Below are 72089 nucleotides of genomic sequence, written 5' to 3' on the forward strand. Positions count from 1 at the left end.
CAACTGGATAACAAGTGGAGAACAAACAGAAGGGCTGATTAAAGGGGAATGGTTAGAGCGTAGATGGACACTGGATAACACATTGGCCAGGAGCTGCTATCTGTTTAGGTGTGTGATAAAGGGCTCTCTTAGTGAGCAAGCTGCTTCTGTGATACTGCAGCAGTAGCATGCACATTGGGTTGTCCCAGTGAATTATGGAGCAGTCCAGCTGAAATGTCAGACTGTGAGAGTTTTTCCATCAGCAGTTCTGCTGTTAACCAAACCCGCCTTGGTTTGATGCAGAAGCCAGTTTCAGAAGCTTTTAACTCTTTCCTCTACTGCTGTTGCATTACCCACACATCCAAGATAAAATCTAGCTTATAATGATATCTGTTCATATGTACAAACCCCAGTAAAAAAAGTTGAACACAATATACACACTGGGAAATATAATCCTGGAATACGTGTCAATGACATGGTTGTTCTGTAGAATAATCCTGCCCACGTTTCCCTTAAAAGATCTCTTCCTCTTGATGCGAGCTGTGCCCACGTTGGAGACACTGCTTGCTCGTGCTCGAGTTTCATTCTCTTCACAGCGGTCAGTGAAAGCAGGCAGGTCCATCTCAACATCAGGATCATGGTAGCAGCCGTCAAAAGCCATTGCTTGCACTGTATCAATATTATACATTCCTGAGGCCTGGCGACAAAAAATAGTTATTGTGAATCTAGCAGGAGCCATTTTAGTAAATGATAATTAAATAAAACAGAAAATAAACAAAGCTTTCTCTCCAGTGCTGTTCTTCACACTGCAATGGCTACCTCACAGAGTGCACTTACCTCAGATACTACCTGTGTATCCTGTGTGGCCCGGCCCTTTGTGCAGCACATGTGCAAATAAAGACATATATGTGACATAACACGCTTGTCTCAGGGACTGTTGCCAGCTGACTTGCATGTGCCCTTGCTTGTGAAATAGAAAAATCAAACTGACTCATCTGTAGGTCTGTGGGAAATTACTTCAAACATTTCTGTGTTTTTTGATAGCAGTATGAAATCGTGTGGGCAACATATGCATCCTTTGTGTGTTCTTCTACTTGTGATATTCCAATGAATGGTTTCACATGCGGGGATATTCATGAAGGGTTTTTTTTTTAAAATGAGTGCTTCATAGAAAGCAAATGTTTGACTTGTAAACATTTCTACTTCAAGCACGCTTTTCTAAAAAGGACCTAATCATTCATCTGGTCTCAGGACAAAAAAAAGTCATTAAACCCATCTGCCTAACTGAAAATGAGGAAGCAGAAGAAGGATAAGTAAACTCTGCTTTACAGGAAACAGGAGGAAACACTGCATGAGTATAGTCTGGGATATATTTCAGGGGCAGGATAAAGATGAAAACATTGTCTTCGTCAATAGGAAAAAACTGGGAAACAAAATGAGAGGTACTTTCCTCTGAGTGAAGAAAAATAATAATAATCAGGAGTTGTGCTCCCTAATCTCTGTTAAAAGGAAGGGAGAGTAACTTCGGACCTTCTCAAAATCTGAGAGGATGATACATCCCTTGCCTTCAGCCACAAAAAAAGTGTGAAACAGAGTAGAGTCAGAGATTATCACATTTTTGTGTCAGGATTATTCTGTGACTTCTGTGATGCTTTTAAAGGCAACAAAATGCAGATGATTGTACCTTGCCCCTTTTCTTGAGTTGCTTTCTCTCTTCAATTGTGGTGAGATAGTTCACTGCTGCATATTCAATGACAGACAGGAAGACAAAAAGGAAGCTGATCCATAAATACACATCCACAGCCTTTATGTAAGACACTTGAGGCATTGAGGCACTTACTCCTGTGATGATGGTTGACATTGTCAGCACCGTAGTTATGCCTGCCAAAGAAGAAGGGAAGGTTATCACAATACAGGCCAGGTTCTGTTTATCTCATCACCAATTGCTCAGACAGCACAGCTCTGTGAAGGCAGGTGATTGAGACTGCCTTTAGCTTCACAGCACAGGGTCGGAGAAATAGAGTAAGCTATGCAAGCCACCCATGGAAAAGAACATTGAAACAGTCATATCTGCCTCCACTCAGTATGTGCAGTCAGAGCTTCAGCCCACCATGAGTGAGCAGTGGGGACAATGCTGGTGATTCAGCAGTGTAAGGAACACTTTCTATGACAGCTTTTCTATGAATCCTATAGAGCAGTGAAGGCAGGCTCGTGGTCTTGTTTCCCAGAGCCAGTGTCTCTGCTATGCACTTTCTTGTCCTCAAACTTTACTAATGAGACATCAGTTTCCCTCCCAAGCCCTTCTAAAATTGTACTTCTTGGCTACATGTCAATTCGTATGTCTCAGCAAAATTTCTTGATCCTAAAAACATTGTAGAGTAAAAATGCTATATCCATTGACACTACAGAATGTCTGTTGACTTCAGTTTGTCTAGGATTTCAACCTCATCCTTTCAACGTCTGTTCTGATGTGACCCTATTCATCTAGCTTTGCTGTGTTCTGTCTCAGAGAAAATTATAATTATAATTAAAAGAAAAATAAAATCCTACCCAGGCTCTACTTTTAATGCACTAAAAGTGACAACATCTCAGTATCCTCTGGGAGATTGCAGTGGCAAATAGCACGGTCTTTCACTTTTGGGTGTCAGTACAGCCTCTCTCCAATTTTATGCTAGTTCAAGCCCACCAGAATATGCAAGAGTCTTCCCTTTTGCTCTGCAAGTTCTTTATGTTGAAGGTTGGAGTTTAGGATATACTTTACAGGAGGAAATCTGTTTATTAAAAATGTGTGTACTTTAGGCTAGAGAGCTAAGCTTTATAAACTTTGTTGATAACACTGCCTATGAATTATGTATGCTTATGCTAATTGAATGTGTGTTATTCATTAAACTCCTGATGCATAACCTGTTGAATAAACCTATATATAAATTAATGAACATGATCAGCAAAAACATTTTGACAACATTACAAATGACTTCCTGAGAATTTAAACTTTCTTTTTAAACACAAAGTTAAACTTCTTACAAATAAATTGGCAAATACATTAATAAAACCAGGTATCATAATTTGGTTTTAGATTAATATATTTATACATCTTATATTAAAAGTTTTAGACTCTGCTAATAGAAAGCCTGATTAATATACCTAAAGATAAACATTAAGGGCTGCCTGAGTACATGATACTTTGTTTCTTAAACAAAGATTCTCAAGGTTTTCACTTGTCCAGGAAATAAAACAACAATCAGCTTTTGGAACCAGTCTTGAAGTGATGTCAACTGTCATCACTGAGAAAACAACAACGTTATTAAAAAAAACCCTACAGTAATCAATCTTTTTATTCCAAGCTGTAGTGTTCTGAATTTAAAGAAACAAGAGCAGAAAGGTGCCCAACTTATTCTGCTTTCCACAGCAGCCTGCATGCCTTGCAGAGTTAAGGCACCAAAGGAAACATATTCAAAGTGCCTGAGAAATAAAGGCTTTGCTAACCAGGACAAGTCAGGAAAATGATTCCAGGTTGGTAGGAAGATATCAACTGCTTCTAGAAAGAAAGCGGAGCTACAAAGCTTATAGATAGATATTGCACTGCCTGTGAAGTGTCTCTCATGAGCCACGAATTTAGGGACAGATCTGAGTACCTGGGAGTAGCGGAAAAAATGTCTTTGAAAAACAAAAAAATAATGAAGGAAAACTCTACTGGAGAAATCTGCAGAATCATCATTTGTTCCTTCTGTGGTGTGTTAGCTGCTAGTACATCAAAGCCAGTCTGAAGAAACATCCGATTTCCAAACATAGAGGTTGACTAAAGGAGTTTGTATGAAATTATTCAGGCAATTATCTGATATATTTGTCTTGTGTAAATAAGAAGCTAAGGTAACTTCAGAATCTCTCCCCTGTCCATCCTATACTTCCCAAAAGAATATATGGTAAAGGTTTACCTAGTGATACCCTGGCAGGGACGGCTCTTCTGTCAATCCAAAAAGAAACCCAAGACAGCATCACCATCAGCATGGCTGGGAAATACGATTGTAGCACAAAAAAGAAAATATGTCTCCGGAGTGCAAAGTTTATGAAGAGTCGATTGTACCAGCCTGTTGTTAAAAAGGAGAGGAAAAGGTTGGGGGAGAAAACAAGAACTGTGTTATTTGTGATCTCTCTTTACCAGCCTTGCCTGGGCATCCTCATCACTAATAGTAAATACCTATGAAATATCGTTGTCACTCTGCTTTCATATAGTGCTTTTCAAACTGTCCATCCATACCTCATTAAAATACAGATACTTTGGCATAGAAACACTGCTTCTTCACTGTAAATATGTGCCACACGTTTGCCTTGCTCAGATCCGTTTGCCTGCCCAGTGCTGACTTTAAAGGAAAGGGTGCCATCTAGTGACTTTTGGGGCATGTTTTGTGCAGCAAAACGTGTGCTGCTCAGTCTGCAGGGCAAAACTGTACACAGTGAGGTGAAAAGAAGGTAACATGGCTGGCTGTGCAGCATCTGCCTTTCCTATACAACTGCAGACAGAAATGAGCCTGTATGGGAACTGTCATGCCATCACAAAGAGTCACTTTATAAGGAACATCTTAGCAATTACTCAATATTAAACACGCCCTATGTTCTTTCAGGGTTTCGGTTTTAAAAACAATTGTGTTATAAATGGTTTCACATTGTTGCTCCCTTGGAGGCCAGGGAGCTCCAGGAGGCTAAATGCTACACATGTGTGGTTCACTGAGGTTCACAGGAAAGATGACACACAACCTGAAGGGCAGAAAAGATGTGAGCAGCGTTTTTGTCCAGTTTTTTGTCCAAGAATCTTCAGGAGATGGCCGCCATTAGAGTTATGCTGATAGTCCTCTGCTATTCCTCACTTCTGCTGGGGAGGAGGTTTTGTATGTAAACACTTTCTTTCAATAAGAAGCAAAAGAAAAGAAGAAAGTGGAAGCTCCCGACTGACCACCAGAACTCAAAGCCAAAGAAAAGCATTTGCCTACAAATGTTAGTGTTCTAGCTAATAGATATTGTATGTGCATTTATCCCCTGGTTCCTCCCAGTGGTCATCTGTGACTTAAAGTCTTTTCTTCTGTCTTTACCCTGGTGAGTTAGCTCATCTTCAAAACATCTGCATTGAAGTGTTACTTTTTACAAAGTCAGAGGTGCTGTAAAGGTCCTAAAAAGTACAGGGGTGGTACGAGGTTGCACTGCTGTGCCATCTGTGCTTGCATGAGTGCTTTTTGATGAGAATAGCTGAGTTCCCAGAATGCAGTTTGGACACAGTGACAGCAGTTTGGTAGAAACCATTCCCATCTCCATCTTGCAACAAGGACAAATTTGACATGGCTCTCAGCAAGGTACAAATGCAATAGCTAGGTATCACCAATTCTCACATGACAGTGGCTCTTGAAAGCTGGAGCTCTTCTTAGCTCATGTACAAGCAAGACATAAGGATGAAGAAGCTGATCAAGCTCTGAATTTCTCATTGCTTAGGCTGCAGAGTAAATTAAATTGGAGTTTCTGCATTAAATGCCAGCCATTGAATCCTCATTGCAAACTTGAATCCTTAATCTTTCTAAAAGGCAAAAAGAAGCTATCCTGTAGTTAAGATATACTAGGTAAGTCTATTTGCAGCCTTCTTGCATGCCTTAAAGGGTTTTTTTCCAATGAGTTGTGCATTTAACATACTATATGGAATCATTTCCATTTCATTAATCTGCCTGTATACAAAGTGCAATAACCCCTCTGAAATGAATAATCTCAGACTAGGAAGTACAGTAGCAAGCATGACATTTTATCTGGTTAAGGAAAGTATGTTTAGACTACTTACATAGAGAAATATTTTAAAGTTTATAATTGCATGTACAAATATGTACAACTGCAAAGAAAATAAAAAACACTTTGCATGAAATTGAAATCATAACAAACTGCAGTCTTGTGCAGTTTGCTAGAAAATGTAGTTCAAGATCTGTAATGAGGAATGAAATACTGTTTGGGGCAGACCCCTGTGTGTAAACAATGTAGCCATGACATAAAAGCCATGACATTTTTTTTCTGCAACTTTATGTATAAAAATGGAACATTAAGCAAGCTGTGAATTTGACCTCAGTAGGTTATAAATGCTCTCATTTAGAATTTTTAAAGTCAGTAGATTTTTAATGACCATTTACAGATCAAGAAAATGAGAAGATTTTAGACAATAAAACACGTTGGAGTTCCCTTTTTGAGCAAGGGTTACGCAGGTAATGTGAGGAGAATCTAGGGCTGAGGCTAACAGAGCAATGTGATTGACAGCTCTCATTTTAACAGATCTCTCAGCAATAAGAAACATTTACTAGTGAATTTGAAGGAGAAAGACAGTCAGTATGGCTGTGTGCCCTTCTTCTTTTCTAATGACAAAGTCTTACTGTACCAGTACTGCTGTAAAATGCAAGTCCGCTGGAAGCACTGAATTCTTCAATGAAAAACTGGGAGAGGGAGATGTGCTCATCTGTGCTCAAGGACTCATTTCCATGTTTCCAGTATAACATCAGATCATCTTCATTGTATGCATCTGTGAGAAGGTAAAAACTAAATCACCTCTGCTGGAATAACACTCTGCTTGCTTTTCTTAGCAATGGGAGACCACTCAAAACAATTTTAGAAAACCAAATATCCATTATTGCACCTTGTTGCAGGTCGAGTCCTGTGCCATGCCAGCAGCTCACATGACAGAGGGGGAACGTGTATTAGTGACCAGGGTCCCAGGGCACAGGGATGCAGCTTGGGAGCTGCCATACAGCCTGAGCAGACTGCCCAAGCACAGCCAATTTGTTTCCAACTCAATGAGAATAAATCTTGAGATATCAAAATGCTCTGCAGGACGCAATTACCTTTCTTTGTCCAGTCCTACAGCTTACTACAAACCACTGAGTCAGGGGTGAGAAAGCAGACATATCACAGTAATACAGGTAATCAATTTCATTTTTCCATGAGGTCAAATACTGACATCCTATTTTACTATTTACTCGCATTTTTTTCCCTCAAATAAAGCATGATTGTTGATAAAGAAAATATTTTGGATTGCAGTTTTGGAACATCAACTCAGTCAAAACAAAGCAGAGTGTATGACAGTTTTTCTGTCTTCCCATGGTTGAGTTATGGAGATATCCAAAACTGGATCCAAAGCTGTTTGATACAGATGAAGGATTCCAGTCACACACAGGTGATAAAGGTATTACCAACAAGATGGAGTGCTGCTAAGAATGCACATACGAGGAGCAGGCATAAATTATACTTACAGCTTTCCAGTTCTAAAGAACAGTTCTGGGTATCCAGAGGAAACCTACTGAAGTCCATGAAACACATAGCAGAAACTGTTATTCTGCAGAAAGGAAAAGAAAAACAAGCAGTAAATGAAAAATTTCACGCTTTCTCTGGACTGTGCAGGCATCTGATTGAGATCCCCAAGCAACCTGCTGGTTAGAATCCTAATGATTGACTTTTCTGCTCCTATTAGACGTTCTAAAATTTCTTTTAGATAGTGATATAAAACTGAGACAGTGAGAACATACATTTTTAAAGACAAATACTTTTTCTTATCAAGCACGTTACCCTCAATTTATAAACTCTTCTTTGGTCTGATCTTTCATTAACCTTTCATACATTTTGCTTCAAAGGGTTACACTTACCAAGATTTGCAAAGGGAGCTCACATTTTTTAACTAATTTTCTCATAGACTGAAGTAGATAATTTTATAGATCTGAGCAAATATTATTCCAGTTGCTATTTTTCCATATTACAATTTCTATTATATGGTTATAATATCTAATTATATCTAATTGCACAAAAGATAAGCTGTGGTTTCTGGAAGAATATTCTCTTCTTCAATTCCACAAAAATGTTTTATGCTCTAAAAAGATCAGGTAAACATAGACAAAAACATTAATTTCTCATTCCACTTGCTTTTTCACAGATATTTAGAAGATAAATGTCCCCTAGCATATCAACAAAATAACCCAATAAACAAACAAATAAAAGGCTAGGAGCAGCAATTTAAATACAGCAAATATTGACAAATTTTCATTTCCTATCCCAGCTCGCACGATATTTTATTTTGATATTTCAGTTTTCCCCAGGTTGAATCAATTGAATTGACATAAGTGGTATCGGATGTGTTAGGTACACAAATGATCTCTGAATATTTGTGACCAATAATCACACTGTAGGTACATTTTTACAAATATCAGGTTTTACTGGGTTGAAATGAGATAGATCTTTAAAACAATGCATAAGATTTCCAGCTACGAATATTATTCCTGCCTTCTGGGTATTGACTACAGATTTATAGGGACAGCAATAAAATATGGATTATTAAAAAAAAAAAAGAGACTATTTTAGTACCAAATCTGGATTTTTGTTCAATTTTTCTTCAATAAAATCCTGTATGCCAGGCACTGAAGAAAAACTTTGAACTGCAAATATACTGAATGTAAGAATTTGGAATATAATCTACTCACTGCATGTAAATCTGTCAATACAAAAAGAGGGTTTAAATGAGCATCTGATTCTTTAGGAATGTATGCATTAACACCACTCAGACTACAAATACTCTATGTGACCTTAATCATTTCAAAACCAGCCTTATGTCACCCCTTCCTATAAGTTTGGTAAGAATTGGTAGAGAAAGGGAGAAAGAGGACAGGATCTGCCTTTGATACTGTCCAAGAAGAAATCTGCAGGCCTGTTAGGAACTCTGAGGATTTGCTCTTCACTGGAATAGGAGAAGTCACCCAGCACCCACCATCAGTTAATGCAGGGCTAAGGCAAGGTAAGGAAAGGAGCTGAGAGAGCAAGGGTAACTCGTAAAAGTAGGGCACCAGCTTGCAAATGGGATGTAGGATGCAGGGCAGGGGCTCCCATCACAGAGTCATATCCTCATACTGAGAGCCACTGCTGTAAGCTGAGGTCTGTTTCCTCTAATTCCTCTCTTTCATGAAGCACAGAAGTGATTGTAACAAGAAAGTTAATAGCTCACCTCATGGTTTCTTGCTGGCCAATATGATTCTCAAACATAAAAGCCTTACGCTGTTTTAAAGTGGTGTACAGCAGTTGTGAGGAGATTCTGTATGCTTTATGAGGGGGTAGATAAATTCATTTGGAACAACTATTACATAGCCAAAAAACTCAAATGCTTGCGTAACTCTTCCAGCTATCCAGATTAGATGAAATATCCCCTCTGAGCACAGGGCTAATTAGTAACAAACTGGAGAGTGGTGATTTCTGCAATGCACAGGCCCCAGAGATTCTACCTAGGGGAAAGTACTTTCATTAAAACTATTTCTGCCACATCATCCACATCTGCTTTTAATGTGTAGGTAGAAGGGAGGAACGTTTAATGGCCTTGCTGTTCCAGTTCTGGAACTGCTGTGATCTGCTCTCTGTGCCTGTCCACAGCCCTGATTTATATTAATGCTATGTTCACAGGTACCCCAGAGTGAAAATAGCAGAGATAGTTTTAAAAGACTCAGGAAAAAAAGTAATTGTTCCTTGCTAATAATTTGGGGCTTTACTGCACTCAGCAGTAGATTTACTGCAGTACAGCTAAAACCACAGGCAATGAATTATCATTTGACAAACTTCAGTGATATTTACAATAGATGAAAAAGTTGCCATCGTCCTCTGATGGGGAACAATATGTTAATAAGATGCTATCTTTAAATTATCAATCCTCAATTAATGTTCCCACTGGTACATTGAGAATTTTCAGTTGTCACCAGTACTCAGTATCTAACACCAATGGTTTAACACCAATCAGTATCCTAACTGCAAGGATTTCATGTTGTTTCTCAGGGCCCACAACTGTAGCTGTGTATTGTCTTATAAAAGAGGATTATTCTTACCGGAGACTGAAGAGTACGTTGCCATCGGGGTACACTCGGAGCATGACGTTTTCCACAGTTGTATCATGGATGAAAGATCTTTTGGAGTGTACAAAAAACACATCAGGTACCCAGATCTTTTTTATCAGTCTTCCATCAAAAGTCATACTTTTGTTTTTGGTACTACGAAATGAAAGTCTCTCATCCTTCCAGTAATGTCTGAGATATAAAGTCATCGTGAAGTCCTTTGTTTAATTAAAAATAAAAGAAGACAATGCATGTTTTATTTGCATACAGTAAAAAACAGAACAAAATAATCAACTCATGTAAAGGAACAGTTTCTGCTATGAACATCATGTGGAGGATCCTCAGTGAAAGAAATGAGATGCCACTCAGCAAGATTAAATACAGTTTGGAGCTATCTCTGAGATACCTGCTGTTTGCCTCATCACTGGCATCTGAGTCAGGGCTCATGCTTCATATATACTCAGATAGAACAGACTTCAGTGGTCTGCTGGATTGGTGAAGGGGAAAAAAAAGCTTTAAAATCAAACTAATGTGAACTGGGGGGCTTTCCTGTAGAAATTTTCACAAGATATTCTCAGAATGGACTACAGTTCCTTTACAATTCCTTTATAGATTCTCCAGGTCATCTTGTAAAATCCATTAATCTGTACATTTGGTACAAGGGTTAGATGGGTTTTCAGATTTGTATATTTTTTATGAATGAAATGAATCATGTAGAAACACCATGGTGAATTTCGTAAGGATAAACAAATTTCACAAGACTCACAATTTTTAAAAATATGAAATAATCTTACTTAGAGAAATAACATGGCTGCAAATATGCATGTGAAAAAAAAAATGGAGAGGCAGCTGGAAATTCAGTCTGAGCTTCTGTACAGCCTGACAGTTCTGTACTCGCCTATGTAGCTTTTCCAGTTTTAGGCAGGTATCACTCATCTTGATAGAACAATTACTTCTGAAAATAATACTGGAAAGATAATTAGGCCTCCTCCCGCAATATGATTTTATACCTGCTTGAAACCCACTGATTTGGGTAAGATTGTAGAGGAATCCAGGGGTTCATATAGACAGAACCCATAGCAATCTCAGCACTGATGATTAGATCTACTTTCGGCATGAGAAGATACTGTAAATGAGATCTCTTTGCCAAGTTAAGGTGCCCAGCTGTTCTAGATCTAAGCAAATTGGCACTAATGTTTGGGTGGCGCTATTAGTGATAATTTTGGAGGAGAAACAAATATCCTGCATTCCTCTGCTACAGGTCCTTAACTATAGTTGAAGGTGTTTCCTAGAGCTCATTGTTATATTCATATTTTTCTATTTCCATTTGTTGCATCCACTGCTCTACCATGACAGAAAAGATGAGGAATATTAAGATCTGCACAAGGAAAGAACACAAAATACATGAACCCTCATCTTCAATAGTGCAGAGCACTAAGAGTTTGTGTGGAAGCCCACAGGCCTTACTGAGTGGCTGGCATTTCCAATAAGAGCACTCTGTTCTGTTCCTCTGGGATAGTTAGGGAAATGTTCAACGTGTGCTTGCTTATACTTAACACTTACTAACATAAATGAAGATGACTTCCATTCTTCACAGCAAGGCTGTGCTCTTCTAAGAGTTCACTGTCTTTAAATGTATTGTCCGTATCATCCATCTGGATGCTTCTGGGACCCTGAGTTTTGGCTGAAATTCTTTATCTCACCAACTTACCATGTCAACTTCAGATATGCTGTCAATGCTTTCTACCTGCACATCAATGCCCACAGGTATTGGCGACCCTTCAATGCAACAGAATGAAAGAGTGATGAGGAACATATGTTCATATTTTTAAAGGGAAGACTGTGTATTAACAACATGCAGAGTACACCCCATACTGTCATTTCCTATGGTCTGTCCATCACAGTATGCTGAATGAGAAACTCCTTGGCAACACAGTAAAACCCAACATTAAATAGTTGCAGAAATAAGTGCATAAGAAATAAGTGATTTCTTTGCAGCTAGACTAGTTATTGACATTGCAGTTTAGACAGCAGTGAAAGTTTCCTTGCAGTGCCAAAGCTAATGAACTGCTTGGAGTGCCGTAAAGAAAAGCTGAGTAAATATACCACCTAAATCAAAGATCACAAAGCTTACTTGTCAGTCCCAACTCTTGTTCCCACACTTGTAAGCAAAATGCCTACTATGCTTCCTAATTACCTTTGGTAACTTAATTATTTAATGCTTAGCATAGGTATCTGTGAAAAGGGATTAGTACTTGCTCACTAACTCATAAGGGAAAAGCCATGCACGCACTAAGCATGTGACAAGATGGAGCATTGTGTCTACAATGCATTGCTGAGTATGTAACTTATTTTCAAGTACAATGAACTGCACTCAGGGACTTTTTTTTTAATAAACTACATCTGAAAAAGGCTGTGGATTTACAGCACGATGCAGACTGAATGAGTGTATTATAAAGCAGTATTTGCATTTTTGCAATAAAGGGATTAAAACCTATTAAAATTACAGCAAAATATATTTCTTCCAGTTTCTTCAGTACACCAAGTCTAGTATTAAAGGCCTAATTATGTACCTGCGTAATCTTCAGCAAGCAAGTCATTCCACTTAAGTAATTGACTAAGCACTTCCTTACAGAAGCGGGGGAGTATAGAGATTTGTGGACATATGTGTACACACACACAATGAAGAACAGTCTGCATTTGGAATGAATAATAAACCACCGTACTTGAAATTCCAATTACATTTGTAAAAAACAGTCCATATTTTTTAAGGGGAAGAAATATTTGCTTTTAAAATATTTTAAAAGCAAACATTTAAATACTGTAATACAAAGCATCAGTACAAAGAAGTCTGAACAAGCAGGAGATAGCAATAGCTCCTTTAATCTGTCTTTCTCTTTTTCTTGCGTTTTCTTTACAGTAAAGCCAAAGTAGTCCAGAAATATCATTCTCCTGATAACCAGCCACAACACTGTGTCTCTTTTTGGAATTATCCTTAAAATAGCAGCCCTCGAGGATTACGCAGCTGCCTCCAGTTCTTAACAGTGGAGATCTTGAACTATTTTTGAGGTATTTTAAAATCTGGCTCTATAATCTCTTGATTTGTCTTGTATATTTTAATGGAGGGTTTGACCCTGCATAGAACAGATGCAAATGTGTGTGGAAAAACAAGGTAAATCGTGACCAGAGTTAGCAGGGCACACAGGAGCATGTCTCTGCAATGACAAGAGCGGTGCTGCCTGGCTGAGAAATCATCTTTGCTTCTGAAACAAATCTGTGGCTCAGTCCATCTGCAGAGGCTCAAAGATCAAAACAGAATTCAGTTGACTGAAGTAAAACTCTAGATAGCACTTGGGGTAGACTGTTTCTTTTGGAGAGTAGAGAATGCAGGAGACATCTCCCTGAAAGGCTGATGTACAAGAGTATTGACATATATATCCAATCACTCTTCTTCATGCAAACTGATGCAATTGTTTGTGCCTCTCATAAACCAGGTTCGCCCACGTATCTTCTTTATTTTTCCCACACAGTCCCAACCAGACCACATAAATAGTTCACTTTCTGCTAAATACTGACTTGTACCAAGTATTGGTACAAAAATACTGGATTGTAGCCTGAGCTGTCATCCTCTCATCATTCCACTGAAATCTAAATTGTGAGCTGGAGACAAGTTTAGCCTAAGCGGGAGCTGTAGTGGGATTTATACATGATGTGAACATCATTCACAGGTGGCATCCACGCATCATTTAAATGCAAACATGGCAGAAAGATGAGGCAGTGTCTATCAAGCTCCTCATTTGCATGGTGCAGCAGGATCAGCCCACTTTGCAGAGCTGATACCTGAGCTAGCTGTAAGGCAGGGAGAGTCAGGGAGCAAGCTAGCTGTGGAAGCACAGTCCACGGTCATTACTAAGGCTGACAACAGTGATGAAATATGGCCTCATTGATATTTAGAATCCATGCAGTGTAACCTGTACTTTCTGGATTTCTAATTGGGATGAGACAACTTGGGCCTTAGAAATGTCTGTTGATTGCCAGAGGAGCTTCAAATAGGCAGGAGAACTGCATTTGATCTAAGCTTACTCACCAAGAAGTTTGAACTTTTTTATATTGTGTCTCCAACTTACCCTGGAACCATGGCAGAGACAAGTGGTAGGACATACTGGCAGTGTTCATATCTGACTTATATATCATAACTTGATCTTAACTGGTATTACTGAAACTTTGGGAGTGATCTGCATAACTAGAATGTTAAAACCTGTGGGTTAAGTCCCACTGATATGTGAGCGTAGTTATGTGGACAGAGGGATGAGAGAGAAACTACTCTCCACGTAAAATAAAGGCTTTTACCAGTTTTATGAGTCAAGAACAAGCAAACAGTTTTCCACCAACATCCCCCAAACATGCAGGGAACTACCCACAAATTATATCACAGAACAAGATAACTGGCTTTCTAAATAAGCATACACGACACATTGCAAGGAATGTTTTGTTTCTGAGTGACAGCTCTTCAAAGTGTAACAACGGCAGTACTAACAACTTCTTGGGCTGTGCAAAAAAACACAGACTATTTTCTACCCCCAACAAGCACCATTCAAATGTGGGCAGAATTTCAATTAATAATTCATGTCATCTGAGCAGATAAAAAGGAATTGGTCACAGAACTAGCAGCTTAAGTACAAGTGACTACTTTGATTACATGCACGCAAGCCGAAGTGCTAGTTATACATATATATGCATTCTGTATTTCATTCTTTGAATGAACAACTTGCACCCGGTTGGGAACTGTTATAAAAGCAAGTCAGTGTGAACAGTGAAGAGCGTAACAGAGATCAAAATCTGCAGCCAGAATTACAAAGGGTGTTTCCAAAATGAACTACAGAACTGAACTTTTGCAATAAAATCTGTTCCTTATGTGGTAGAACCGTGAAACATGCTCCTTAGAAACAGATTCCTGTTCTTTTCCTGTGCATTGGTCAAAGAGCATATTCATACTGCTTAAGGAGAAAACCCTGTTCAGTTTAGCATTTACCACAGACAGTTATAAAACCACACTGACAGATCATAGCAGCTGCAAATATTTTCATCCCATTCTGATTCTACTTTGGCAACAAATTTAAGTGGATAAACACACGAAGCATAGATATGCAGTCCTGGTCACTTCAGTGACCTGAAGCATTTTTGTATTTCTGCCACTAACACTACCACTCTAGTAAGAAATGTTTTGGCCCTATTCTTGTTCAGGCCTTCCGAACTTTGTAGTTTTCTTGGAACATTTATTTCTGTGATTAAAAGTCAACTATACCAGAAACATTAATAATGAGATGTTGGGAACAGGTTGCTGAGTAGTAGAAGTTTTTTGTCCTCTAGGCTTGTTCTATCAAGTTCTGATGTATTTAAGAAGAAAAGCATTTCAATAAACATTCCAAAACAGCCAGAAAGCACTTCTCTACTCCTATGTCAGCACTACAGCTTTCCCCTTAATATACTGAGAATTTCAATCTCTGGCTGACCATCAGGCAATGACATCAAATTCACTTTGAAAAAAACTAACCAGAGAAAAGCTGTGTTTTTTATTTCCCAGTCTGACAAGACTGGGGATGGCAGAGAGGATTTAGTTATTAAATTGAGCAGCTTCACTTGCTGCTGGAGCCTTGCTACAAATCATTATTTTAGAGGGATTAGTGATTTTCACAATGGAGGTTCCACAGATTTTCAAGATAATTACTCCCCAGCAGAAAAAATAGAATTGTTTTCAGATGGATTTATCCCAATACAAGCCATTTCTAGTCTATTTTAAAGGTTTAATATCGCAAGAAGAATTTTTAATAGATAGAAAGAACAGACGAATTCTATTATATTTTAAAAAGAGATATTATTTTAGCATTTTAGAATCAATTTCTGCAGCAATAACTTGCCTAATGAATTCTATGGCATTTTTGTACTAGTCAAACCTTTGTACACATAGTTCAAAAGACTGCACCTGCAATTCCCTAACATAAATGTTGAATTCAGAAAAATCAGTCACTGATTTTTCACAGTTGTCTTGGTAACAGTGCTGGAAAAAAGCTAAGTCTACAGAAACCTCCTGGTAAGAGAGAGAGAAACCGAGGAAGGACTGAGGTCTGTACAAAGGCTTTCTTCTAAAAATCGTTTGTGGGCACGTAGAGAAGGAAAACCAAAGACAGAAGTGAAACAAGCCACAGGCTTGTGTGGATGTGTCTTCTTTCCTCTGGCAATGAGTGAAACAGCAGCATTACTGGCAATAGTATTTTCTTCTTACTACTCTTTGATTTCTTTCTTATTTACATGGAAAATGAAGGGGGACTGGTATTAGCCATAGCTAACTCTAGGAACAAAAGAATTACCAGTGTCCAACAAAATATCTAGGAAAAGGTGCCTATCAGAGGTCTTGCAAATTTCCAAAGCATTTCCCTCCTGTTTTGGATCCAAGCTATTCTTTCCACATGGAAGAAAGACATTCCACTTTCACCAGAGTCACTCTCCTCCCACAGAGTGAGAAGTTTCTGACCTTTCTGGGAGCGATGAATTAATAGAACCTCTGTTCCTCTGAAAGCTTGGAAAAAAGACTGTGCCTAATTGCTGACTGAGATGCAATTTGTGGTAAGATGTGGGGAAATGGTTTCAAACTAAAAGAGGAGAGAATTTGATAGGATGTAAGAAAAAAAAAAAAAAAAGGAAAAAAAAGTTCTTTATGATAAGGGAAGAGAGGCACTGGAACGGGTTGCCCAGAGAGGTGGTGGGTGCCCCATCCAGGGAGACATTCAAGATCAGGCTGACAGGGCCCTAAGTAAGCAGACCTAGATATAGTTGTCCTTGTTCATTGCAGGGAAGTTTGACTAAATGGCCTTTAAAAATCCCTTCCAAGTCAGTTATATGATTCTATGCAAATTCTCTAGAAAGATTGTTACATCTTGACCAGATAATTTCTACTAAATTATTTTCCAGCATTTGTAATACATGCTAATTATTATTATTGTTTATATTATTATATTATATTATTGTATATAATTATTGTTATTATCCCCTTTGGTGGTTGATGCAGCAGAGATAACCAATTCTAAAACTTCTTCAACTTACCCATTAGTTAACTCTAACTAACTCTATTAGCATTGATCCTGACAGGTCATTAAGACAAAAGAAAACAAAAATAAAGTTGTTATACTTCAAACACACAGATAGAGAACTTACTTGTACATAATGACAATTAACATGTGGTTCTCCAATCACCACATTTCAAAACAGTTCAGAGACCATATGGAAAGACTTTATAGTTAGCAAAACAAAGGCACAGAGGAATAAAAGAGTGACAATTTCTTAAATGGCAATGTAAATTTTTAGCATGTGGGAAAAGAACTCAGGTAACCAAGAACTCAAATTCTGCCAGTACATTAAATTAAGAAAGTTTTTTAAAATGGTGTGATATGGAAAAATAGATGTGTAAATATAGAAAGGAACATCATTTTAAAAGGATTTCTAAGCGTGACTCACTAAAACAACATTGTCAATGTATATAGTTTTGGCTGTCAAGACAGCCTGCATGGTTGTCCTCATATCTGAGCTGCCAAAAGTCTCTGTTCAGCATCTCATACTGACATGTGCTCACCCTCATCTCCAAAGAGCAATAACATTTCTTTCTCTCAGGAGAAAGAAATCAGCCATGTGAGCAGGGTCATGATTATTTCCAGTAATGCTACAGCCAGTAGTATCAGTGTCCACAAGCTCTATATTCATTTGCCCCAACTCTTTTCAGTGCAGATGTTTGCTCAGTTTACAAATAAAATTTAGCATGAGCTCTGTTTTTCCATGATTAGAAACACTAAAAACTCTAGGTCCTGTTATCTGCTTCATTCACTTTACATATGTGGGGCTAAATGAAATTAAACAAGCCAGATTTAGATTTAAGAGTTTAGTGAACTGAGGAATCTCCAGAAGGTTAAAAACAGTGTAAATTTTCCAGCTGCTTCTTCCCCTAAGCTGGTACAAAGGATGATTTATCTTTTCGAGGGAAGGGGCACAGTAGAAATTAACAAAATTTATCATTCCAGCTCCATGACATACCCAGGAAATCTCAATGAGATACACAGAAGGGAAAAAAAATTGACTCTCTTTTAAATTTAAAGAATTATTTTTAAATACTTCTTTTTCATGCAGCTATTTTGACCTGTTTTGTTGTTGTTTTAATTTTTCACATCAGTAATGTGAATTCATGCATTGTGCTGAGCTGAATAAATCATGCACTGTGGCTCGTGACAGATCTAAGCCCTTGAGGAATCACAATATTGAGCTGCTTTATTACATTTGATAAAACAAACCCAAAATCTCGTCTGTTTTAAATACATAAAATCACAGGATTCTAAGTCTTCATACAGTTCAGAGCCATGTTGTGGCTGTGAGAGCAGTGTCAAGAAGAGAAAAATTAGCAAAGTCCTTGTCCCCTATCTGTGTCAGCCCCAGTGTGTTGCTATAATGAATGTACTGCAAGAGTTGATGGTGGCAGTGCCCACCTTGTGAGAAGGATATAGGTGATTTCTAGACAGTGTCTGTGAGGCAATGGCATCTCTAATTTCATCTTCTCTAGTTACGTTTCCTTCTACTGCACACTTATCCAACAATGTTTGTCAGAGAAACTCATACCCTGCCGTCAGACAGCAAGTCTAGCTATGTTATTCAGATTTATGTTTCAGCTTTCGTCCTATGATGAGGTCACAGTTGTGTGCTAATCGTTGTTCCTCATTAACCTGTCTCTTCCAGAAACCAAGCCATTCTTTAATCTTAATCAATCTTTAATCACTGAAATCTACAGTAAGACCGGAACAATGGAGTACAAATATATGATCAACATTCATTTCATTGAGACTTTTTACTGTATGCTGTAAAAAAAACATATCCATGTTTTATTCTTAAAGAGATCGAGTTGTAAGTATTCCATTTATTAAGAGAGTTCTGAAAACACAAAAGCGTGTGAACTCTTGGATATGAATTTACAAGTGTCACCTTTGCCACTACAGCATGTGAAGAGCAGAGTAAAGCGTAAAGCTGGAACACTGTTCTGCTGAAAGCTATTTCTGAAAGACAGGAGTGCAGCTGAAATTGTACCCATGGCAATGTGATTATTAGGAGGACTGTGCAATGAAGTCAGTGGAAAAAAACACAGCTGGCTTCAAAAGGAATTGAATGGGCTCTACGATTAGTCATCTGAAAATAAAAGGACAAGGGGAAAAAGCCTGGTACAGATTTGCTGGGTACAAAAATTTCACATGGACTGTGGAAAATTAGAATTGCCAGATAACAGGCTATATTCTGAAAGCTGCTTTTATGGACATCAGAAGTACTGCTTTCTGGGATGATCCAGTGATAAAGTACATCTTGAATTGTTGTTTCTTTCATGGAAATGCTACTTCTGAGATGTTGCTCTCAAAAATTCAAATGCCTTGTGTGACAAGGCAGGTAGTAAGAGGAAAATAACCAGAATGAAAGATACTAGGCTAGACAGGAATTAGGCAAGAGGTAATTCTAACTTTGGCAGCCAAGATATAGAAATTACTTGATTATTTGTTAGAAGACAGGGAAGATTTTAGTTCCTTGACAAGCCAAAATTCGTAGAATAATGACAAACCCTTTCACACTCAACCAATGCATCCAGAAAGGCTTTTCTTACTCCATGTTTCACTCTCCTGGCATGCTTGCCAGGCCCAATGTCCCCACAGCTGGTGTCAACAATAGCTCCACAGGCTTCAGCTAGCCTCCCAGATTTGTGCCTGTTTACACAGTTGATTATTGCTCTTCATGTATTTTATTTTGGCTTCATAAACCAGAGCTGTTCAGTTTGCTTCCATGAATCATGAATGCTGAGCTGATGACACAAAAGCTCAGGTAAAGCTTAATTACAGGGCAGCTTTCTCATTTTACCTCCCATGAAAGAGTCATGGAGGGAGTCAAGGAGAGTCAAAATCCAAATCCTATTCAATACTCACATTATCCACATGCAATTTAGTTAAATGAAGGAATAATCATCATAGAGCCCAAAAACACAGAAACTGCATGGTAATAAACTGAAGGCCTGCTATTAAATGTTATGCAGAGTAAAGATTTAGGAATTGATGTTACATTTAAATCTCTCAAAACAAATACAATGACTAATTTGCTAATTGCTACTGAACTACGCAGTTTCCAGGGAGACCTTAATCAATATGAAAGAGTAGTATTCTAACAATATTACCCGTTATTTAGTTTTGAGAAGAAGACAACTTGAATATTTTCTCCTACTGATATGCTAAACAAAATATAGGTGCTTTGTTTTCAAGTATTTTTTGGTTTCTTCTTTCTTTTCTGAAGCTCATCAAAACAAGTGAGCTGCAATTAAAGCTGTCATGTCATCCAATTTTAAGTGGCATTGCCTGTCAGCATTTAAGCAACTTACAGATCGAGAATGAACCATTAACAAGTGCAGCACTGGTACCTGCTACTTGCTTACCTCCAAATCCAGGTCTCAGTGCAAAGTCATGGTCCTCTATGCGAAGAAGCTGCTCAGATTTAAGTGGCCGGACTTTGGTGCTGTCAAGTTTCCTCATTTTAATATCTCGTTTGCTATGTTTAAAAAAAATAAAAAAGTAAGAAAACTTTTTTTTTTTTTTTTGGCTTCCCAACAGAAGGCTCATTTAATGAAGCAGAGATTCAAGAACACTGTACAGTTGACAGTTGAATCTGGAGTGATAAGGGAAATTACTGCATTACTAAAGTTGGAGAGATCCATATTGCGAAAGGTGGGGAAATCAGATATGAGGGCAGCCAGGTTCAGGAGGAACATCTATTACAACTCTTATTGCATACAAGAAATTCACTCAGAGACTGAACCTTTCACTATGCAAGAGATGATAGCCAACTGAAAAAAATGGCACTGTCCACATTACCACTTTCAACGACTTGGAAATAGCACTGTATATCCATGGTTTTAAAATACTTCATATTATCTATATTACAGAGACAACTATATTTTTATTAAAAATGGTTTTTTGATTTTTTTTTGTTGTTTGGTTTTTTTTTTTTTTTTTTTTTTTTTTTTTTTTTTTTTTTTCCCTTAAAAGTTCAAATGAATCAATAATTTCCCTGAAGAATTCTCAAAGTGACAGTCCTGGATCCAGGAAGTTGCTTTTTGACATCCTCTCAAACATCCATCTTTTGTGGCCATGTCACACACTAATATGTAATTTCTTGTTTGTTTTTTGCTCGTTATCTCATCCTCTGTTTGCTGGTCAGGTACACAGTATTCATTTGTATCATACAAGTACTGTCTTTGTTGTTTATATCATGTTGCACATAACTGAGCCTCTGGGAAGCACAGAGGCAACACAGCTGAACCTGTTCAGATGCTCTTAGCAGGCTGCCATGAATTCTGCAGTTCTTCCTAGGGACTGCTGCTAACTCTCTTCCCTTCATAGAATGTACTGCACCACATTGCAGATTCCACGCAGAAATTTACTACCTGAGAAAGGAACTGATGTGCTATGTATGCAATTTAAAATGACCAGTAGCTGCCCATCACAGTGCAGCCTTCCTGTCCATTTTTCTTGTACACAGAAAGTATGTCGCAAACAGCAGGGAGGTCCAATACGTACTCATATCCCAAAGTACTTCACAGAGAATGTCTGCAGCCAGTCTTGGCAGCTCAGGGAGGCAGCCTTTAGAAACAATTGGTTATATTATTTACTTTGGCTATAAGGAAAATGCTATGGTGCTTCCTTTATTTTCCACTCTTTCTTGCATGACCTGCTCTAAGTGGCTGGCTCCAAGTAGTAACAGAAGCAGCCAAACCTTAGCTGGAGCATTAAGCTTAGTTTGGGGCATTCCTTTCATGAAAGATGTGGGAAGTTCTCAAGGAACTGCTGCTGCTTAATTTGGAGGAAGAAGACTGAGGGAATGCACCACAACCTTCAGAACACATAACGAGATTTTACAGGGCCCTTTTTCCATGTCCTCTCACAGGTAGGATCAGCAGTGGCAACAAGGGAGATCTGTGTCATCCCCTGGTGAGAACAGATTGCTTGGGGAGGTTTTGGGCTATATATTAGACAGAAATCTGTAGGAATGAATTAAATACAGCTATGTTGCCACAGGCAAGGAAATCTCCCTAGAGATCATTTCGTTCACGCCTTTTGTGATTCACTGAGACTTTGCTGCCAGTGACTCTAATTGTTACTTCAGACTGAATGATTGAAATTTGTTCTATTTGCCCTGTAGTCAAAGACTGAATAGGATGAGGTACAGAATACTGTAAGACAAGGTGTATCTGCAGCTATTTTGGTTTTTTTCTCCTCCCTCCACTTCCTAGCCCCTATTTGAATAATGAAGGCCAAGAAATTACTTCTAAAAATGCTACGTTACAGGGATGCTATGATGTCACTGGCTGCTAGGACCACAACCACTGGGCTTGACCAAGTTTGTCTACCTATCTGTTCTTGAATTGTGGTAGTGCTGCATGAACCAAAATATCAGGGCAGTCATCCATCAGGTATATCAAAGAAAGACATTAGTTTTCTCATTATTAAAATTACACGGATGCTAAAATGAAACCTCATGCATCAGAGAATTAAAGCTGCCATAAGCAAGCCTGTCTGTGTCAGAGCAGAATGGGCAGTAGATACAAACACCTGAAGTGCTCTGTAATGGGTGTGCAGGAAAAATCTGCTGTTTGGGAATTGATTGTAAGAGGAAATGATGAATTGTGTTCAGAGTGCTTTGGCACAACTAATTCAGTTTGGAAGCACTACGTTATTTGTCACTAGATATGCTGAGGAAGATATTTGCTTGAGGCTCTCATGATTTCACAGGAAGAACAAGGCTAAAGCCTTGGTACAGCTATTACAACTTCTTACTGGAAACAAGTATGTGACTGAGGAGAAATTTCCTTAGTCATCTCAAAAGGGAAACATAAATCAGGAGATTTTTCTTAATAAGCCACTGAAAATAGTGCTATAGGATTTTGATGCTTCTCCCATTTTCTCACATGAGGAAAAACAACCAGAAATGCTGTGTAAATGAAAAGCACCTTTTATGTCCACTTACTTGAATAGCATCTTCAAGCTGATGCTCTATACACAAATGGTGGAGTAACTGTAAGTATTTCTAGCTGCTCTCAGAAGTGGTTATTCAAACTAGGGAAGATCCTGCAGGGGTCAGAATAGTACTTCCATTACAAATATGTAGCATCTTTTCTTCAGTACCTCGCTTTGGCAGAAAACAGTTTTTAATTGTAAAGGGGAAAAAACCCACTTACATGCAGTTGTACATATTCTTGACATTAATTTCCTGGATGCTGGTACCACTGCACATGTAAAGATATCAGCTTTCCTAAAAATCCCATTTTAAAAAATCTAAAATATATTTTTTAAAAAACACACTTATGCTTCACTTTTTTCTCCTGCTTGCCTACCTCTCCCACCCAAGGCTAAGAAGTGTTCTCCAGCAGATATTCCTTTAACATCAGCATCTGGACTCCAGATGTTGTTCCTTGGCTACGAGTTAGAGTATTACATTCTCCTCACTGCAGCTTTAAAGTTGTTTAACTGATGACTGGAAGGGAATTGCATGCATTTGTTTACTCCCAAGAAATCCTAGACCCGTATCTTGCTATTGATCAGTAACACAGCATTGTGAAATCACCAGCAGTTATTTTTATGAGTGCTCCATCCCATGGAGCCAATTCCATTAAGCAGCAGATTTAACTAGTGTAGGTCTCAGAAGAGATTCTCAAGGTCATTCAAGACCACAGTAGTGTGGCAGTTGCCAGTGGAACACTTTGTTCTCACAAAAGCACACCAAAGACATAGTTTATATTTCAGTGGCCTGTTTGTTACACAGCTTTGGCTAGAGCACAAGTCTAAATGTTGCAGTTGATTTTCTATCCTTGTTCTGTGGCAGACATCAGACTGCATTGTTTGAGAGGAAAAGCCCGCATGCACTTAAGGAAAGAACATCTCTCTTTACCTGCCTAGGGTAGTTGTAACAAATGGATATCTGATGGAGGGGTTGGTGTCGGCATAGGTCTGGGCAATGGAAAAAAATGGTCTTGTCAGACTCAGTGAAGCACGTGCTCAAGAAACAACTGCTTTCGGTTATAACAGCTCTACCTTTCACGGTTGCCTTTCAGACAACATTTACATTATGTAAATGAAATTGTAGCCTATAATTAAATTCCAGCTGAGGACATAAAAAGCATTCGAAGTGTTTCAGATCACATAGGGAAGACACCCTTACTGGCATTTACAGAAAACTATTGGAAGCATTAGCTCTTTGTATGAAAAACTAGTGTCATGGTGTTTGGATTCTTCACTACCCAGTTTTGTTTCATGATCCTGTGGCTCAACTCCTTGTTGCCTTACAGAGCTTTCAAAGAGCAGCTTGTCACTATCTAGAAAACCAGAGCAACTAATTCAGAATTCTTTAACAACAACTGAATATGTGGCAGGCTTCTAAGAACAAACTCATCTGCTCCATCCAACCTTGAGTAATTAATAGGAAGTAAAAGGTTCTGCTCAAGAAAATGAGATCATATCTGGCTGGAACATTTAACCACAGACTGCCAACAGTATAGTTCCATAACCAGTGGCTTCTGGGGAGTGATGTAGTTAGTAACCTAACTGGTTGCCTTTAAGTTACCAGGTTATTGAAACTTTTCTATGGTTCAAGGAGAAACCAGACAAGTTCATGGAAAAGAAACCCACAGAAGGTCACTAAGTCTGCAAAAACTACACCAAACATAGTAGGTTTCTGAGGGAAATACAGTGATTGGACGCCCAGGGGCTATAAGGAGAAAATATTTTCTGTGTTTGCTCTGTACTTAATCTGCCAAATTGCTGCTTAAAGCCACTATGAGAAACAGGTCACAATCATACATGGACATTAGGCCAAATGCTATGTGGCTCTTCTTCTGTTTTAATGCCCCATGCTACTTACAAGAAAGCAAAAGCTTTTGCAGGAAATTATAAACATCTTTCCAGCACCATTCTCATCTTGATAGACTTAGAAAAATGTGAAACTCACATCCCAGGAATAATAGCCAGGAGAAGTGTTGCTTTCTGTTACACTAATTTAGTACCCAAGAATACCATACTTCCTTAGCAGAGAAAAAGTTATCGCATTCAAAATGAAACTAGGTAAGTTTATAAAAAGAGTACTTGGAAGGACTCTCTTGTGAAAAGAATACCATGAAGAGCCCTAGATTTAATGGTCAGAAAGTTCTTCACAATGGTTTGTTCCTCAGGTACTCCAGCTACTACCAACTGAAAGGTAGAATTACAGAACTTATTCCCAGGAGAGTTAGTGGAATTACATAGCAATGTAACCTCAGAAACTTTTAACTCATTTGTCACATTTTGAAACTCAGATAAATGTAGGCATCAAAACTGCACAGTTTTCTCTCTCTCTCTCTCTCTCTCCTCTCTGCATTTCCAAGCGTTCAGTGACATCAGCAATACGTACGGTCGAAAAGCCTAATATTTGGACAGTCAAATGTTTTGTTCTTTGCTTTAGGAAATGGACCATGAAAATAATCTCTTTCTCGTGTACTTTTGGTTAATGCTTTAAAATCTTCTTTACAAGAGAATGCAGACAAATAGCTTTGGAGGGAGAATTGGGTTACTCTATTAAACCAGTGGAACTTGTAGGTTAAGTAACATTTTCACATGGGATTCTTTCTAAAAGGCCACCCATTTAACCAAGGCCATCTGTCAGCTGTGTCCCTAATAACTCTGGTGCTGGCTGAAAGGTTTTTCCCCAGAAAGAAAAAGAGGCCGGCAGAAAGTCAGACCGTGTTGCAACGCACTGGAAGATAATGCTGTCTTTAGAATCAGAATCAGAGAAAGAATCAAACAAAAAGAAATTAAATGTGTTTGGATCCATTCCACAGAAAACCTGATTTGCAGCTGTTAAGCTCTGGCATCTTCTATGGCTCATCTTCCCAATTCCAAATTTTAAATCTCAAGGGCCTAGCAAAAGGTACAGAAGGCCAAACCTTTGCCTCACACAAAGAAAACTGATACCCCACTCAGCATTATCTGAGGATGTAGTGCTGGCATTCCCCCTTGCTTCTATTCTGTTAACATCCTTCTTCTGCTTGTCTCACAGGACTGTTCTGTGAATCCATTTGTAGGTACTGTAAAGGTCTGTGAAGATGGAGGGGATAATGTGCTAGTATTGTTCCTGTTCTTGACCTGTTGTCTTGTGGCAAGAGGTCAGCAGTGACCAGCAGGATGTCACATTTGCTGTCTCCTCCCATCAGGCTTCTCTCCTCCTTTCTAAATTAGTATGCCAGAGATGAAGTAGCTCCTCTCAGCTACTGCAGAACAGGATGCATGCAAATAACAGTAGCATATGTTTCCCTTTTACCACTGACAAAAATGTATTGGTAAGCTTAAAACAGACCTTTACTCCTACAGTGACAGTAAGATATTTTATTCTGTTCCAATTTGATTCTTAACTGCTTCCTGAGACTAATAAAGTCCCAGATTAGACTTCATCTTGATATTAGGTCTAGTTCTGTTTATTTTGTTTTATTACAGCAAATAATTGCACACTCACATTCACTCCAAAACTATTAGTGTTTGAAACAGTCTGCCAGTAGGTGTTCTTCTCTTGAGCATTTGGCTTAGACCAAACTTGAACCTATGACCTTGAGAAAATCCAGAATCCAGAAATACCGAGCTATATAGCATCTGCAGGCACTTGCATTGTGTCACTGGGATATGTTCTCTTGCCCCACATTGCTTAACCATGAGTTTAACAAGATCTGTGAGGACTCAAAGGTATATCACTGCTGGATTATCACATGCAGAGAGATACAGAATGTAAACAGCTGTATGCCTGTTATAAAGTATGTAATTTTAAAAATTGCTCACCCACACTAGATGAGCCCAACTTACTTTTCCTCAATAGGTGATTATTATGAACAAACCACCAGTTCCCCTATTTTAACAGGGGGTCAAGGACATGGAAAAATGCAACAATTCCATCATTTCTCCTTCCTTACATAGGGCTACTTATTGCAGTGCCTCCAACATCTCTATAAAGACAGACTTTGCTGGATTATCACTGGTACTCAGTGGTCTGTTTACATGCTATGAGAGGCCCCACATCTAAAATATGAAATTGTGGTTATAGGAAAAAGCACAAACACTTTGCACAGAACATTTAATGTGGAAAGGTTTGTATCATTATTTCTTTTAAATCACTTACTTGACTGGAAAGACTAAGAATGGATACAATCTCCTTTCCAAAAGGAGAATTGTACCTAAAAGTTCCAGAAAGGGAGCACATTGTGTCATCAATAAACATAAAGTACAATTCATCTCATTTACTACTGTAAGATTGTCTTCAGTATCTTGATAATGTAGTTACTCTGCTGTTTAGTTAATGGCAGTCATTTTATAACATTGGCATCAAACTTTGGAAGGCATTTGTACTTCTTGTAATGGGAGTGAGAGACTTAAAATACTCAGTGTATCACAGCAGTATTCTGATATCACACAATTTCAAGGAGCTGTGTGCGGACATGTGCACAATCATACGAAATGTACAGGAAATCACAGTACGAGATGTCTAGTTATGAAAAACTTCTGATAATTAATAGTTTCTCTTTTGGGAGCACCCTATCCATGCAATATGTGTAGTATAAATTCAGAAACTGGCAAAACAGGGCAATAAACAGACAGGATGCGTTGAAAGACTGCTGACAGACAGCATAAGGTTTATCAGATGAACACAGACAGGGAGAACATGTTGCTTACCTGTTATGCTTTCTTAAGAATGAGAATTGTTGTCGATGGTGAAGATGGTGATGCTGACCTTGAGAGCTGTGTAGCACTGCTGTCGGCCACAGGCAGGTAAAGAACAGAAGCTTAATGACCAGGACCATCTCTTCCAAAGATAAATGCACCCGATCAGCCAATCCACCGTGCTGACTTTTTATTTTTAGTGTTTTTGCTGTTTAGAAACAGCATATCATACAAGGGATGCACGCGAAGAAAGGCATTACGGAAGAAAGAAAACAGTGGCATCCCAGTTCTGATGTCCTCGCTGAGTTCCCCTCATATTTTGGCAAAACATAAAAATTCCTTAAGCTCTACATCCCTGCAGCATCTGCTGTCAAATCAGAAGCACCTTACTTTTAGAAATGTAGTAAATACAGCACTTTGTTTTGCTGGGCTGCAGTCTGATCCATTGCTTCCACTCTTTCAGCACAGGAGCATATTTGAATTCTCCATCACCCGCTCAGTAACCTCTTCAACATAGCCTGTGCAGGCAAAGTGATGTCAAACATTTAATCCCCCTTAAATCCCACACAAAACCATACAAAAATCTGCTTTAATGACAAAGGTCTCTAAATTAATCTTTCTTTCTATATATGTGTGTATCTGCTCAAAATAATTTTCTGTAAAGATCAAGCTCGTTCATTAACTGGCTACATTGCATTGTCCTCCCAACCATTAACATCATTTCTGATTCTGTGATCTGTAGTATAAAGCAATTTGTCTCTAAGTACAGAATGGATAATGTCATGAAAAAAGTCCAACTTACATGTGAAGTCTCATTTCAATATTTCAATACTCCTGATTAACACTGGGAAATACTGACAATCTTTTTTTTTTTTCCCCCACTAACCTCTGCAGCTATTTAATTTATCCTAAATGTATAAAGTGCGTGCATGCCTAAGTATCCCTACACCACCCCTAATGTTATCTTAATTTCATTTAGCCTGCTCTGCCCGTTCAGTGGCAAATTGAATTGCAAAACATTTTATTAATAAAATGCTGCTTAGGCATTAATTTCAGGTGCCTATTTCTCCAATTAAGGGTGATAAGATCTCCTGTGGATTTAGAACTGTGCAATAGCTAATGCACCTTCTTAGCTGACAAAGCCAATATATCCTTTTAAGACTAAGTTCAGTAAATACCAAAACTGTCAGCATATGTTTATTGTTCTTTACTAGTAAGTGAGAGAGAAGAGACTGAAAATTAGAGGTGGAAATCCCTAACCCCCATCTAAATAGGTAGAAGTAATGCAGGTCTCCTCTCAGCAAGCTTCTTCCCGAGTCAGACAAACAAACAGGGAAATAAAAAACCCACCCACTACTTTATCTGCTGAGACTGTTAACATCAAAGCATAACAGGATAATCATTTTGTGATGTAGGCATCTGCCTACTTACAAGTCCCCTGTGAGTCTCAACTAAATCTATTTGGCCCAAGAAATAACCATCATCAGATGCAATTATTTCCAGGAGGAGATTACCTGCTAATTCCTGATGAATTTTCCATGTGGAGTTGAATAGCTATCTTCCTGTGACTAGAAAGAAAAAGAAAGAAAATTTTCCTTCCCAATCAGTACAAAAATTGAACAGTGTTTGATTAGATTAAAGGTCTCCAACACTATTACCCCTCGCACTCTTCACTGTTCACTTTGCAGTCCTTTCTTGCACAGCAATCTCAGAGATTATTTGTAGCCTGAGGTGGGGTTAGCCAGATAGTGTTTCCAACAGCTCTTAGTGGATCTCCAGGGTAGATTTTCTGGAGAAGGTAAACATATGCCAAAATATATAACACCTTTAACAGGCTCTATTCATTTGTACTGTTGTCTAGGGGGGAAAGGAAAATTCAATAATAACTCTAATGAGAATTCATTCCAGGTAGAGAAAATACTTGGAAACAATACTTGTTTCCAAGCCTATCTGGTTAAGCTGTCCAGTCTCATCCAGCCTACATACATCTAAGTATCAGAGTATCTGATGAATTCACCCAAGAGAAAACATCCAAGAGCCTTGAGTCCTCAGCTTCCCTTGCCCAATCACAGGCATTACAGTAGCAGCTACAGTAGCAAACCAGATTAAAAGGAACTAACTGCACTGCAACTTGTGTGGCAAAGGTGTTGTGGCATGTTCTGCACACTCTTCAGTATTAATTCTTTGCCAACCATTTACCTCAAAGGACTAACAATATGTATATGCTGTCTGCCCTGGAAGTAACAATCACCCACATTGCTTCCAGAGACTCTGGGGAAAGCCATATTGTAGAGTTTAACATCACCTCCATCTGAAACTGGTAGCTATTATCCTCACTAAGCATGATGGAGGAAGGAGACAAAAAGTTCCATGGAGGATTTCCAAAACAGAGATATTTCCAGAAATTAATTCTGTCTAGCCCCCACGCATCAAGTCCTCAGGAGAGGCTCCTGCAAAGTGAAAGGGTGAATGCTTCCTTCCATTAATGGATGTGTAATAACAGTAAGAGCAACTAGATGTCACTCACAGCAACAGGATTTTTCATACTAGAGTTGTTTTCATTTTCTCTGGGCAAGAGAGCACTACACAGAGCAGGTTATATCATTACAAGTTACCATTAAGAAAACAAGTTACTCTCTTATGCATTCACCAGTAACCAACTCCAAAAGGATCCTGCTTTGCAGAAGAATAAGGACAATAGACTTTGCTTATTTTGGACAATTTCTTATCAGCTCATCGTTAGAACACTGCCTCCTTGCTACTACTGCAATATTTCTTTAAAATTATTCCTTCTCTACAGCATGTGAAATGCTTGCAATGTTTATCTTTCGAGGACAAATCCACTGTGGTAACAGTGCTTAAGTTCATTAGAACAGCTTCCAAACAACCAAGTGAAGGAAATGAAGGTAAGTACACTACCACATATTGAAAAATGATGTGCCTCCTTTTAATAAGCAAAATTATATGCAGTTTCAGGTAATTTCAGTCTGGAATTAGAGACCACCGTCCTCTGGAGAATACAAAGCAGAGCAAATTGGCAACAGCTATTACCAAAACATGAGCAGAAAAAACACCAGGGAGGTAGAGACATTTCAGGGGCCTGTATTTTCCAGGAAATCTAAGCACATCTGAAGTCCATTCTAAACAATAGGAACAGAAACAACATAGCATGTCAGCACTAAAATCCTGCAAATTAGCTGCACAAGACATAGAAGAAATAGAATGTAGAACCTGGAATGCATTTTTGATTCTCCTAGTAAGAGAATGAAATACAAGGACAATGTATTCTTAGGAGTTTCCTGAAAGGTGTGGGTTTCTAATACACATTTAAAAAGCAGAAGGGATGAAAGATATCACAAACAACCAGCAAAATATATAAAGCGGGTTAACCAGAGCTGTCAGTGTGAGAGTTTGAATGCAATACTGCAGTACAAGAATAGGCAGCATTCTGCTTTTCTATGGTAACAGGCCCAGTACATAGCACTTACCATTCATACTGTGGTCCCCTGCAGATATGCAAGAGTCAGAATTAAGGACACTGCTTATATCAATACAGATGATGCACCAACTTGTGAGAATAAGGTGCCCATTCTCAGTTCTTAAGATGAAGTGAGAGAACAGTAGAGCCTGAGCATTACGAATCCACCTTACAGAGCCCAGAATGGACGAAGCACTTCACTTAACATTTGCAGTGATACACAGCTCTTACGATCCTGTTCTTTACGAAGTATTTTGGTAGGGTGGCAAACGCACATTCATGACTGTCCTGAGTCTGAGGTAATAAACTGCATACTGAAGGACTGCAAAGGACCAAAACAGGAAAAAAACAAGAACAAGAAATCCACAAATGCAGCAAAACCCACATCCCATCTCAAAACTGGTACAAGACTTTTGCACAGTTAAACTCCATGGATTTACAACTAGCTCACACAGAACTACCAGCTACTGCTCAAACCCTGCCCTGCCCTGCATCCTTGCAGTGCACTGCAACTTGCTGGCTTGCTTTCCTTTTCCTTTTTTATGTAAAATTTTAGCATCGCAAGTTCAAATTTCTTGTGAAATTATGATTCCAAACATACGTCTCATACGTTTCAGTATTCCACTGTCTATGAAATTCTCATATCATCACATGGAGTATTCCCGGCATCAGGCACAGCCTACGGTGAAGTAAACCCATCTGTAAACGCACAATCACCAGAGACTGTCTACACACACATATCATCCAGATCCAGATTGAGCCCAGGGATCTGGTCTCGGTTCTGACACCCTGCGAAGTCTGGCTCATCTCAAAGCTACTTTAGGATGTTAAACATACAGTCTTAAGCATGTTTATGCAAGAATTTTCTGTTCTGACCACTTGTCTACCCACAGACCTGCAGGCATTATTCCAGCTCCCCAAATGTTTGCATTAATAGCAGAACTAAACCTCAAATCTGCAATTTAAACTCTAGAATTGTGATTGGAAATGACATTAACTCAGAAATAACTGAAATACAACAAAATGTTTGGCTTCCAGTTGGCTTCATTGGCATTTGAATGGCCAACACATCTTAAAATAAGAAAGTATTCCGAGAAACATACGAAGTTAGTGTATATGCAAAAATTCTGGTGAAAGATAAAATCCTGCAAATCAAGTGTAACTTCAGCACTCTGCTTTTTCTTCTCATGAGTGAACATTCAGCTGTCATGGCTCATCAAGAGAAAGTGCAGTTCATTAAAAAGTAAAGGACAGCTAAACAATTGCCTATATTTCTCTGACTCTTTGCACTCTAATTTTTCAGTTTCTAAATAGAGAATTCTTTCTTTTTTGCCATTCTGCCCCCAACAGACCAATCAATTAATTAATTTAGTCCCCAAATCTCTTTACTTAGCTTTTACAGCAGCAATTCTGAAAGTAACATTACCAGTTTTATTGACTCTTGTTAAGGAACAGTGTGTGTCTTGAAGGAGAAGAAACAAGCAGCCACATTCACCCTGGATATACACTTACAAACTCACTGGTTTAACGGCAGAAAACAAGGCATTAATGCAACTGTTTTGCCTTTGCACAGCTCCACGTTAATCACAGGTGCTGCATACAGCTATAGTTCTCCTGCATTCATGCCCACCTGCTCTCAGCACGAGTTTTGAGAGTGCTTATTTATGCCTGCAGAACACATCTCTTTAAAATTCTCAGCATCTTTCACAAATAAAGGAAGGTCAAGAGGGAGCCCGTAAGGCCGAGTAACTCACAGAAAATAGGAATAAACTAGTTTGCCATCTATACAGCCCGAATATGGTGCTTCAATATGAAAAGCAATATCTACTGCGTGCAATTGTTTTCTTTCCTTATTCCATGGCAGTTTGGCAAATACCAGCATGTCTCAGAGGTACTTCACAGTTTGATCCTAATTGCTATCTGAATCTCGTTTAGCTCATCTCTCTCCACAGACTGCAACAATACAAGGCAGCAACTGCATTTGCCCTCTTCTTGCTGCCAGCCTGAAGTTCACTAAGCATTTCTACAGCGGGATCTCAGAACACACCTGGTTTGTTGTCCAGGAGTTAACCACATCTCAGATGGGAATCAGTTTATAAAATACATTGCATCTCCGCTTAATTCCCCTTGCTGTCACTTGTGAACATGAGGAGAGAAAAAAACACGTTGAACAGTGGAAAATATGTGCCTCTCAGCTTCAGCACTGCAAACTTTTCTCATTTTTGCAGCCAAAACAGAGACAGATTTATTTATCGATTAAAGTCTGATCACTGTTGGACACAAAAGAGCTTCGGAAGCCATCAGGCACAACTCTGTTTTCCAGCCTTTCTTTTCCCGTTGGTAACTCCTAGAGAAACAGATGCTCAGATCACAAAGCAGGTGCTCGTTTCAAAACGGGCGGCCAAATTTAACTCACCAAATTTAGGTTTTTCTAAGGTCTGGCTCCACGGAAGCGCCCTCGGGCTGCCAGCGCCACGCCACGCACAGCACCGAGATGGCGGCTCCGCGGGAACGGCTGCTCCCAAGGGCCGCGAGGTGGCAGCGCCGCCCGCGCTCACTCGCTCTTCCACTCTCTTCCGTCCGCAGGTGTGGGACGGCGGCCAAAGAGGCTTCTTCCCACCTTTCCCCTCAGCCCCCTTGAGACAGTGGGGCTCTGAGGCTTCGCGGCTGGGGGCAGGGAGCCCCTTCTACGCGGCTCGCCGTGCTTCCACAGCCATCCACCAGCGCAATGGGTGGAGGAAGACATTAAAAATGAGAGGGGTGGGGGCGAGAATAGATAGCCAGTGTGGCTATCAGCAGTCCTGAGGAAGACGGTCCTCATCCAGGGGACAGCTTGAGGCAAAGCCTAGCAGGCAGATGGAGCTGGGAATTTGCAGGATGTATAAACTTTGCTAGACCCTACTACGTTGCACTCTACAAATGACGATCAGAATTGAAGTAAAGGTAGCAGCTTCATAAAGATGGGCTTCAGCAGTGGGAAGTAAGAACACCAGGAAAAGTTGAAGAAATTACAGAATCTCCAAACTGTGGGGGACCTCTGGAGATCATCCAGTCCAACCCCCTGCTGAAGCAGCTCCCTACAGCAGGTTGCACAGGAAAGCATCCAGGTGGGTCTTGAATATCTCCAGAGGAGGAGACTGCACCACCTCTCTGCACAGCCTGTACCAGGGCTCTGTCACTCTCACAGTGAAGAAGTTCTTCCTCGTGTTTGTATGGAGCCTTCTGTGTTCCAGTCTGTGCCCACTGTCCCTTGTTCTTCCATTGCATCCCACCAAACAGAGCCTGGCCCCATCTACTTGACTGCCATCCTTTAAATAGTAATAAACAGTGAGGAGATCCTCTCTCAGCCTCTCCAGACTGAAGAGTTCCAGGTCTATCAGCCTTTCCTCATACAGGAGATTCTGTAGGCCCTTTTACTAAATACATTAGTTAAAAAGAAAAAAAAAAAAACTAAATAAAAAAAAAAAAAAAAGATGTTTTCATAATCAGAACCCAGAAAACAAGATTCACTTTGTATCAGTAACATACTACATAATTACCTGATGTAGGTTAAGAATACTTTAGGTAGTGATAAGATACAGAAGGAGCCTGCTCAGAAGTGATACTCTCCTTCCAGAAATTCCTGCCTGCAAAGACTGTGTGGAGCACTGGCATCCACCACCTACTGCAGGGAGCTTCACAGCAGAGCTGCCCAGTGTGAGGATAAACACCTCTTCATACCTGCCTTGAGCCTGCCATTGACCGCAGTTTTTATTATCATTCTTTGGTGCTTTCTCTGCATAGTTTTTTTGTTTTGTTTTCATTCCCTCGTGATTGCTCAGCAGGAGGTCTCCTTGTAATCTGCATGGCCCATAGGGGGTTATAGGCTTCAGTACAGAAATTGGTTTGAGCTATTGGGCCCTATTGTATAACTCACCACAGATAGTGCCCTCTGCTATCATATAGCCCCTGCAAGGTGACGTGAGGTGGCAAGCCATCAGTGCTGACTGCTGTGACCTGATGCAGGTGGCATGATGAATGGCAAGAAGGCAAATAGGCTTCTTACATCTCACATTCTTTTCTCAATTTTAATCTGATCCCTTTAGCAAAAGGCATTTTTACAACCTCAGCATATAGCCTACATTTGTCACAAATTTCACCAGGAGTGTCAAAATAGATTGTGGAAATAAACACCACAGGTTAGCTGATGTGGAAATAATTTGGGGAACAATGTCATAGGCATTAGACTTCAAAAGTTGTCAAGCACAAAAATTCAGGATGACTTGAAGACAGTTGATTTTAAATAGCAGTCGTGAGCTACTGTTTACTTGCCTTCTGTTTTCTTAGTCTTCAGTGGTCACATTTAAAAGCTTTTCCAGTAACAAGAAACATACTTTTATTTTACAGGGAATCTGGTTCTGCCACGTATTACATTACAGTGTGTTCTATATCCATGTTCAGGAAAATGCCACAGAGAGAAAAATGATAAACTTGTTAGATATAGCTGTGGGAGTCAGTCTGTGCTGTGCAGACTTGAAGAATAGGAAGAGAAGAACAGATTATGCTTGGGAAATGCAGAGATAATTTGGCACCCTGTGATGGCAGGAGTATAGTTAATATTGTGTGGATGGGGTAATGTACGTGCCGACTCGTACGTGAGAGATTTCCAGAAGTGTAAGATAAGCGAGACTCAACTCCGAGTCCATGTCAAGTATTAGGTCAATTTTTAGTGGCAGTGGATTTATGTCTCTTTCTGAATAAACACTGAGTTGATTAAAACCTGTAGCAAGTATTGGGTTTCACAGGCTCAGGAACAGAGCGTGCAAGACTTGTAGAATTCTCTCCAGTATTTCTGAAGTGTTTTTTTTTTTCTTTTTTTCCTTTCTGTAACAAAGGAGCTTCACTCAGCACATGAAGTGCAACGTGCAGCTGCTATAAATGCACATAACTGTGTAACTCACCCCGAAGAGTGTGACCCTCCCAAAGCAGGAGGCATCGCTGAGCCGCAGTGCAGGAACTCTGATCACACCCAGGCTTCCAGTGTTGCACCCTCTATCAGCACACTGCAGCTCCCAGCCCCACAGACTTTTCCCAAATACGCCACACCTGTGTGATCTGATGATGTCTGTATGGATTTCTCCCACCAATGGTGATACTGAGGGATTGTCTTCAATATAATTTTTTTTAAATCACCCCAAAAATCGGTATGGCAGCATCTGTTGTTGCATCATGAGTCTCTTCCCACTGCAAGAGAGAACTGAATGAGGGGTAAAGAGCCTAGTGCTGTGAAATTATATTTTGTGGAATGTTAAGGAAAAATAAATAGATTCTGATTGTTTTACTGAAAATCTATTTCTCTCCTTTCTGCTTTTCACCAGGCTTCTTTTACCTCTTCCTTTTTCAGGCTGCATATCAAGGAGCTCAGCAATAGCAAAAATAAAAATAAACAAATTGTGTAGAAGATACAGAGTCCAGCATGTCATGATTCAGTGCAACAGAGAGACAATTATAAAATCCTCTGCTTTCTGCTGCCTGCAGCGTTTCCAGCGTTTTGTAAGTAAAGCTATTTGAAAAGCTATTTTCTGTACTACAGCATTAAATGAACAAAAAATACTTTGTATTTTTCATCATATTTATAGTTGGAAGCTTGAATATCCACTTCTTGTTGTGTAGTTTCCACCCCTTCCATGTCAACACCCTGATCACACAAGATCTTAATTCCAACCTGTACGAAACCCATGTAAAATTATATATTAATATCAATGTAACTGCTCCTGCAGGAGCAAGGTAGACAGATCTATCATTACTGCTGAATACTTTTCCTTGTTAAACAGCAGATAAGCAATGCTCTGATACCACACCATATCCACAGGAGGAAAATGTAGGATTTAGAAAAACTGTACCTAGTCATTCAGAATCAGACTGAAAGTGCAGCTATACAAACTGAAGTAAAAAGAAATCATGAAGCTTAACACTGACTGGCAACAATTCACGTTTCTTTTTACACTTGGAAAATCCTCCTTGCCTTAAGTTTTCTCACAGGGACGCATATTTTCATGTGTTTTTAAAAAACCTTTTACTTTTATCATCTTTTCTTGCTCAGAGCACAGCTAGTCAGTTAGAGGCTGTAAGTGTCAGCAAATATACTAATACACACTCCCAAATATATTAAAAAATTACATAAGAATGTTGTTATTTGCATTGTCATCACTGAAAATGATGTGTTTTTGTTACATTGGAAAATCCTTCTAAAATCTTACACGAAAGAAAGGACTGAATCCCACCTTAATATAGCCAACAATTAGAATTCAAATGGAAAGTATAGGTCAGGATGCAGCAACAATCACAGTGAAGTAAAAGCTCATGAATCATCTGCATGCTGCTCATTGAGTGTAAAAACATTATCTATATATGCATATATAAACTGAAGTTAGAGTAATTATTCTTGTAAAAATCCCAGAGGAAAAACAAGGAATCATAAAATATCCATTATATCATTTTTAGTGGGGAAAAGACTTTAAAATACTTGAAAAGTATCAAAGGTTTTGGTCACCAGCTTCCCTTTCACCATGAATGTAAGATTCCACTTTCCATTTTAAAAAGCTCAGTTGACAGAACAGCACACGATAAGATAAAGACAAATGCAAACACAGCTCATCTAAACAGCTGCCTGCATATATGCCCAGTGTGATTAAACATGGCAAGCCTAACCCAGTTCCCTTTTTTTTTTTTAAGTACCACATCTTAGAGATAAAACACAGCAGTTCTCAATATTCATTGGATTAGAAGACAGCAAGTGATCTTCGTCAGGTCCTCACACGCCCTTGAATATATGATTTTTTTTTTTCTTAATGAAAATGACTTTCTTAGTAAAGGACAATTTATAAAGAGAATAAAGGAGCAGCAGATAAAGATCCTAAGGATGGGTGCAAAAAAATGATGGTCTCAGTTCAAAAACACACGTAGTATAAGGCAGAATCTTTAAATCACAGCACAGCCTCTCATCATGATTTGCAGCCACAGGAAATTAAAGAGCTAAAATTGAAGCAGACAGGCAGAGCTAAGCATAGTGCTGCCTGCAGCACATTATTTCCTCAGTGTCATTATGTATGGGCCTATGAAACTTGCAGTCCACTCATCTGTAGGTCTTCTAGCAGCTTACAGACTGACAGCCTGAAGGTACTTTGATACTGCAGATTCTGAAACACAGAGCTTCATGAGCTGTCAGCAAAGGTGGTTACCAGGAGCAATCTGACAGCTCTGGTAGAGACCTCTGTATAGGCAAAGAAGTAGAAATTAGCTGCCATCAAGCTCCTTACCACTGTGGTTGGGCTGTCACCACGTCCTTGCTGCTGAAACTCCTGGGATAGCATCTCATGGACCAAAGACCATGCAGAAATTGTTGGCCAGTAGTTAGAATGGTTTGAGAAGGGGAAACTGATTTCCCTGATCTTGCTTCCTGTCTTAAATAAGCTCACAGTTAAAGTCAACACACATCGTGGGTATTTATTTGCATCCATCCAGTACCTAGACAGAAATTAATTATATTTCTACTTCAATCTCATTTTATGCCTCCAGCGGTGTTAAAGAGTTACAGAAAGATGCTCTTATATTTATTCAAATACAGAAAAGACTTCTTTCTCAAAAAGAAGACTTTGCTGGAAGTTAATTAGAAAATCCATTTTGTTTTTAAATTTGGAATGGAATGGGATGGAATGGAATGGAAGAGATTGAGGTCAGGTGGAAGGGACCTACAAAGATTAGTTCAACTTCTTGAACACTTCAGGGTTAACCAAAAGTTAAAGTGTGTTATTAAGGATATTGTTGAAATTCCTCATGAATGCTGACAAGCACGAGGCATCGAGCATCTCACTAGGAAGCCTGTTCCTATATTTGTCCACTTGTACAACAAAGAAATCTTTTATAATGTCCAGCCTGAACCTCACTAGGGTAGCTTTGTTCGTAATTGGTACCAGGGAAAAGATACCAGAAGCTTCCTCTTCGCTTTCACTCCTCAGGAAGCTGTAGAGAGCAATGATGTCACCTCCGAGCCACCTTTCTCCAGTCTAAACAAGCCCAAGTGTCCTCAGCCTCTCTTCACAGGACATGCCTGCCTGCCCTTTTACCAGCTCTGTAACCCTCCTCTGCACACTTTCAAGAACCTTAATATCTTTTTTATGTTTTAGAGCCCAGAACAGTACACAGTACTCCAGTCAGTGTGCACCAACACTAAGTATAGCAGTAGAATCTCATCTTTTGACTGGCTGGTTATACATTGTTTAATGCATCCTGAAATGCAGTTTGTAGCTTGACTTCCAGGGCATACTGCTGGCTCATGATGTCAATCAGCACCCCCCGATCCCTTTCCATTGAGTAGCTGTCCCACCACTCATCTCCCAGTCTGTGCCTGCATCTGTTATTTTCCATCCCAGGTGCAGAACCTGGCATTTTCCTTCACTGAACTTCATACCATCTCTGATCATCCCAAACTCCAATCTGTCTATCCGGGTCCCTCTCATACCTTCAGAGAATCAACAGTGCCTCCCATCAGCAAACTTCCTAAGGATGTAATCTGCTCCTTCATCCAGATCATCAGTAAAAATATGAAACAAGATTAGCCAGAAAGTGGGATCGTGTTATGGAAGGACATCAAATTGATAAGCAGGACTTTCCCTTCATGAACCCCTGTTGACTTTGCCAGATAATTGCTTTGTTCTTCACATTCCATTATCACTCAGAGAATGATCTCCATAACTTATTTCCTTCTGTTTGTGCTGCTGTAGCTTTTCATACATAAATATTACATTTTCTGGTAAGCCCAGCTGATCTTACCTGGTGTTCTTGCAGATGTGAGTTCTTATCTTGTCGATGTTGAAACTCATCACTTCACATGCTATTTAGAATTGAAAAAGTAGAATTTTTTTAATGTTTCCAGGGAGGAGCGTTGCACAGTACAGAAGCTCCATAATTCTGTGGTCTCTTGCCAGAAATGAAACATTTGCATTATGCAACTGTTTTGAGATGAGAAAGGCATGAAAAACTTGTATTTGGGAGGAAAAAATATTGACGTTGTTGCCATCTCAACAGATTAAGGGAACAGAGAACACGGTCTTGGCTTCTACCAAGAAACCAGAGAGAAATTTGACCTTATAAACTTGAACACATGAGAAAACGTGAGATGCATAGGTATATAATAGGTATATAAACTTTCTTATGAAGAAAGAGCCAACACAGAGTATCCACTGAGAACAGACTATAGAAAACAGATGCAGGATGTGCAACTCTGTGGATCTTGAAGGAGGTCAGGGTCTGAATCAGAAAGATTGAATAAAACAGCTTAAATAGCTATAATGGTGTTCTTGACTTATTTTTGACTGCATGATTGTTTAATCTGCTTAATTTTTAGTGTATTTATTGTTTTCTTATGTTGACATGATGGTTTCTCTAATCAAGATGATCAAGTTGTATGTGCAGTGCTGTGCAGTGCAGTGCTGTGCAGTGCAGTGCTGTGCAGTGCAGTGCAGTGCAGTGCAGTGCAGACTCAAGTGGACATGAGAAGAAAGTCATCTGAAGGCAGTCTCTTCTGACACGGTCTACCCAGGAGTTGATAGAGCACAACCCCCCTGAAATACTAGTTTATTTTTGAGTGACATCTTTATTTGAATAACTCTTCATTCAGCATTATTCACAACAGGATGAAGAAGATGCTCATCCTAATAACCTGTTGAAAAGGGATCTGATACTTTTGCATTTCACATGCATGGAGTATCAGATCTTAATTTACTCTACAGAACGCATTGGTTCATGGAGGTGAAAAGATGCAATGATACAAACAGTCAGCCCATCCACTACTCCAAAGGATCACCCAGAGTAGCAGTCACAAAAGATGGTCATTCCAGCCCTCAAGCTCCTGGATGTCTTTTTCCCCTGGACTCCTAGCTGGTATTTTCTCTGTGTCCCGTAGCTCCCAGTTTAGATGGCCCTGAACATTTTCTGTATTTTTAAGAAATCTAGCCTAAAAATAAACTAACCTGTTATCATGTGAAATATAACCAGAAGGAAGAAGAGGAGCCCTAAATCCAAGTGGAATGGTATTTTGGTGCTGGATGTTGCCTGGGTCCTCTTGTCTTTCCCTGCCAGTTGGGGCTGCCCAAAAGGACTCTCTGGGGCAATCCTGTGTTAAGACTTGCCAGAGTAAAGGTGCCATGCCCCATGTTGCTTGAATCTCAGCACGGTTCTCTCTCCTAGCACCACTGAAGAACATTATTAACTGTAGGGGGGAAAAAGAAAAAAAAAAGAGACCATAACCAATCCAGCAAGGCTCAGAAAAATCTGGACATTTGCTAAGTCACATAAGAAGGGTGACAGGCATACAGACTACATCTGAACAGCAGGCAGTCAGAAGTGACTAGACAGCACAGCAGCAAGGTAGGGTCACCAGCTCAAACACAACATACAACACAATGGAGAAATTGTACATCACTGCTTTGATTCCTGCCATAGTTATACTGTGTGGCTAGAAGAGGCAAAGATCTTAAGAGAAAGACAAAGCCCATAAGCAAGTACATGGAATTGGCAGCTGCTTTGCAAAGATCACCTTTGAGAAAATGTTCATCCCCCAGCTTCAAAGAAATGTATTTCCTTTTCCCTTTTCTTCTGTACCATGGATCAAGCAGCCCTGTCAGCTCCACTGTGAGCAAGCGTAGGGGGCTATTGCTCATTCCTGCCATATGTTTCTGTCAGATGTTTATGTGCACGAGTGACAAATCGTTCTGAGCTTTTGAAAAGCTATGGGAGATATTGCTGTTCCACACTCCTACCTCACTTCTGCAGTCAGCCTGTGCTGCAGTCAAGAGAAGGAGAAGGAGCAAGACGGAAAGATCAGGCAGGTGTAAGCTGTGAAACAGCACCCTTAAACTGCAAAGGGGGATGCTTTGGCAGTAAAGAGACCCCTCAGTAACTACAGAAGCACTGGTCGCATTGGAGAGGAAGGTATTCTTTCTGAGAAGGAAAAGCTAACAAGGAGAAGAAAGACAGTGAAACTAGAAGTCTGGCATCTCTGCTACTGGCCCCCTTTGCACTTTTTTTTTTTTTACAAATCTGCAATTAACACATTGAATCCTCTTAGTACCCTTGTCCTTAGCCACAGTGAGGCAAATAAAGCTGAGAGGTAATGATTCCATTTTCTATCTTTCTTTCTTCTTGAAAGAGTAAAAGCCTTTGCTGGTAACATCCATGTTACTTTCTGACAAATTTGGATGCCCACAAGACCTTATAAGAAATCCTGTGCCACAAGCAGAAGGTGAAAAAAAGCAAAACTCAGCTAGAAGCTAGATGAAAGTTGTAATATAAAGATTTGAAGGATACCACAGAATGATATATTTCCTTTTGCAATATGTTTGTATCCTTGGTACCTGCTCTGATAGTAATAATGCTTTCTGTGGTGAGGGATGCTTAATTCCTGAAACTAATGCTGGTAGCCACTAACCAGAGGATGGTCTACATACCAGCATCACCAGAAAAAAAAAAAAAAAAAAAAAAAAGAGAAAACTTTTCTTTTAAATGCAAAATTTCTACAAACATCTCCCTCCTGTCCCCCTGGAAGGTCACAAATTTCTGCTTTTTGATGTGAAGAGCAGATGGAGGCTTGAGTGTCTCACTGGAGTAAGGGATGGTAGAGAAGACATATCCCTCTGACAGTCTGGCCGTGCTGGCATCCATACATTACAGCATTGCTGGTTACACTTGAAACCCAGTAGAACAGTTTTTTCCTAGCAATTTTTTATTTGCTAGATGTTTCTCCCAGCTTTCAGGACATTTCATTTTCTACAAACAATGTCAGTTCTGCTAAGAGCTTGATCTTTGCATCACCTCAAGATAAAGCAGCCCATTTTGCACTCTCTTTAGTCTGTCCCTTCATTTCCTTTGCTTTTCAGGTCCTAGTGTTCTCTGCATTACTTTCAATTGCTTTGTCTTCTTGGAAAATTTGCCCTTCCTCCCACTCTACCTTTCTGACTGTCAGGAAATTAGCTGGTGCCTCCATGACAAGAGTGCTGATCATCTCCTCAGGCTGTCTCCACAGGTCTCATGGGACCCTGTCTTCTCTGACATCTCTCTTCCTGGTTTTCCTCAAGTACATTTCACCTGTGTCTCTCTCCTTGCTGAGTTAAAGAAGACATTTCTATAGCTGCTTTATCTGGTTGTTCTGCCACATTTCCTTCCCTGTCTGTCAACGATTGCTCTCTTTTTATTCTGCCTGCTTTACAGATTTCAACTTGGTGGATATTCGTTTTTTTAACATTTTTATTTCTTTCTGCAGGCAACAACGGTGTTTTACCTGTCTTATACTTGTTATGTTTTCTCAGTGGAGCCCTCTCACCATGTAGTTTCACCTCTATGCTGCTAGCTGCCAAATTCATCTCTCTCTAACCCATCTCCATAGCCCTGCATTGCTTTGCATCTCCAGCCATTTGTTAAACAACTTGTCATCTCATATTTCTACAAAACTGGATTGAAAGATTCAGTGTTTGCATCCTCCTCGTTGCCTATTCACTGCAGACAACTCCACTGCCCACAGTGTCTCATAACCTCAAATTTCCTAGCCCTTTATTTCCGTGCTTACATCCTGCCTTGCCCCACTGGGAACTTAAAGGCACTGATTTTCCAAGCAAAGCAAACTCCATTCTCCCTGTGTGATGGCTATAATGAAAAAGGTAATTCAGGTTTTACACTGCTTTCCTTCAGTTGAAGGTGCTCAACTTAGATCGTGTAACTGGATGTCTTAGGCTTTTGGCTGTTTAGATTTTTTTTTCTAAGTAAGCCTGTCAAGAAAATTGTTTTTCAAATTTTCCAATACCATTTAAAACCATTAACTACTACACAAAGGAAGAGCATGTCTGGCTGCAAACCTGCAGTAAGGATAGAAGAGTAGCCATTTATAACATTCAGCCCTTCAGCCAGACAAGTGTTCTGAGAAGGCTTTAATTATTTGTTATTATTATTATTATTATCATCTAGATACTCTTATCTATTATGAGGTAGAAAAAATGAAGGCAATCAGACTGCCAGTATGTCTTCTAGTTAGATTTACCTTTGTCCATTATCAGACTATGAGTGAACTATAGTCTGAAGCCATTTGGCGTGAGAGGGCTGTAAGATACCATTAGCTGCTGAACACTTTTTGAACCACAGAGATATGTTTTCCCATTGACCTTTCAGAATGAGGTACTTGACAGCAGGAATTCAATATCAGAGCGTAGTCACTAGCTCAGACAAAAATGAGCTATGCTTTGGTGGAGAACAATATCTGCACTGTCCAAATGTAGTCTGAAGATCAATCAGATTTTCTTAGCCCAGAGGAAGTAGGTGTAAGTTCTCAAAGCAAAGGCTGGAAAAGTTTTTTGGCTTAGGAAGTTTGAAAAGCCAGTTAGAAAAGATGCTGTAACTAACAAGGTTCTGTCCCCCCACTCCTTGTCAAGAAATAGATCCTCTAATCATGCAGAAGTTAAAAAAATAATACACTGAAAAATTGCAAATTAGTGAATCACTTTGCTGGTGATTTTTACAGGCAACAGGCTGGGCTTTGTCTTTGGTGGGGCATCTCTATGACTCAGGACAGATGCACTAACACTGTACAGCTGTCAATCCCCTTTCCAGGGAGAGAACTGTAATCTCATTTATACTCAGCTCCTGAAGAGGATATTTGAGTTCTAAGTGTCCTTTGCTAACAGTGACAGACACCTGCTGAGTAAGAGGAAAAAGCCTGTGCAGACAGGCTCAAGGAAACCAGAGACATCTCTGCCTAGTGGAGAAGAAACCACGAGCAGGTCTGTGCTGATATGCTAATGTGGATCAGGTACCGGCACGTGCTTTGACCGAGTCACAACTTGCTAATAATTTCTGTTTGTTAACAGCTTAGTAATATTCTGCTTGCTCTGCACACACTGTAATTTTCACCCATAGGGACCCTGAAAATTCCTTGCTGTTAACTGCAGCTATCAGCTTCTTACTGCCCTAAATAGCTCCTCTGCATCACATTTGAATAGCTACCCTGGCATTCCAAACCCACAGATATAGTAACATTTCTGCACAATTCTTCAGCCTAGGAAATTAGAAATAACAATGTTATACCCTTTATTTCTCCAGCAATAACCATCTTGCCACAAACAAGATCTTCTGGAGCTTCTTCTGAAAATGATAACAATAGGAGAAAAAATCTGACTGCATATGCAACAATCCAATTCAGCAACGCACCACTGCTATCTGCTTAAGAGATGTTAGAGTTTAAGGACAGATTTTTCTCAAGTCATCATGATTTCTCTAGTTTTTATTGAGACTCAGGTTGCAGCAGTCCATATATGAGCACATTTGTCATTGTAAGGCTAAGTCCGCAGCATAGTTTTTGTGATGTGTAAGAGGAGACTGGATAATATGGCTCTAGACTTTAAAAGGTGGCTCTAGTTTCAACTAAAAATACACTGGCATTCCTTCTCACTTATTCTTAACCACACAGCTTCCATCTCTCAGAGTTGCAACCCTTATGCACTCCTTTCTCCTTTGTCTAGGCTCCTAGTCACCAGTTCTCCTAAATGAGACACAGCCTTGTGTCCTGGACCTAAAATGTTTCCCAGCTTTTTCTAGCTCCCAATTTCAAGCCCCATCTTTCTCCCAGCTGTGAGTGATAAACATTTTAAAACAAACAAAACCATTCTAACTCTCATTTGATTTCTTCTTGCTTAGGCAAAGATAGGAAAGATTTATGTGCTTGAAGGCTGTCTTATACGAAGTGTATCAGTAGGCAAGATGTTACGTTGAAATATTCTAAGATCACAAAAAAGAGTTTTATTCCATTTGCACTAAAGTCAAAAATTGTTTTGCACTTCTTCTTATTTTTCTAAGACAAGCACCAGATTCTTTCTGAGCAACATTTAATTGCATTAAATATTAAAGAACTTCATAAGGAATCACATATTAATGAAGTAATTCTTGTTTTTTTTCTGAAATTTATCACACAGTGTCACTTTTATCCAATTTAATCTGGATGGAGAGTTTTCAGTTTCACTATCTTAGTGGCTCAGTATTAAATACAATTTGCTACCTGTTTAATAGATGTTACAACTTAAGGCAATATTTTTCTTAGCTTTTGTAGTTCTTACGCTTTCCCTAGAATTTACTGAATTTCAATTTTGCTACAGTCCACAAAAATTGAGGGAGTATTTCTATAAGGTATTGCCCACCTAGGTCTGGAGGCTCCAGATCTGGAGCCTGTCAGTCACTTTGGAAAGCCCACCACACATTTACTTTCTACAGCCATCACAGCATTGTACAGACAACCTCAGCATTACCCAGTTGGCTACACCCAACAGTCCCTTAAAATGTGCACTGTTTTCCTCAAATCATGTGTAAATAGGGTCCTTCTTTCCATGCCACAGAAACAAGACATCACAACACAAGAACACTGTAGTATCAACGGAACTCTACATGAAAAATTCCACCTTATCCCAGAGTATCCACTTACCTACAGACAAATACTGATTATGCCCACAACAGCCAAAACACTGCAATGTTTGGTGCACCGTTCTCCATCTTATGACTGTCTTATCCTCCTAAGGCTGTGCAACAAGACAAGTACGCAGCAAATACATTGTAGGAGAAATTGAGAATTGTTGACCTCCATTTACTCTGTGCTGCAGATGAGAATGAAAACAAACTATTTGGCAATTTACAGAAGGGTAATAGTTAATATCAGTCCATTTTTTTCCCCATCCTGCCATAATCCTGTATCTTCCACTGCTCAGAAGAGGTGTGACTTTGAATCCTGGCTGAAGCTGGGAAAGAGAAGATGAGACTGATTGGTGCGGGACTCTAAGGACTCAGCTGTGAAGACTGATGGAAGAGACATCATCCTTGTGACAACAAGTCAACAAGTGTTCAGAGATGATGATTCCAATTTTCATGCAAAACCAAGAGTATACCATGGATTACACTCACAAAACACACTGATTTCCCAAACAGTATAACATCAAGTGCCAAAAAACCCAGAGTGCCAAACTGCAGCTCATTTTCTCAAACCTGCTGCAGGGGACACCTCGTCTCAACCCCCCATAACCTTCCACAGTAGGGTAACACTTTATCCAGCTCACCAGCATTCATAGCGCATGCTGGCATTTAGTCTGTCACTCAAATGCCTTTTTTCCTGGTTGTCTAGTGTTCATTGGTAGTTTGTTCTCCAAAAAGTTTGGTGGGTTCTGAGCAACCACGGCAGAGCACAGCAGCAGGAGCTCTAACAGCAGTGGAGGCAGTAGTGCTTAGTTCAGTTTCTCTTTTTATCCTCTGACAGCAGGATGGAAGGCTCCATTTTCTCCAAAAGTAACAGGCTAGGAAACCCTTATGTCAAAACTAAGATTCAAAGGGCTGTAGTTGACCAAGAATTATAAATGAGGCAGAGCAGAAATATAGATTGACAGAATTCACACGTGACTGCTTCAACTGCTTTATCTTTTTTGATGTGTTGTCCCAGACACCACGAAAATGAGGATTTCATGACTTGTCATTATTACAATCAAACAAATAATAACAAGACAAAAAAAAAAAGTGTAAAGATGGCTGTGTTCTCCTTGATATGTCTTCATGTCCCACATCTCTTAGACAGAGAAGCTGAGGATCAATTCTTCCCTTTACACACAAAAAAAAATGAAGTCACTTTGAGTGTTGTTTTTGGAAAAACAATTGTTTGGAGGTGCTGGCTTGCTGCATTTGCTAAAAAATTAAATTCTTACAGTTTTATTCCCTTCTCAGTAATTGTTTGTAGTAACTTTAACTGGATTTTTTTTTTTTTTTAACTTCTGCTGTTATGCAACCAACTTGTTGTCGGGTATTCATTTGCTCAAAGCCTTTCAGCATTTTTCCAAACTTCTGATCAGAAAACATTTTTTTCCACCAGGATACCTTGAAGAGCATAATTGGGAATTGTAAATGTTCCCTAAGCCCAAACCTACTTTATTGTGGTTTATGAGTTCCCCCTAACTTCACTCATCTGGAGAACAACGAGGCGTGTAAGACTCCAGTAAACAGTACTTATTAGTAGTTACAACAATCCAGACGAGTGATATCACTGAAAGTTCAGTGTTTTGGACCAGCACTTACACAAGTATTACGTTCAAATGTCTCTGCGAGTTATAAATAAAGTCCAGTGGCATTTTTTAGGAATGGGAAAGTTTTCCTGGAAAAAAAACATTAGCAGTACTTGGAGAGGTCGATGTTAACTCTGGGGGCTCATTCTGATGAAAGTGAAGATGAGGTGACCAGCTGTCTCAGAGTCATTGAACGGGATTAGAAAATCTTATGTTGCTGATTTTGGCATTAGCATTCTGGCCTGGTGTAATCTGGAACCTTTTCTTCACTGGCCCTTAGCACAGGCTGTTTCCATTTCACACCTTATTTGCAGTATTTGTAAAACTGTTAACATGTGAGCACGTTTTCTGATACCTAGAGTCAAGTTGCCGCAGGCACTTAAGAGTCTCATGCGAGCATCCTGTGTTATATAAATATGCACACATCATGTTTCTGCATAAACCAGACATACACACATCCTCCCTCTTTTCCTCTGCTGTGAAGCTGGTGTTCATTTGCACAATTCAGTGTGGTTATTAACTTATTTTTAATGTGTACATTACTTCTGTCAGTTTAACCAGCTTTTTGCTCATGCATTGCAGTTCATATCAGTTGAAACCCTCCGTGTTTGATACATCATTTTAAGAACACAATTATCATTTTCTGCTGGCTTCTCTGCCACTTGGAGTCATAAAATTAAATTTACCTTTAAAGCCAGGAGATTATTTATGAAACACTAAACAAGAAGTTCTCCCTCCCCCCAGAATTGACTCAGACAAGAACAAAAGGAGTAATCACGGGTGATAACTGCATTGTCTCATTCCATTTGCCTCTGAAATCCTATTATAGCTGTCCCAAGAAAATATGCATTATACAATCCTAGTAATGAAACAGTAATTCTAAAAGCTATTTGTCTATAAAAATATAGAGTTGATCCTTTAGTCCTTGGAAATAGGAGGTAACTGCATTGGTGTGCCATTTCGTAGAGATCATCGCTAGAATATTAAATCCAGCATCAGAGTACTGACTTTTACATCTCATAAAATCTTGAAGAATAGAAATGCGTCGTAAAACTGCAGTGAGAGTATTCCAGCAAAGAGATGGTTTCTTATTCTTTGTGCTTTTGTTTCTGATAGAAAAACACACGCAAGACCCAATGGCTAAAAACTGATCAAAAATTCCAATTGAGGCAAAAGAGTCCAACAAGTTGATCGCCCTGATACCTTCAAGCCTTAAAGCCTACTTATCAGATACATAGGTTAGGAAAACAACAGGATACTATCAAGAATGGATCAGATGTATATCATCCAAAGTACAACTTTGGATCCACTTTGGTACAACAGAAAGTCCAACAGCTGAGACTTTATAATTGATACAACTGTGGTGAGAAGTATCGTCACATGGATGTCTATGACACAGATTAGCAGCATAGACATTGAACAGTGAAATAATGTTAATAGACAAGTAAAAATACACAGGCATGCCATACACTCAGCTATTTTTTAACAGAAGGAACCAATGATGCTCATTTTATGAACAATAGAGCAAACAACCCAGAATTTAGTTATCGCATATGTACAAACAGACAAAATTCCTAATTATTAATCTTTTCCAATTAAATAATAAACTGATTTAAATTTAACTCTGTTTGCTGCTACAATAAGAAGGAGTTCCATAAATGTACATGTGTGTAGGAAAGTGGTATCTAGGAATTTAGGAAATAAACCAGCTCAAATCCCAGAGCTGTAGTGAAGTGCTACAGAACCACAGTGGTCTCTCAGCTCTTGTCAGAGAGTGAATAGTACAAAAATAGCGAGAGAGAACCAGAGATAACTTGAGCTTGACCTTAGGTTATGGAACTGATAAAGCGTTAATTGTAGTTAAAATAAATACTTGGTTGTGTTTTATTTTTAAGGACAAAGTGACTTCTTAACGCAGGAGAATAGTGTGTCTTCTAGCAGTCCTGAGAGATGAATAACAGCCTTACATAAATTACAAAAAACAACAACAACAAAACCCACCATAATTGTAGGTTCTGCTCCAAAATAATTCTAAGTGTCAGCTCTAGATTCTGTGCCTTTAAAAGCTGGGAGTTTAGCAAAATGTCAAGCTGCGCAATTTCCCTCTGGCTAGAAAAATACTGCTGATGTTTTTTCAAGTGGAACTGAGCAAAAATCCTTATCTCATTCAAACAGCAAGCGTTTTTCTTTCCATGTTCTATAATAAGAAATCAGGTGCATTCTTGCTTTTCCTAATGTACCAAACTGTAACGTGACTGGGACATCCTGGTTCCTTACTGCTACTGCTGGCTTTTAAAGAGCTGACCCATGTTACATATCTTGGTTGCAGGATTCAGTGTTAAACCAGTCTTTAAATCAGTGTTTAAACCAGTGCATCCATCAACTGGTAACAGTTTCAGAGACAAAATGGAGAGGCAATGTGTCAGATTTGAACATAGCAGAGTTTCCAAATTGAAGTAGGGTGTAGGGTGAGGCGGAAAGCCAAAGTGAGCTCTTTGTAGAGTATTTATAACAATAATCTGTTCATCCAAAAGAAAGCCTAAAAAAGAATTAAACAAATAGGAAACCTTACTCAGCCTTGCAAGGTCTTGATCACGAATTTTTAGAATCCTAGAATCATTAAGGCTGGAAAAGACCACTGACGTCACTCAGTGCAACCACCCACCCATCCCCACCATGCCCACTAACCGCGTCCCTCAGCGCCACAGCCACACGATTCCTGAACACCTCCAGGGATGGTGACTCCACCAAAAGTGATTCTGTTTTGAGGACCGCAGTGATATGAAGTTGTAAATAGATGGCATTGAGAACAGAAGGATCAGAAATAAACAGGGACTCAAAAATAGCTCAAAAGTGGGCCTTATCAGAGACTTGGGGCTTATCTCCATAAGCACACACTGTCATTTTGGCAGCTGGCACCCCCACCAAGCATTATTCATAGATTTGCAATCTTAATAGCACATTGGTATGGTCGAGCTACACTTGTACATAGCAGATCTGGGCGATGTAGCTCATCTGAAATCAGGAAGGGAAAGAAACAGCACAGATTTTGTTGGCACAACCCGTCTCCAGGAAAACATCACAATTATTAGAGAGGAAATGCATTTTTAATTCCCTCAGGGCTTGTGTTGAACCTCTGAAGCTAGGATGACTCGTACAGTCAGGACCAAAAATCCTTAGGAATTCTCTTGGTACAGCTGAATTCAGCCAAAAGGATGAAAGGTGTACAGGTTCAGATGCAGCAAGAAAAGGGTGCCCAAATTTAGCCCATCACATTCTTCTTTTTTTCTTTTTTCTTTTTTTTTTTTTGCAAGAGAGAAGCTAAACTTCTCCCCAGCTCAACCAAGGCTCTCACGTCCCTGCTGCTCAGAGCCTCCTGGTGCTGCATGGGCAAATACAAGAACTGACAGCTATTTGCAGCAGAATATAAAAGAACAACAAAGAGAGGTCATAGGGAGAGTTACTGTGCTCACCTGACAGTCCAAATGAGACGAGATGGAGCAGAAGTGCCCCAGCACCACTTATAGTAGGAAAGCCTAGAATGCATTATGCAAAAACGAGGTAGTCTATATAGGAAGAGTATTTGCATCTGCTAAATAAATGTAATTTTTCAATTTACTTTTTTACCTTTCGATGATGAGAGACAGCGCTCCAATACAAACTGAGTAACCTGACCTACCAGTAAGATGGAACTAATTAAAAAATTCTGCAAGCACAAAGCAGCTGTAGCTGAGCTGTGCAGGAAAATAAAACACTTAGAAATTTACGGTGATTGTGGATATTGAAGCATATAATATTTCTAAAAACAATCTTGGCAAATGAGTTTAATATAACGACACGTTCATTGCAATGTGCTTCACAATGCATTCTGTTGAACGGAGCAACAAAAAACGTGATTCAAAAGGAAACAAACAGAAAACAACACATAAAAAGCAGTAACTGCCTCTAATACAGCGACTGCTCATGTACCGGTGTGCAGTGCTGACAAAGTGTGCTGGCTGTCTCCTTCAAAAGAAACGTTCCCATTAAAATGTGGTCTTGGGCTGTGCTGGAACAAGATGTTTCATCTTTCCTTTTTCTATTTAATCCTAATTTGCTTTGCAAACAGTATATTCTAATGAAATTTCATTTTGGAAACACTTCCGTAATGAAATGCATTGCCTGTGCTCTGGAGCATATCAATGACACCGACAACATGGGTTTTGACAGCAGCTGCCCGATACCCCAGGCCCGTGGCTCAAGGTGGGCCCCAGGCTGCCAGAGAGTGGGGCTTCTGATCAGCTTCAGTGAGCGCATTTGGGAACAAATTAATGCTTTAGACTAAATTCTGCTTCTGACCAAATCTTCACACTAGCTTGGTTACCCAGGAGGTTTCTGGATCTACACCCCCATGTATCTCTGGGAGCACCTGGAACTGGAGGGGCACATTTTGGAGGCACGCACTACTTGCTTCCCAGGAATTAGCCCAGAAGCTGCATTTTCCTTCAGCACACTACATCTCGCCAGTTGCCATGGCAACCCCCCACAGACTGTCAAATGCTGATCCCAGTGCAACTCTGCTACCTGGTGATGGCTGAACGGTCCATGTAAAAGAGGCCCCTCACAGCCTTTGCGCTCAGAGGTGAACAAAGAGCCCCATTCAATCCACCAGCCCACTATTCCTACAACTGTTACACCCTCATCAGCCCCAAGCAATCAAACCCTGTTTCACCATCTGTATTGAGACAGAGGCCTGAGAGAACTCGGTTCTGTTACCGCATAGATTGCCCAGGTCCAATGGCACAGGCCTGGTGCTGCTCACACAGCAACCACCCGTTCTGCACCCAAAGAGAACATGGCCAAAGAAAGCTCAAAGGAGAGGCTCCAGCCTTCCACCACTTTTTGGGCTCAGGGTCGCCTACAGCAAAGAGCACTAGAGGTGAAGAGACTGTGAAAGGAGGGCAGAGAGAAATAATTTCTCAAATGAAATGATCACACTCATTCATTTCTGCGTCTTTCGCTCAGCTCTCCTCAGAGGATCCACCACAGCCGAATTGAGAGCATGCAGGCAGCAATCGAACTCATTCAACGCAGCGGTGTGAAATTCTCGTGACATGAATGAAGAAGTTGGGCTTTGGAGCAAGTGGATAGAATTTCAGCACGGTGAGGGCAAGGGCACAGCAGTCGCTGCTGGTGACAGTCATGCAACAACAGCCAGAGGCTGGGAGAGGTGAGGGGCTCCTGATGGCTGACGGAGGCCTGACTGCGGCTCTGGGTGCTCTCCGCATTGGGGATAAAGCAGGAGCAGCCCTGGGGGTCTGTGCTCTCCAGCGCACTCTTTGCTCGACCCTTACATGCAGTGATTGCAAATGCACGACACCATTCATTTTTCAATAGCAGAATTCACTTGAGAAAGATTGGAGAAAATTTTGGTGCGTGTTGTATGTTGAGCCCTGGAACCTGTAAAGTTGCTGTCAAGCAACCTCCATTCAAGCCAATTAAGTGGTTTTGTCACAGTGCCAAACATATAGAGGTTGATCTAAAAGGTCATATCCACTTAAAGACTTAGAGAAACCTTCCTTGCTTTTTATAATCCCAGGTAAAATAACAGCAGATTACTTTAAAGCACCATATTTCTGTTTGAGATGCTGATTTAATGTATTTCATGGAGATGGATAACAGTCTCAGATACCTTTTTTTTTTTTTTTTTCTCTGTAAAGTGCTGAAGCAGCACCCCCTGCCCTCAGAGCTAGTGGCTGACAATTGTAGACACTAAATCATTCAGCAGTAATTTAAATGAGAGCACGAATCCATCTTGCACATCCTGCTGAATGACCACTGCACTCTGATGAATAGATATCTAGTCCAGCAACTCCTCATCCCTAAAGGTGCTCAAGGTTGGCTTGAATGTGGCCCTGGGCAGCATGAGCTGGTGGGGGGCAGCCCTGCCCATGGAATGGGGTTGGGGCTGGGTGGACTTCGAGGTCCCTTCCAACACAAATGGTTCTGTGTTTCTATGAAAAGAAGCAATGTCATCATAAATAACACCCAACGTCACAGTAACACCTACTATTCCTTTGGATGATTTCAAAATTATAACTTGATTTTCAGTGCCCCTTGTTTTAAATCAGATTTCTCTAGAATGACTCCAGTGCCAAAGCAAGGAACAGGTGTGCAAGAAGCATTTATATAGGAGAGATGTGGAGAACAGACTCTCAGTACTGGTGAATCTTCCTCAGAGATGCATGCATCTCCGTAACCGAATGAGAACTGAAGAACAAAAAGGCCCATTAAAATTTAATACAGTAATTGTAGGAGATGAAGCAGCTCTGTTCAATTAGATGCAAACAGACAGGTACTTACTAGAATACACGGATTCACAATGACTGTTTGTGAAAGCAGAGTGGGGCTGGAGCTCGCAGCCAGGGCTGTGATATCACCCATCTGCCCCAGGTCAGTAAAACATCGATGCACAGAGAGAACGGTGCACTCACACTGGGCTCAGAGGGGAGGCCAGGTATTGCATGAGAGGAAAGCAATGCAGTAGGGAGATAAGTACACCTGAAACCTACATGGGAGGCTGGCTTGTATTTGTTGGCACAATAGCCGAGTCCTGGAAAGGAGTGGAGCACAGTGCTGTGTGGTGCTGCTGAAAACATACAGCTGCAACTCTTACAGCTCTCCCACAGCCTGCTCCTTCCTCCCTCCTTGCTCTCCCTCTTTCACCACTCACCAGCAGGAAAAAAATAGCAGCGATATGCCAGACTGCACAAGGTTAAGAGCAGGCTGGGCAGGAGGAGATACTGAAACACAGTCTGACCACTGACCTGCAGTACTGTTTGACAGCAGCTGAAGGTCCCTCGGTTTTGTTTTCCTATTAGTAACAAGCCCATTAATGAGCTCTAGTTAGATTTTCACTGAACTAAGAAGTGCCTCAAGGAGGAGCCATCAGTTCTGACTTGGGCATTTAATCTGCCAGTTCCATGGTTTTCTGTACCACTCTTCTGCAAAAAGAAGGAAACATGCTAACGTGTTGACTAACAGTTGGAAGAGCTTTCTTTAGAAGTGATACATGCCTGTGGTTTGAACTGATACATCTCATTAGTAGTTCTTTGGACTTAAATTTGATCTATCAGCAAATGGAAATGAATCAAATGGGGAGCACTGATAGAAAGTTCTTTAGAGCCAGAGAGGGGAAATGACACCTTTCCAACAAAAGAAAAGAGCAATTATAAATAATAAAAGGAACATTTAAAACAAAGGTGAATGAACTTCCACCACCCTCAAAAAAGAGCTCAGATTTAACAGCAGATGACATCACTGAGAAACCAAATGCTTTCACAGATGAAAGCATTGGGACAGCCCATAAACCACAAAAATAGTTAAAAACTGATTTAGCCCCAGGTTTCAAAAATCGATGTTTACTGAGGTGAGCCGGGTTACCGCCCAGCTGCCCTCTGTGCTATTTCCTCTATTTCAGCAGAGGTCTCTTGGAGTGACGTGGCTCCAGAACAGGAGGAATAAGGGCTCTGACCTGAGCCGTGCTGACAGCTTAGTTTCTGCTGGAGCCATCGGGTCTGTCCCCCACAACAATGATGCACAGACACAGGGCTCCCAAAGACTATCCATATAATTTGCATCAGGCCTCAGTCCCGCAGATGGAACCTGGCTCGATGGTATCTTTCCACAGAAAAATGACTGCAGACATCACTGCTCAGCTTTCCAGGCCTGCATCTCCGAGCGTACCCTCCCATCTCTTACACATTTGCACACGTACCTCCACTAACATCTATTTTAAGCACTTATTTCTGGATTTTTTTCCTTCAAAATCAACCTCCAGAATTTTCTCAAAGTGCATAAGACATAGAGATCATTCTACCTTAAAGCTTTTTTGAAGTTACATTTATCTACCGCTTAAAAGAAGATTTTATGGCAAGGGTAACACAGGATGATGTCTTCAGTGAACCCCACCCTGCCTCCAGTGGGGGAAAATGGCACAAAGACACTGAGCTTCAGCAGATCACTGTGCAAACAGGCTCAGCCAGTACCTCTGACATTTAAACCAGAGAATGCGCCTACAGTACCCATCTGCCTGAGCTCCAGCACCCAATTAGTTGCCAGGAATCACAGCAATACACCAAAGAAATTGCTTTTTCATCTTTGCAACAGTCTTAATATCTTTCTGAAAGGTATTCCAGTATCTATGGAATTCTACATGAGCTTGACGACAACTGAACCCTGGCATCAGATTGTTACTCTTCATTTTAATTGCAAGGATTAATTTCTAGGATGTGAACACTGACAGCAAGCTGCTGCAGGACAGAAGGACAGCAGAGGAGGACAATAGCAGCTTGAGCACACCAACAGTCTTCAGTTCACACAGCAAGAAAATAAAACATCCCCGAAGTCTCACTGGCTCTCCTGTTTGTCACATTTGGGTTGCTGGCAAGGCAGTGAGAAACAAAATATCTTGGAGATTTACCTTTCAGCATGCAGTCAGATCAACTGCTCGTTCGATGTGTTCCAACAGTAGTACCCATGGTTTCCCCGCTAGGGGGAACCCCGGCCCAAAGCTGTGAGGGTTCGGATTGTGGGTCAGGAGTTGGTTTTCTGCTTGCTTGCTTTCTTTGATTCCAAGCATCTTTGAATAAGGTTTTCATTTATTTTTCCTTTGTTGCTATAAGCTCCAGAGATTTACCACCAGTTCTGCCAACAGTTCCTATTACTGCACGGTTCTGGGAGTTGAGACAGAACCAATTACCAAAAGCTCTTCCAACCGAAGACAAACCCGATAGGTAGGGTAGTTTTAGAAGTGCAACTTGAAAAGCACCACTGAAGTTTGACAAAAGTCTTTCAAATATTAGTCTTTTGCCCATGTTGAAACTCAACAACCCCTTTATTTGGCAAAGCCACATCTAAACATATGGAATTTAAAATTGATTTATGGACCTCCCTAGTGAATGGCTACCATATCCATATGTTTGAGAATGAGTGAAAAAACAATGGAATTATAGGTAATATGCAAACACAAGTCTCACAGAGATAGTTTTCTGCTGTAGACACAATGAACTAGTTAAATAATTGGCAGATTAGCAGATATGTTTCAAATATCGTCTTCAGAGGTTCATCTGCTCCAGACCTAACAGATACATCAAATAGTGTGCTACTTTGTGTTTCCAACATAGAAATGCTCCAGACTTGCAGAAAAACAGCTCTGTTCCTCCCTCTGATAAATCAGAGCAGCAAACTCTAATAACAGGCACTTCAGGTCTACCACATATATTTACTACATAGTTCTCCAAACTTCATGGAAGGAGTATTAAGAATTCAAGGGAAATACCCATATTAGAGTTACTTTCACTCCATAGCTTAAAGAACTTAGCTTGATTTCTCACACCATGCCTTGCTTACGGCAGATACATTCTCAAAATCTTACCAGGCTTCCATCCTTTGGGTAGGAAGTTTCCCATTTTCCACAGCTGTGCGGTGTTCCAAAACATCCAATGCTCTCAGCACCCTCTGTCTCCAAAGCCTTTTCTCCTCCACAATTATTTCCTCTTTCCTAAATTCACTTTGCTGGATTGCTTTTGAAGCCTTTGTACTTTGCTCTTGCTTACTAATCCCCTGTGTTCACCTGCCCAGTTTTTCTTCTCAACCATTCTTCTAACCTTAAAAAAAATTAAAATAAAAATCCCTATCCATCTCCTCACTCTTTTCTTCCACTCCATTCTTCCTTTGCCCTTTTACTGGCACTTGGGTTCCATATAATTGCTGCTTCCATCTCCTCGAAGTCTTAGGTTTCTCATCTCCCTGTATTTCTGTGATTCATATCCCTTTTCCAAGCCTTTTGCCTGTGTTGAAACTGGAATCAGGTCCCTGCAAGGCTTGGGGTGTGGAGCCTCCCACTCAGGTACCCTCATCCATCTGATTTACAGTTCTTGACATTTTCTCGTTCGCAATGGAGCTTTTTGGCATCTGCATCCTTGGCAACAACAGCCACTGAGCAAAGCTGCTCTGTTCCATGTTCTTTTGTCTTCCTTCACTTCCTCTTTTCCACTGCCATCCAACAGCATAAGGAGAACGGGTACAGCCTGTTACCCTCGGACTGAACAGCCTTTCTTCCTAAGTAACTACTCCCAGGAAGCAATGCACAGGAATTTCCTAATTCACACTCCCTTAGTACACCTACAGTATATTTTCTCTGTTCTAAATCTAATGGAAACTAAGCTATATCTGCTGCTGCTGTGAAGAGCTGGCATCACAGATCTACTGGTGAAACAGAACTACTTCACCAGCACTGCAGATTCAAGCGTGAAGCATAGAAAGTGGCACTATAGTATGACTGACAGACAATGCTGTGGAAGTACGTGTGGGTTACATCCATGGAAATCCAAGAACCAAAAAGCACGGTGTCTCAAAGTCACCTGCTTTGTTCATTACAAGAAATAACTGCATTTGTCACTTCACAAACATTGTAGGAAAGAATGCAAATGAAAGCAGAAATAGAGATAGAGGGACAAGGCGATAAATCAATGGCTGCACAAAGAGAAAACAAGAAACTACTTAAAACAACCAAATCTTTTTAATTAGAAAGCAACGAACATGCAAACAGCAGGTATAGAAATTTATTTGAACCAACGTTTTTACTATAATGAAAGTTACTTTAAAACATTGATCCAAGCTCCCACATTTGCAGGTTAAGGAAAATATTGCACTTTGCATCTCCTAGCACCCCTCATACATGGCAAAACATTTTAAAAACATTTTTGCTTATTTTACTTGCACACTCTCTCAAAGTCATGCACACAGTCATTCAAAAACAGAAGGTTAGGTTATCCAAAAGCAGTATCTTAGAATTGCACTAAAGCTCTGTAAGGAAAAATATAATTAATGTCTTGTACAAATTCCATTAACATCTAGGTGCTTGCACACAACTGCCGGTTATTCTTCATCTTCATTTTCATTCTCCTGACCAGATCCTTCTGATCTGTCGCCTTCCAATCGGTCTGTAAGGCACAGAGAAGATTCAGTAAAGAGAACTTCCAAATCTGGGGTGTACTGGCAATGCAGTATCTCTCTGGGCTATTATACACTGCAGAGTGGCTGTGCGTTACACAGTAATAGAACCATGAAAGAAGCTGAAAATGGACTGACAGCAGGGATTGGACAGACAACACTGCAATGAGAAACAACAGTGACAGCAAAAAGTGAATTCTGTGTACAAAATGAGAAACCTAGTAGATGCTGACTGGCTGTCAGCACAGAAAGGATGAATGAAAGCATTATATTAAAAAAAGAGACGGTGAGTCCAAGGGATTGAGGATATCGTTCTGAGAAGCTACAATTAGAAATCTGTATACTCCAGGAAACTGCACAACTGCTATCTGTCACTGTATATGTAAAAAAACCTTACTTTTGGATGTTTAATGACTGGCAGACACAGAAATGTGTGTAGGAACAATATTGGCTCAGTATGAATCACTCAAAGAACATGCACTGCCAGGTTAAGAAAAATCTCACTCAACAATAACACAAATAAAATAAATGAAATCCTAATAAATAAATAGACAAAAAAAACAAAAACCAATAACAAAACAAAACAAAACAAAAACCCAAAAAGCAAAAACACTTACAGCAGAGGTAAAGCACACCACTGGCCTGGATACAGTGGCTTTTCTCTTCTTTTCCTGGCTGTCTTCTCCACATAGATAAGTAGGAGGTGAAAGAGGAGCAGCAATTGCTTCCAGGCAGAGCTTCCCTCCTGCTTCATCAATACAAGGCCACTACTCTGCTCAGCCAGTGCTGGACCTCCTCCTCATTTTTAATATCTAATGCATCTGCCACGCTCACCTACATTTCCGCTAATTTTCTACCCCACGTGTCATACCAGCCTCCCAAAACCTCCTGTCTCTGCTTCCTTCTTGGTACCATAGAATCACTACAGTTAGAAAAGACCTTTAAGACAATCTAGTCTAACTATTCATCTACCACCAATATGGCCCACTGAATCACGGCCCTACGTATTACATCTACCCTTTCCTTAAATGCCTCCAGGGATGGTGACTTCACCACCTCCCTGGGCAGCCTGCTTCAATACTTCACCTCTCCTTCTGAGAATAAATTCTTCCTAACATCCAACTTGAACCTCCCTGGAGCAACTTGAGACCATTTCCTCTCATCCTATTGCTGCTACCTGAGAGAAGAAGCCAACCCCCACCTCACCACAACTTATTTTCAGGCAGCTGTAGCGTGATAAGGTCTTCCCTGAGCCTCCTCTTCTCCAGACTGAACAATCCCAGCTCCCTCAGCCACTCCTCATAAGACCTGTGCTCTAGACCCTTCACAGCTTTGTTGTCCTTCTCTGGACATGCTCCAGAGCTTCCATGTCTTTCTTGTAGTGAGCAGCTCAAAGCTGAACACAGTACTCAAGGTGTGGTCTCAAGGGTGCCAAGTAAAGGGATAATCATCTCCCTGCTCCTGCTGGCAACACTGTTTCTGATACAAGCCAGGATGCCACTGGCATTCTTGGCCACCAGGGCACACTGCTGCCTCACGTTCAGTTGAGTGTTGACCAACACCCTCAGACCCTTTTCCTCCGTGCAGCTTTACAGCCACTCCACACCAAGCCTGCAGCGTTGCATGGAGTTGTTGTGACCAAAGTGCAGTACCCAGCACTTGGTCTTATTGAACTTCATCCCATTGGCCTCAGCCCAGTAATCCAGCCTTTCCAGATCTCTCTGAAGGGCCTTCTAGCAGAGAGATCAACACTTCCCCACAACTTGGTGTCATCTGCAACCCTAATGAAGGTGCACTCAATTTCCTCATTCAATTCATCAATACAGATATCAAACAGGACCGGCCCCAGTACCAAACTCTGGGGAACACCCCTGGTGACTGTACACCAACTGGATTTAACTCCATTCACCACCACTCTCTGAGCTCAGCCCTCCAGCCAGCTCTTTACTCAGCAATGAGTCAAGGCATGTCTAGGAGACAGCTGCCCAGCTTCTCCAGAAAAATACTGTGAGAGGCAGTGTCAAAAGCTTTGCTGAAGTCTAGGTAGACTACATTAACAGCCTTTCCCTCATCTACCAAGCTGGTCATCTTGTTACAGAAGGAGATGAGGTTGGTCAAACAGGACCTGCCTTTCATAAACCCATGCTGGCTGGGCCTGATTCCCCAGCTGTCCTACACATGCCCATGCAATGTCATCATGCTCAGGATGATGTGTTCCATAACCCAGGTCAGGCTGACAGGCCTGTAGTTCCCTGGATACCCCTTACGATCCTTCTTACAGCTGTGCATCACATTAGGAAGACCCCAGCCCTCCGGGATCTCTCCAGTTGAGCAGGAATGCTGACAGATGGTGGAAAGCTGCTTGACAATCACGTCTGCCAGCTTCCTCAGCACCCTCAGGTGGATCCCATCCAACTTCACAGACCTGTGACAGTCCAGGTGGAGTACAAGGTCCCTAACTGCTCCCCATCCCAGACTTCCAAGTCAGGAGGCTGAGTAATCTGAGGATAACTGGTCTGACTATTAAATATGGATGTAAAGAAGGCATTAAGAACCTCAGATTTTTCCTTATCCTCCACGGCTATGTTTCCCACTATTCCAGGGTGGATAGTATGGTCACATTTAAAATATATTGTGCCATTTTCTTGTTCTTTGAGGTTAAAGAAACAAACAAACAGACAAAAGAAAAAAAAACAGCTGCGAAATGTTGCAAGTCGCACACCACAGAAGCAATTCCATAGCACTTCTATTAAGACAATGAAGATCCTTTAACTTTTTCATGGACCTCAGATGTAGGCAGATAAAACTGAAGATCTTTATGGTTCCCCAACCCATCTGCTTTTTCATAGATCATTGTGGTGGTCAAGTCCTAAAGAAGTCTCTCACCTGCTCTTATGTGATTCAAAGATGCCAACATTCGTAACATAAAAGATGCTGGAACAGTGATAGTGTTTCTGGTTTCTTCCAGCATTAACTCATTACGTGTTATAACCTAGAAGCAGTGAAGGGGAAAAAAAGCATAGAAACAAATATAAACAAAATTATATCAATATTTGTTTGATGATATAAAGTTTCTACACATTTACAGTATCCAAAATTGCATTAAGTGAGAATTACTTTAATAATTACTAACAAATATTGTTATACCAATTCTATGGTGGTAAGAAAAGTAAGACAGTGGACTCCGCCTACAGATATCTATTAGTCTACCTAAAGAGTATTTTAGTGAGATCATCACTCTGTTGCTGACGCCCATAGCAGATATTCAGACAGGCAGCTAAGAAAAACTTTCAGAAATGAGACCTTGCATGAAGTAGAAAGGACTGAAGAAAGAGTGTTACAGATGGCAGCTATTGCAGAAAACAAAGTTCCCGCACCAACACTAGCCAAGAATGTGGGAAGGAAAAGAGATGAGGTTACCCCAAACTCCTACCTTCATGCTGCTTGAAATTTCTAGCAAAAATCCAAGGAACACAAGCAATTATTCTATTCCTGTTCAGGAACATTCTTCAGCTCCATGATTTTTTTTTTTAACAGATCTACAGCTTTCTAGTAACTTGAAACAGCCATTCCCTACCCTCTTGGTTTCAAGGAAAAAAAAAGCTCCACTAACAAGCACCTTTGCTTCTTCTGCCTCCTCTCTTGCTCAAGGTAGTTCCCTACTGCTTTGCCACTAAATTCTAATTCACCCATCTCTCAGATCACATTTTCCGGTATTACAAAACATGCAGATTTCTCTATGGGGAGAACTTCAGACCATTATTCAATCCTTCCTTGCAGAACAGCTGCTGTAAGGCAGGTAAATAACGCATTTCTCTCTTTTTTTTTTTTTCCCCCCAAGACTCCTTCTTAAGCCTGCCCCTCTTCTAAGGAAAATATTCTTGCAATTGTTGGCAGTGATGTCCTCCCAGAGGAGTCAGAGACCCCCTTCTCTGCTGCCACCATCTGCTTACCAGGCAATTCCGTACAGCTGACCACTCCCCAAAAAACCAAACTCAGAAGACAGCATTGCCATTTTTTTTTTTCCTTCTTTCACAAGTATCAACACGGTAACTACTTTTAGCACACACTGATGTTTAGCAACAGATACTTATGAACTTTGTAGACTTCCAAGTATTTCATCAGTTAAGCTATCACACAATCAACACTTAGGCATCTCATCACCCCGTGCTACTTCTCTAAAATAATGGCAAAGTGTTCAAAACTCACACAGGGATGGTTGCCTGTTTTTAAAGGGGTCATAGCTAAGGACTGTTGTGCTGCTGTGTAGTTGTTTCTTATTGTTTTTTTTTTAAATAGATGTGGCTCTAATAGAGCAAAATAAAAACAAATACGGGCTAGTGTATTAGTGTATCTTCTGTCCAAGAGATTGTGCTAAAAAAACCCCAACGTTTTAATAAGTCATGTTATTCCATAAAGTTCCTGATTTGCACTCTTAATTTAACTCCTTTTAATGTCATAGAATATTAAATAGGATTGATTTTTCCGTTCCTTGCTCTTCTGTATATCACTGTTTCCTTCAGTCAGTTTGTTTATATACAATCAGTGCCTTCATTTCTAATTTCTGTTTTCCTTCTCTATTTGACTCTTCATGCTTTTTCCAGCTTTTCTTGTACATGATTTATTATATTTTCATATTCTATCATATAATTTCTAGGAGTGTTAATGAAATACAAAGTGAATCTGTGTGCTGATACAAAAGTTAGCTGCCATAAAGAACAATTTTTTATTTGTACTTTTTTTTTTTAACATTAGATAATTCTGCTAATTCAGTATCTGTAATTTGCAGCAAGAACTTCTATAGAATGAGAAGACGCAACATAAATGAGAAATGGAGGGAAGATTCTTACTTCATCTGCAAGTTTCCTGTTAAAAATCCTGGATTCTTCCAATGGTGACCAAATTTTTATATCATAGTCAATTCCCGAAGAGGCCAGAACTATAAGTAAGTGACAATAATCATCAATGAAATATGTCATTAGACAGAAGTAAGATAATACCAAATATGAAAGTACATTTAAAGTTTCAGCGTCCTTCATGTAAATGTCTTTGGTATTCAAATATACAAAAGCAATGGATACTCTTAGGAACACTTCTATAATATGCAAAACAGCATGGTAGCACATCTTCCAGATCACTGTACAAAAACTCTATGAGAATAAAACTTCCACAGAAAGATCTCAGTAACTGGAAATCTGTGTAAGATTAACAAACCTATGATCCAGTGGGATTCATCAGAAAAAAATCCAAGCTCTTCTGCTATTATTTTAACTTTATGTATTTACAGTTGACTATTTTTCTACAGCCACGTAGGCTATGAAGAAAAATAACACAAATGCTTTCTTTGGCTATGTCAGAAGTTGCAGAATGGCTCAGATTTTTCATCCATGTGTCAGATGACATCTGATTCCTTCTGCTACTTTGGTTCATCTTTTCTATAAATATTTCCCCCTAAATACAAACTGATAGGATTCCTATGAATTTTGTTTGTTCTAGTCTCACAGTGCCACAGAATTCAAATGCGTTTCACTCAATTATCAAACAGAGCAAGTAGAGACCAGACCCAAGTATCACGCCCTAGAGTGTTGGCAACATTTCAGTGACCCCCATATTTCACTCAATAGCATCATGGAAAACAATGCATTAGGAGGGGGAACAAGAGATGAAGATTCTTTTCACTCCACCTCAGCTTTCTATATATATACTGTCAGTAATGTTTTCATTCCAGTAAGTTATTGAATGAGGCCAAAGTCATTAGCCCAAGACCAAATTAAAAGCAGCATTATCTAACTTACTTTGGGAAAAATGAACAAGAATTTAATGAAAGTCTATTATATAAGGAACTAAAGATTGAGTTTTGAGAAACAATACAGATAACTTGAATATACAGTCTGTGGAAAGCGACTATCTTACTTGGGTCAAATGGATGAGGCTGAAGACAATTTACCACATGATTATCAGCTTCCAGCAGCATGAGATGTTCAGCAGTATGGCGATCCCATATAAAAATATGGCCACAGTCTGAACCACTCATGACAAAGTTAGATCCCCAAAAATTGGCTTCTTTTATCTGTAATAAAAAAGCAAGCACAATTAGTTTACTTTACTTTTACTTACAATTTACTTTACTTTACAATTACTTTACCAGCTTTAGAAACACATCAAAGAGTATAATCCCATTTCTACAGTACCGCTGCATCTGAATTCAGAGCTCTGCTAATAGAGAAAGAGCACCTATGGAAATTTAAAGGAAACATTTCAAGAAAAACAGTCAAAAAAAGAAAACTTAGAAGGTTACAGATCTCCAGAGCAAACGGGCTGCTAACTAAGAAATGAGACTCAGCAGATTGGAAATAAATAAGAGATACTACATTATAGCTGAAGGTCTACAGAGTGCGACAGCAGATTTGTTACTTTGCAGAGAGATGAGATGGGTGCACGAATCACTTTTTGGGAAGTGAGTCTACTTAAGCAGATGAAAGTAGAAGCAGCTCTCCCTTCAAGTGGAACCTGTAATATCACAGTCTCATTTTTTTTACTATTTTTTTTTTAAACATGGGGATGAGGCATTCTGTTCCATATGGTTGTACCTACAGTTGTTTTGTTTGGGTGTGCAGATGTCCTTGTGAAATGCCTGAAGTTGTACGACTACCATTTGTCAGATATCAGGAGTACTTGCATGCTATCAGTGAAAAGTGCTTGTCACAATATCCAAATTTATTTCATTTAAAAAAAAATTTAAACACATATCTTGCTCATATGTAACACATATCTAATTTATAGGTGGCATATTCAGTGAAGGCCTGCAGTTTATAATGAAGGTCATTCTAGCATTTTCGACCAGTTCAGAGCATTTTACTTTGCAGTGGCTGGATTAATATCACACAAACTTTATTCATTTTTATGTCACTCAGTTGTAAAAAATAATAATTAGATCATTTTTGTTTTCAACCTGCAGAAAACTCCTCTACAGCTTTATTGATAACAAGTTAGTTCAAGCCTCAGTAATTATTGCCTGTAGTCAAAACAGTCAGGAAGGATTTTTTATGTGCCTGTTGGAAAACGATACATTTGAAGGAGGAAATTCTACACCTCTGACAATAAGACTGATAACTTTACTTGAAAGATGCAAAACTTACTCAGGAATTCCTGAAAAATCAGAAAAAACTAGGAAGAAATTAAAAAATACTGCACTGTGACTTAAAGTGTGCACACTTAAAGTGTGTTGTAAATAAACACAATTGGGCTGAATGTGCCACTCCCTGAAGTATACTGTAGAAAGAGTCAAGGCCCTTGAGAAGACTTCCAGGAAGCCAGACACTTCTCACTGTAACTATATATAGTTTGTTGCAGAGCTTCACAATCAGCTAAACATGCCTACGTATGCTATACCTAGAATACTATGCAGTCATGTACTATATCTTCCATTTCTTTTTTTCTTGATGTGAAGTGCTATAATTCAGGAGGTATTTATATGTCAAATTCCATAAGTATTTTTAGTCTCATCAACGTTGTTCTTCTGGATATGATTTGCTAACAATGCCGTGACACTTTTCTACTGAGGTCACCATCCTTCCCTTTGAAATGGCTAGGCTCTCCTCTCCTTGGTTCTGAGAATTAAAAGCAAATACAGTCAGTGACAAGATAACTAACTTAGCTCATATTTGACTTGCAAAATTCCCTGAGAGACAAGTGAGAAGATAAATCTGAACCACCTTCAAGGCCTCCCTGGATGTGGCTCTGGCAGCCTGGTCTGGTGGTTGGTGACCCTGCACATAGCTGGGGGGTTGAAACTAGATGATCATTGTGGTCCTTTGCAACTCAGGCCATTCTACAATTCTATTATTCTCTTCTTTGTCCCCATCCCTTCCCTGAAAACATAGCATGGTTATCAGATTACAAAATAATGTATCACCTAATAATTGTTCATACATACCAGTTATATTTATTTTATATTGATTCATGTGACTATTTATATTAGACTAATATTTTTATTTTTAAAATACTGTTTGTAAATAATTACCTGTATAGTAATTATTAAATTACTTATTAATTATGAGTTCTGGAACTAATGTAGCTGAAGCAGCCCTATGAAACAGTGATGTTGCAGTGAAGACGGTTGTGTAAACAACAGAGAAATTGCAGGCCAGGAACAAATGGCCTCCTTAGATGCATCAGATGTGCATCTCCTTGAAAAGCAATGCTGTTATTACTACACACCTGTAACATTCACAATAATCTTATGACTATTGCCTAAAAGAACATGGCTAATTTAACATCTGAACCCCCAAAATAGAAACTTAGAATAATTTTCAAGAAACAACTATGCTTGTTAAATGCAGAATAATCTTTCTGTGCCAAGGCCTTTCTCTCTTGCCTTCACTGTCTGAACATCTGTAATCCAAATGATGTCAATTACTCTGAGCAAACAAGAATGGGTCACTTCCTTCACTAATGGTTGTAATCTTCAGAAATCAGTCTGTAATCTTCTGATTTTACACTAACTAGGATGTCATAGTAACCATCTGAACTATCTGAAGGACAGGTTAGATGGCATTAGCTTTCTCACTTGCCATCTTCCAAGTCATCCACAGACTAAGAGGTTAGATGGGATGGCAGAGGGAGAAGGGATGCTTCTTCAAGAGCAGTCAAACTCAGTCACAATGCAAGAGCTGAAAGCTTAACACTAATCTGATCTTCGGGCTGCAATTTTCAAATGTAAACCTACACAAAAGATTACATTTAAATAGTTCTGAAGATTGGAGTGCATTAATTTTTTTTGAATTGACATACCCTGGGAGGAGATACATGAACAGAAATTTCCCATAGAGCAGCTTTCAGAGTCCACACAGATGATGTCCAATGCTTGAAGTACAGCACAAAATCATATTCTTAAATAGTAATAATTAAGGAATCTCACACAAAAGAGACAGAAACCTAAGTCCGAAAGAGGGCAGAAGACCATTTAAAAAGAATCCTATTATGGAACTGTGTTCTGCGTAACACATCACAAAAAAGCTCTCCAGTAGGCAGCGCCTTCATCCCTTCCTTTTGCACTGCTTTTTCCAAAAAATGCACTGGAGGAAAGGACACACACACAGCCTTGTTCTGTGCCTTGCCCCAGCTATGCAGATTTTAAAAAAGCCATGATAAAGAACCATACTAAGTAAGCTGAACCATTACCACTGTTAAAAATATGCACTGTATTTCCAGCATTAAATACATCCACTATCAAATTGCAGCCTTGGGATCTTGCTAGGTCTTTGTCTATAAGAGTATGTTCCTATGATACAGTCATAGCTAAAAATAAGCCAAGAAAATGGCATTTCTGGAATCTATAGTCTAGGACACATTTCCAATATTTTCATCTTTCTGCAGTTTTTGTCTTATAGGTCTCATCTTTTTATTGTTTTGTTACATAAAAGTGCATCCAAACCATCCATAATCATAGATAACCTTATTTTATTCTCAGTCATTCCTGCTTTCTTTGTATACTCTTAAGCATTTGCTTATTTTATATTTCTAATTTTCAAATGACTTAATTTTAGCATCACATAAAGCAACAGATTTCAAATTCACAATTAAAATACTTTATGTTTTCAAACTTTTGGTGCATGCATACCTAATCTATCATCTGCTTCTTTATTACATAAATATGCTCTACTGAAGCACAGAATTTCTTTCAAGCTGACTTTTTAAAATGGGAATCTGGGACTTGGGGTGAGTATAATGAAAGGAAGAATGGCAAATGTACAAAAAGAAATGATTAGGACAGGAGAGAAAATTAGTAAGAAAAAGAGCAGAGAAACAGAGAAATTGAGGTACATGGCAAAAGACAAATTCTGAAGAGAAAGAAGTTTGGGCTCACAAGATCATTCTTTCCCCAAACAGGCAGAAAGAAATAAGAAATCCCACCCCCTGCCCCCTGCCATCACACACACTGCTGCTATTGTTCTTTTCAAATATCTTGCTTTCTAACAATACAGGAATTACACAAAATTGATCATTACAATTTTTTGTGAGATTGCCAAATTAAACTCTCAAAAGTCAGGAAGCACCCAAATTAACCAATTGCATGCCTGATGTTAGTTCATTTCTCTTACATACATATGATCAAAATAACACACGTATGTCATTGACAAGACAATTTTATCCCTGGGTAGCTCAAGTGTATAGGAAACAGAGAAAGTGTATAGAGAGTGTGTTCTTAGTTTTAAACTGTCTCCATCACAAATTTGAAATGGAAACCAGCTTTCTTCCTGCACGATGGAGTCCATCAGAAAAAAGAAAACTTAAAATGGTGTTTGCCAACATAGAAACAAACATTCCAGTCTTTTACTGTATGCATGCCTTGTCAGAAGTGCTCATGTAAAACTGAAGCTAAAACACCAAACCAAATTCTTCAGAAGCTAAATAACGACGTGCATGGAATAATCTGTGCAACAACACATACACAGAAGGAGACTAAATTAAGACCACTTAGAAAAGCTTAGTCTTAATATCTCTGAACTAAGTGCTCGATAATACGACTTTTAAACTAATGCATTTTTGAGTAATTAAATTTATTTTGTGAAACACAGTGCAAGATCTTGCCATTAATCAAATTTATTCTAGGCTTTATTGTTTTATGCTTACTGAAATATGCACTTATTGAAGCAACTTCCCCACAGTGTAATCAAGGCCTTTCATTTAAACTCTAGAAAACTGCTCTTGGAGGAAGAGGGACTGCTCCTCAGATCATCTTCAAAACAAGACACTTAGTATTTCTACAAAGCATCACCTAGCATTGAGAACTTAATACCTTCCAAGTACTGTAAAAAGAAAAGAAAAAAAAAAAAAAAAAAGGAGCAGTAAGGAAGACAGCATTTGTTTTTCATGCACCACTGTTTTAAAAACATTAGCTGTACTTTTCCTCAAATTACGCACTTCGTATGAAAAAGGCATTTAGTATTGATAGTTAGATTAATAACTAGCGGTTATTTCCTTTTTTAAATTCAAATATGTCAAATCTCTTTAAAATTATGATTGAATCCTTGCTTTTCCTTTCCAAGCTCTTCAAAATTATTGGATTCTCACTCTCCCTTCCAAGCTCTTCAAAATTTAATCATTAATTTCCCTTTAAAGAGCTTGGAAGGGAGAGTGAGGATCCAATAATAATTTTGAAAGCAGTCACATTTTATATCACTTAAGCTGACAGATAAACACCGAAAATACAAGGAGAAAATCAAACTGCTGAAAACTTGATTGTCTAACATGGTGCCACACAAGCCGTGCTGATCTTCATTTTCATTTAGAGCAAATTATACATATGACTTCCGACTGAATATACAAGTGCAAGTGTTTACAACACCCTTTTTGGAAAGCTAGTCAATGTCACACCCACACTATTTCACTCCACACAGAAACCTATGGCTCCAGAAGCAAACAAAGCATTTGTACCATTGTTCGGGAATTCCGATGACCTTTATAAACCATCTTTATTAAAGGACGTCTAATGTTCAAAGTCTCCAACTCTTCCATTTCTTTCCTTTCTTTCCTCCTTCTGAAGAGCTCCTGAATGCGAGCAACAGCAGATCGTCTACAAATAGCACAGAAAGAGAACAGTACTGAAAGACCAGTTCCAAACATTGAAATGGGCTATCAAAACAGGGCTATAAGATAATAATTAGGCACTCAAACACACTCTCCATAAGTTTGGTACAAGCACCAACGCTATTTCGGATGTAAAACTGCAGACTTTTAAAGATATCCATCCTGACTTAGAGCAAGAACAGCATGCAAGACAGTGGACTGTCAAGTGATGCAACATTTCATTGCCTCTCTGAAGTACAAACATCAGGTGCTGGCAAAATTCACGTGCTTTTTTTATGAAGTGCTAGAGATAACTTCCAAATACAATGAGGTAGCAAAACTCTGAAGTGAAAGATTTATGCTAATACAGACATTTAAAAACACAGAAAGCTATGAAGGACCTAATGTGCCTTCCAGTGTGATTTGTTTGTGGGTTTTCATGGCGGTTTTTTTCCTCCCAAATTTCATACAACATACTTTTCTTTGTTATTTCCTTATGATACGGTTCAGGGCTTAAACATCTTTTACAAGTGGTCCTACTAAGGATGGAAATGATTTGAAATAATTTACTGTAGAAACTACCCCTATGTTAGCAGTCTTCCTGGAATAACAAAGACAAATAAGCCAAATGATACATTCTGTTTTGTGACTATTTAGTTCCAGGAAACTACTTCTTGATAAAGATCTGAAAAGACCCTGGTGTAATGTTTCTCCACTTTAACCCTAAGTTTGTAGATCCCTATAATTCCAGTTATAACCAAACTAACCACCTGCACCTAGCTCTTCTTTCATTCTTTATCAGGGTTGCTATTAGCTTTGAGGTCCTGAACGTATTCTAATGAGAACATCATTCCTCTGGGACAAGTAGGTACAGATTTTAGCAGAAAGCAAGGAATCAAACTATAGAAATATATAGGATCCTGAAAACTAAATTGATCCAGAATTGAACAGATGTGAAACCTTGGTACACTGCTGTGCAAAGGCTAGTAGCCTGAATTAGGCTGTAAGTGATGTGGTGGTGTTTTAACTGCTGATTCTGGATTCCTGCAACTGGAGTCTTTCCCAGAAAAAAAACTCCAGAACACTCTATCTCATAATTCTCTCTAACAATGGTCTGCATGCTTTTGTTTCATTTTTGTCATAGGAGGAAGTTGGACAACAAAATTAAGATGAATTGTTATCCTACAGCTAGACAAAGATGAAAATTAATCCAAATGATCAATACAGAATATACATGCATTTATAGAAAACTGTCAAACTATGACAAGTCTTCTAATGTGGCAAAACC

General features: G+C 39.6%; 2 protein-coding genes across 7 annotated transcripts in view; both read right to left on the minus strand.

The window, feature by feature from the left end:
- Nucleotides 1-373: 373 nt before the first annotated feature.
- Nucleotides 374-27786, minus strand: GABRR3 (gamma-aminobutyric acid type A receptor subunit rho3). The gene is made up of 9 exons (XM_042810514.1): nt 27659-27786; nt 20353-20465; nt 11566-11633; nt 9849-10072; nt 7248-7330; nt 6380-6520; nt 3915-4067; nt 1664-1860; nt 374-676 (listed from the first exon to the last, which is right to left on the minus strand). Exons 1-9 carry the CDS (start codon nt 27784-27786, stop codon nt 374-376), a joined length of 1410 nt encoding a protein of 469 aa, XP_042666448.1.
- Nucleotides 27787-58777: 30991 nt separating this feature from the next.
- Nucleotides 58778-72089, minus strand: part of DCAF6 (DDB1 and CUL4 associated factor 6) — an 81926-nt gene continuing 68614 nt past the window's right edge. For 5 of the 6 annotated variants that reach the window (XM_042810725.1, XM_042810724.1, XM_042810723.1 and 2 more), the window contains 5 exons: nt 70670-70808; nt 65144-65300; nt 64081-64169; nt 62117-62222; nt 58778-59220 (listed from right to left, as the gene is read on the minus strand). In XM_042810725.1, the coding sequence (XP_042666659.1) occupies nt 59156-59220; nt 62117-62222; nt 64081-64169; nt 65144-65300; nt 70670-70808 (556 nt within the window). In that variant the 3' untranslated portion in view covers nt 58778-59155. Of the gene's footprint in view, nt 59221-62116; nt 62223-64080; nt 64170-65143; nt 65301-69876; nt 70042-70669; nt 70809-72089 lie in introns of those variants that run through there. The other variant, XM_042810726.1, reaches the window with a different exon arrangement.

This window comes from Centrocercus urophasianus, unplaced genomic scaffold (assembly GCF_019232065.1).
Source record: "Centrocercus urophasianus isolate 14NV4802_14NV808 unplaced genomic scaffold, USGS_Curo_1.0 seq_12, whole genome shotgun sequence".
In the NCBI taxonomy this organism is placed as follows: Eukaryota; Metazoa; Chordata; class Aves; order Galliformes; family Phasianidae; genus Centrocercus; species Centrocercus urophasianus.

Excerpts from the sequence above, each read along its gene's own strand:
- GABRR3 (XM_042810514.1), bottom strand. The coding sequence starts at position 27,786 with ATGGTCCTGGTCATTAAGCTTCTGTTCTTTACCTGCCTGTGGCCGACA. Across the intron at positions 20,466-27,658 it reads TTCTTAAGAAAGCATAACAG|CAAACGAGATATTAAAATGA; the intron begins GTAAGCAACATG and ends TTTTAAACATAG. Across the intron at positions 7,331-9,848 it reads AACGTACTCTTCAGTCTCCG|AATAACAGTTTCTGCTATGT; the intron begins GTAAGAATAATC and ends TCCTTTCTGCAG.